General features: G+C 43.8%; 3 protein-coding genes across 3 annotated transcripts; 1 reads left to right on the forward strand and 2 right to left on the reverse strand.

The window, feature by feature from the left end:
• The first annotated feature begins 27,386 nt into the window (after positions 1–27,386).
• VHA-A1 (vacuolar proton ATPase A1) lies at positions 27,387–38,078 on the forward strand. Its single transcript, XM_048695543.2, has 18 exons — positions 27,387–27,713; positions 29,011–29,055; positions 29,662–29,784; positions 29,953–30,060; positions 30,456–30,569; positions 30,646–30,816; positions 31,021–31,158; positions 31,372–31,479; positions 31,603–31,710; positions 31,785–31,933; positions 32,578–32,731; positions 33,651–33,811; positions 35,234–35,440; positions 35,531–35,714; positions 35,798–35,881; positions 36,469–36,662; positions 36,744–36,803; positions 37,459–38,078. The coding sequence occupies exons 1-18, from the start codon at positions 27,573–27,575 to the stop codon at positions 37,661–37,663; spliced, it is 2,454 nt and encodes an 817-aa protein (XP_048551500.1). The 5' UTR covers positions 27,387–27,572; the 3' UTR covers positions 37,664–38,078.
• Positions 38,079–39,418: 1,340 nt separating this feature from the next.
• On the reverse strand, positions 39,419–42,516 carry LOC125531135 (nuclear transcription factor Y subunit B-2). Its single transcript, XM_048695542.2, has 8 exons — positions 42,361–42,516; positions 42,072–42,275; positions 41,797–41,926; positions 41,665–41,670; positions 41,047–41,142; positions 40,926–40,976; positions 40,728–40,793; positions 39,419–39,830 (listed from the first exon to the last, which is right to left on the reverse strand). Exons 2-7 carry the CDS (start codon positions 42,257–42,259, stop codon positions 40,773–40,775), a joined length of 492 nt encoding a protein of 163 aa, XP_048551499.1. The 5' UTR covers positions 42,260–42,275; positions 42,361–42,516; the 3' UTR covers positions 39,419–39,830; positions 40,728–40,772.
• Positions 42,517–44,120: 1,604 nt separating this feature from the next.
• On the reverse strand, positions 44,121–45,646 carry LOC125531137 (small ribosomal subunit protein uS12). The gene is made up of 4 exons (XM_048695544.2): positions 45,491–45,646; positions 44,719–44,874; positions 44,507–44,633; positions 44,121–44,422 (listed from the first exon to the last, which is right to left on the reverse strand). Exons 1-4 carry the CDS (start codon positions 45,493–45,495, stop codon positions 44,282–44,284), a joined length of 429 nt encoding a protein of 142 aa, XP_048551501.1. The 5' UTR covers positions 45,496–45,646; the 3' UTR covers positions 44,121–44,281.
• Positions 45,647–72,089: the final 26,443 nt, after the last annotated feature.

The following is a 72,089-nucleotide window of genomic DNA, read 5'->3' on the forward strand; positions in this document are numbered from 1 at the left end:
CCAAGGAAGCTGCAGAGTTGCTTCACGTTCTGAGGTGGTTCCCAATTCACAATTGCAGACACCTTCTCAGGATTAACCGCTATGCCCTTGGCAGAGATGATATGCCCAAGGTAGAGAACCTCATCGAGCCAAAACTCGCACTTTGAAAACTTCGCATAGAACTGATGTTCTCTGAGTTTATCCAGCACCAAACGCAAGTGCTTGGCATGATCCTCCTTGTTCTTGGAAAAGACCAAAATGTCATCGAGGTAGACCAAGACGAAGTCATTTGTGTAGGCATTGAAGATGAAGTTCATCATGCGAGAGAACGTTGGAGGAGCGTTGACAAGGCCGAAAGATATGACAGTGTATTCATATGAACCATAGCTTGTTCTGAATGCTGTCTTAGGGATATCTTGTTCACGAATGTGAATCTGATGATAGCCCATACGGAGATCAAGCTTGGAGAATATTTGAGCACCTTTGAGTTGTTCAAACAGCTCGTTGATGTTGGGAAGTGGGTACTTGTTCTTTATGGTCTTCTTGTTCAATGGACGGTAGTCAACACAGAGTCGGTCCGTTCCATCCTTCTTCTTCACAAAAAGAACACCACAACCCCAAGGAGAAGAACTTGGACGAATGAGACCCATACGCTCTTGAATATCGAGTTGCTTCTTCAGCTCCTTCAACTCTTCAGGTCCAAGCTTGTAAGGACGTTTGCAAACAAGTTCCGTGCCAGGCTCAAGATCGATGACGAATTCAACTGGCCGATGCGGAGGCATTCCTGGAAGCTCTTCTAGAAAGACGTCTTGATATTCGCAAACGACTGGAATTTGCGAGATGGCATCCAGCTCGCCCTTCTCATTGAGAGAAAACAGTCGGATGGTATCATCCCTTGCGGCAAACACAATTACATCCTCGGACGAACGAGTCAATTGAATCTTCCTGGCAGCACAATCAAACCAAGCCTTGTGCTTAGAAAGCCAGTCCATTCCGAGAATAAGATCAATATCCGAGTTACCGAGGACCATTGGGGAAGAAAGAAACTTATAGTCGCCCAACGTGATAGTAACATCTGGAACCTCCAAACTAGCACTCAAACGTTTCCCGGGAGAAACGATATCCATTGCTTTGCCCAAATGAGAAGAAACGAATTCATTCTTGGCAAAAAATGGCTTTGACATGAAACAATGCGATTGACCAGTATCAAAAAGTACTTTTGCAGGAACATCGTTAACAGGAAGGTTACCCATGATGACATCTGACGAGTCCTCTGCCTGAGCTACGTTCAACAAGTTGACCTTGGCGTGCTTGGGGTTATGCTTAACCACTACATTGCTAGCAGATCTCACAGGAGGAGGAGGAGGAAGACGCCTTTGATTGAAGCATTTGTTGGCATAGTGACCCTTCTGTTTGCACTCGTTGCACGTGACCTTCGAGAGCGGACGGTGATACAGAGCACTTGATCTTGGAGCTTGAGACGAAGTCTTGTTCTGAAAGCCTGGGTTGGGTGGGTGGGAAGATCCACTGCCACCTTTGCTCTTCTGCTGATAAGGCTGACGGAACGGAGGAGGAGGCAGCCAATACTTTTGCTGCTTAGAAGCCACTTGAGTTGAGGAAGAAGGAGTTGCATCTCTGACTCGCTTCTTGGAAGCATCGCACTTGAGTTGAGCAGTCTCTTGTTTCATTGCCATATTGTAGAACTCATCGTACTTCTTCGGCTCAAAAAGGACAAGAGCTAGTTGGAGATCTTCTCTGAGGCCACCCCTGAACTGATAAATCATGCTCTTCTCGTCAGGGACGTCTTGCTTGGCGAAACGAGCGAGCCTCTGGAATAGAATGTTATACTGGTAAACAGACAAGGTGCCTTGCTTCAGGTTGAGGAATTCCTCACGCTTGCTTTCAACAACACTCTGAGGAATGTGATGAGCTTTGAAGTCTTGACGGAATTCATCCCAGGTAATCACACGGCCTCCTCTGGAATCTTTGTATTGCTGAAACCATTCTGCAGCTTGGTCTTTGAGTTGGAAGGAGGCAAACTTGACAAAGTCCTCAGGCCTGACGTTACTGCACTCGAAATGCTTGCATATATCCACGAGCCAATCATCAGCGTCTGAGGCCTCGACACAGTTGCTGAAGTTCTTTGGCTGGTTAGCAAGGAACTAGTTGAGTGTAGCAAACTAATTCTGATTGTTGCCATGGCCTTGGTTGCGCTCTTGCAGAATTTGCATGATCAGCTACGTGTTTGCATTGGTAGCAGCCATCACAGCTTGCCATGCCTCCGGAGGTGGAGGTGGTGGTGGCGGATCGTGATTCTGATTCTGACCCTTAGCTGGAGCCATCCTGAAGAGGGTGACATCCTTTAGCATCTTGACAAACATATATTGAAGCTGAATCCAACGGATAGAAATTGCAACATGAAGTCTTAACATCCGAACAAAATGAATGAATGCATTCCAATTGAAATGGTCACATTTCCATAAATTGAGAAGCCACTTAGATAGAGGTAGAAGAATAAAACAACAAGGTACGGACAAGAACAAATACTTGGTGAGGAATACCCAATCACAAACCAAATATCCGCGGAAGAAGAACTAGAGCTACATGAATTCCCACCTATGAAACTCCCGAACCTTTTCGGTTATGCAATCAGGTGTTGGGGATACAGGGGAAGCATAATATCTCACCCAAAGCTAGCAAATCCTACATCCAGCTGTATCCATCCTTCAACACATAACCAAGAAACCTTCGGAAATCACTTACCTCAACCTTCGAAAAGCATCCATTATACGAGTTATGGCAATACGCCCGAACTCCCGCCCTAGTACTGGGTGGCGTCGAGGTTATCTCACCAACAACTGCATAAAAGAGATTTTCGATGTCGGCGAAACTCAGGTATTCCAGAATCTCAACGATAAAATTGTGACGACAACACCTCAGAGCTCAACTCCCCGGGACACTGCCACAACTCCTAAATGTCAGGAGGCACCAAGAACAATGTTCTCATCACAAAACCATCGGAACGATTCCAAGATACCCGCATGATCCTAATTTTTTTAGTGAAATTTGAGAAGAGAAGAGTCAAAACTCTACGTCAGGATGCCTCACCAGAGCGACGAAGGGACTGAGTAGTAAAAAGAAGTCCTACTCTCCGATATATATAATCCTAAATGACTCAAAACATTTTTCTAGACTCAACAACGACAGCGATTCGATCAAGCAGGGGGCTCCTAAGGTCGGGGCTGGCTCTGATTACCAACTTGTAACGCCCTCGATGCGGCTATATCTCCCACGTGTCAAAGCACGACTTAGAGGCATAACCGCATTGAAAGCAATGTCGCAAGTGAGGTAATCTTCACAACAACCCATGTAAATAAATAAAGGGGAAAGGTACATAGTTGGCTTACACTCGCCACGTCACACAAATACATAAATAAGTCATTACATTCATCCAATACACTCAAGGTCCGACTACGGAACCAAAATAAAGATCAACCCTCAAATGCGACAAAGTCCCCGATCGCCCCAACTGGGCACCACTACTGATCATCTGGGAAAGACACATAGTAATGATGAGAGTCTTCATCGAACTCCCACTTGAGCTCGGTCATATCATTTGGAGCGGCATCATCGGTCCCTGCATCTGGTTTTTGAAGGAATCTGTGAGTCACGGGGACTCAGCAATCTCGCACCCTCGCGATCAAGACTATTTAAGCTTATAGGTAAGGTAAAGGTATGATGTGGAGCTGCAACAAGCGACTAGCATATATGGTGGCTATCATACGCAAAAGAGAGCGAGAAGAGAAGGCAAAAGCATGGTCGAACAACTATGATCAAGAAGTGATCCTAGAACTGTTGGAAATATGCCCTAGAGGCAATAATAAATTGATTATTATTATATTTCCTTGTTCATGATAATCGTTTATTATCCATGCTAGAATTGTATTGATAGGAAACTCAGATACATGTGTGGATACATAGACAACACCATGTCCCTAGTAAGCCTCTAGTTGACTAGCTCGTTGATCAATAGATGGTTATGGTTTCCTGACCATGGACATTGGATGTCGTTGATGACGGGATCACATCATTAGGAGAATGATGTGATGGACAAGACCCAATCCTAAGCATAGCACAAGATCGTTGTTCAAACAGCTCGTTGATGTTGGGAAGTGGGTACTTGTTCTTTATGGTCTTCTTGTTCAATGGACGGTAGTCAACACAGAGTCGGTCCGTTCCATCCTTCTTCTTCACAAAAAGAACACCACAACCCCAAGGAGAAGAACTTGGACGAATGAGACCCATACGCTCTTGAATATCGAGTTGCTTCTTCAGCTCCTTCAACTCTTCAGGTCCAAGCTTGTAAGGACGTTTGCAAACAAGTTCCGTGCCAGGCTCAAGATCGATGATGAATTCAACTAGCCGGTGCGGAGGCATTCCTGGAAGCTCTTCTGGAAAGACGTCTTGATATTCGCAAACGACTGGAATTTGAGAGATGGCATCCAGCTCGCCTTTCTCATTGAGAGAAAACAGTCGAATGGTATCGTCATTAGCGGCAAAGACGATTACATCCTCAGACGAATGAGTCAATTGAATCTACCTGGCAGCACAATCAAGCTGAGCCTTGTGCTTAGAAAGCCAGTCCATTCCAAGAATAAGATCAATATTCGAGTTACCAAGGACCATTGGGGAAGCCAGAAACTTGAAGTCGCCCATCATGATAGAAACATCCGGGACTATTGAGGTAGCCCTCATAGACTTGGCCGGAGAAACCACTCCCATAGGTTTACCCAACATTTCCAAAACGAAGTCATGCTTTGAAACAAATGATCTTGACATGAAACAATGCGATGCACCAGTATCAAAAAGGACTTTTGCAGGAGTAGAGTTAACTGGAAAGTTATCCATAATCACATCTGACGAGTCCTCTGCCTGAGTTGCGTTCAACAAGTTGACCTTGGCGTGCTTGGGATTATGCTTGACCACTGCATTGCTAGCAGATCTCACAGGAGGAGGAGGAGGAGGAGGAGGAGGACGCCTCTGATTAAAGCATTTGTTGGCATAGTGACCCTTCTGCTGACACTTGTTACACGTGACCTCCGAGAGCGGACGCTGATACGGAGCACTTGATCTTGGAGCTTGAGACAAAGTCTTGTTCTGAAAGCCTGGGTTGGGTGGGAAGATCCATTGCCACCTTTGCTCTTCTGCTGACAAGGCTGACGAAACGGAGGAGGAGGCAGCCAATACTTTTGTTGCTTAGCCACTTGAGTTGAGGAAGAAGGAGTTGCATCTCTGACTCGCTTCTTGGAAGCATCACACTTGAGTTGAGCGGTCTCTTGCTTCATTGCCATATTGTAGAACTCATCGTACTTCTTAGGCTCAAAAAGGACGAGAGCTAGTTGGAGATCTTCTTTGAGGCCACCCCTGAACTGATAAATCATGCTCTTTTCGTCAGGGACGTCCTGCTTGGCGAAACGAGCGAGCTTTTGGAACATGATGTTATACTGGTAAACAGACAAGCTGCCTTGCTTCAGGTTGTGGAATTCCTCACGCTTGCTCTCAACAACACTCTGAGGAATGTGATGAGCTTTGAAGTCTTGACGGAATTCATTCCAGGTAATCACACGGCCTCCTCTGGAATCTTTGTATTGCTGAAACCATTCTGCATCTTGGTCTTTGAGTTGGAAGGAGGCAAACTTGACAAAGTCCTCAGGCCTGACGTTGCTACACTCGAAATGGTTGCAGATATCCATGAGCCAATCATCAGCATCTGAGGCCTCGACACATTTGCTGAAGGTCTTTGGCTGGTTAGCAAGGAACTGGTTGAGTGTAGCAAATTGATTCTGATTGTTGCCATGGCCTTGGTTGCGCTCATGCAAGAGTTGCATGATCAGCTGCGTGTTTGCATTGGTAGCGGCCATCACAGCTTGCCATGCCTCTGGAGGTGGAGGTGGTGGTGGCGGATCAGGATTTGGAGTCGTACGCGTTGGAGGAGCCATCCTGGAGAGGGTGACATCCGTTAGCATATTGACAGGCATATATTGAAGCTGAATCCAACGGATAGAAATTGCAACATATAGTCTTCACATCCGAACAAAATGAATGAATGTATTCCAATTGAAATGGTCACATTTCCATAAATTGAGAAGCCACTTAGATAGAGGTAGAAGAATAAAACAACAAGGTATGGACATGAACAAATACTTGGTGAGGATTACCCAATCACACACCAAATATCCGCGGAAGAAGTACTAGAGCTACAAGAATTCCCACCTATGAAACTCCTGAACCTTTCCGGTTATGCAATCAGGTGTTGGGATAGAGGGGAAGCATAATATCTCACCCAAAACTAGCAAATCCTACATCCAGCTGTATCCATCCTTCAACACATAACCAAGAAACCTTCGGGAATCATTTACCTCAACCTTCGAAAAGCATCCGTTATACGAGTTATGGCAATACTCCCGAACTCCCGCCCCAGTACTGGGTGGCGTCGAGATTATCTCACCAACAACTGCATAAAAGAGATTTTCGATGTCGGCGAAACTCAGGTATTCTGGAATTGTAACGATAAAATTGTGATGACAACGCCTCGGAGCTCAACTCCCCGGGACACTGCCACAACCCCTAAATGTCAGGAGGCACCAAGAACAATGTTCTCGTCACAAAACCATCGGAACGATTCCAAGATACCCGCGTGATCCTAAAAAAGTTAGTGAAATTTGAGAAGAGAGGAGTCAAAACTCTATGTCAGGATGCCTCACCAGAGCGACGAAGGGACTGAGGAGTAAAAATAATTCCTACTCTCCGATATATATAATCCTAAATGACTCAAAACATTTTTCTAGACTCAACAACGCCTACGATTCGATCAAGCAGGGGGCTCCTAAGGTCGGGGAAGGCTCTGATTACCAACTTGTAACGCCCTCGATGCGGCTATATCTCCCACGTGTCGAAGCACGACTTAGAGGCATAACCGCATTGAAAGCAATGTCGCAAGTGAGGTAATCTTCGCAAACAACCCATGTAATACAATAAAGTGAAAGGTACATAGTTGGCTTACACTCGCCACGTCACACAAATACATAATTAAGTCATTACATTCATCCAATACACTCAAGGTCCGACTACGGAACCAAAATAAAGATCAACCCCCAAATGCGACAAAGTCCCCGATCGCCCCAACTAGGCACCACTACTGATCATCTGGGAAAGACACGTAGTATCGTCATGAGTCCTCATCGAACAGCCACTTGAGTTCAGTTGAATCACCTGGAGCGGTATCATCGGTCCCTGCATCTAGTTTTGGAAGGAATCTGTGAGTCACGGGGACTCAGCAATCTCACACCCTCGCGATCAAGACTATTCAAGCTTATAGGAAGGGTAAAGGTATGATGTGGAGCTGCAGCAGGCGACTAGCATATATGGTGGCTAACATACGCAAATGAGAGCGAGAAGAGAAGGCAAAAGCACGGTCGAACAACTATGATCAAGAAGTGATCCTAGAACAACCTACGTCAAGCATTACTCCAACACCGTGTTCTCTTCTCGGACTCCGCCGAGAAGAGACCATCACGGTTACACACGCGGTTGGTGCATTTTAATTAAGTTAAGTTTCAGGTTATCTATAACCGGACATTAACAAATTCCCATCTGCCCATAACCACGGGCACAACTTTCGAAAGATCAAATCCCTGCAGGGGTGTCCCAACTTTGCCCATCACAAGCTCTCGCAGTCAATGAAGGATATTCCTTCTCCCAAGACAATCTGATCAGACTCGGCATCTCGGTTACAAGACATCTCGACAATGGTAAAACAAGTCCAGCAAGACCACCCGCTATGCCGACAAATCCCGATAGGAGCTGCACATATCTTGTTCTCAGGACACACCGGATAAGCTAAGCGTACGGAAGCCAACATAACCCAAGTTGCCAAGGGACGGCCCCGCATGGTGCTCTGGGTTGGACCAACACTTAGAGAAGCACTGGCCCGGGGGTTTAAAATAAAGATGACCCTTGAGTCCGCGAAACCCAAGGGAAAAAAGGCTAGGTGGCGAATGGTAAAACCAAGGTTGGGCCTTTCTGGAGGAGTTTTATTCAAGGCGAACTGTCAAGGGATTCCCATTATAACCCAACCGTGTAAGGAACGCAAAATCCAGGAACATAACACCGATATGATAGAAACTAGGGCGGCAAGAGTGGAACAAAACACCAGGCATAAGGCCGAGCCTTCCACCCTTTACCAAGTATATAGGTGCATTAAGATAGACAAGATAATATAGTGATATCCCAACAATAAACATGTTCCAACAAGGAACAAACTCCAATCTTCACCTGCAACTAGCAACGCTATAAGAGGGGCTGAGCAAAGCGGTAACATAGCCAAACAACGGTTTGCTAGAACAAGGTGGGTTAGAGGTTTGACATGGCAATGTGGGAGGCATGATAAGCAAGTGGTAGGTATCGTAGCATAGGCATAGCAAAAGAGCGAGCATCTAGCAAGCAAAGATAGAAGTGATTTCGAGGGTATGGTCATCTTGCCTGCAAAGTTCTCTGAGTTGTCTTGATCCTTGTAAGCGTACTCAACGGGCTCCTCGATCACGTACTCGTCTCCTATCTCTACCCAAGCAATAACAACAAGCAAAAGGAACACAATCAACCACGTGCAATGCTCAAGCAACATGATGCAAACATGGTATGATATGCGGGATGCGATATGTGATGCATAGGCATGATTTGAAAAGGAAAGATTGAACCTGGCCTCAACTTGGAAAACCAAGAGTGCCACTGGAAAGGTGAGTTGATTTCGGTCGAAATCTATATAAAGATCACCGGAATCGGATACACGGTTTGGAAATGGCAAGCAAAACAAATATGGCACCGGTCTGCGATTGACAGCACGAGACCATCTAAATGCATCAAGATAAATAAGCTACTGCACTCAAACATGGCAAAAAAATACATGGCAGGGATCCACTCATGATGCTTGACAAAAGATGAACACTGAGCTACGGCTAATTCACTCAATGGCAGGTTCAAACAAGCATGGCAAAAGTGCAAAAGATAACAGGTTTCAGACTTTGTGAAATTAACACCAAGTTAGGAATTTAACATCAGGAAGCAATGTTTATAGCACGAAAACTACATGCTACAGTAACATATCATGGCAAAGCAAGGCATGGTATGAAGCTACTCAAAGCATACAACAAAAGTCCCTTACTGACCATGAGCCAAAAGGGATCAGAAAATACAATTGCAAGCATGTGAACATAGCAAAAACATAAACAGATTCAGACTTAGTGAAAAACTGGAGCATGGTAAAACAGATAACGAGTAGGCATGTTACGAGCTCGATGCACTCACTACGAGGCATTGCATGACAAACTAAGCATACACCCAGCAAGTAGACATAGTATAGAAGCTAGACATGGCAAGAACAACAACATAGCATGCACGGATCAACAACAACAAGCTCGGCAAAATTGCTAAACATGTTAACAATCTGCCAGGAACATTTTATAGCAAAAGTAGAGCTCGATTGACTTAAGCTAGGTTGATCCATAAATGCAAACAAAGACATGGATTGATAGAGCACCACAATATCTACAAAATATCTTTATTGATCATGCTCAAAAGATGCACGGATCACTAGGAATCAACATGAACATATGGCATAAAAATAAGGACAGGGCAATGACTTAGAATATTTCTAAGTTCCTGAAATCAGCAACATTAAGTAAGCTACTTTGCATGCTTGTGCTAGTCACCATAAAGATCACAAAAATACATGGCATACACCCCTGTAAAGATGGCATGGCATACTTCAAAACATATGTAGAGCTCACGATCATAGCATGCACACATTAATCATGGCAAAAATGACAAAAGTGCATTTGCTGAAACAGATCTGAAACTAACATCACATAGCCCTCTTCCAACAGCATTTCGGGCATCAACATGAGCTCAAATGAAAATGATGCAATGAGATGAAATGATGTACTCTTCGAGACAAACATTTTGATATGCTACACGCACGAATCGGAGCCATGGTGATGAAGTTATGATGCGTGAAAGTACGCAAAAAGTTAGGGTTTCGGGGAGAAAAAGTCAACCCCTCGTTCAGATCCAGATCCGGCGGTACTGTAGCAGTGCGCGGCGCCCGAGGTTCGCCAGTTGGAGTAGAGGTCGCCGGAGGAAGAAGAGGAGGCCGGGGCAGCGGGTCACCAGCGAGGCGGCGGACGGCGGGGCGCGCGGCGCTCGAGGAAAACGGCGAGGCGGCGGACGTCGGGGGTGCTTGCCGCGGCGGAGCTTTTGCTCCGGTGGCCGGACCTTGCGGCGGCGGCGATCCGGCAAGAGCAGGCGGGGAGGCGGGGCGTCGATCCCGCGGGCGGCGGGGCACCCAGGCGGCGGGGAGGAGGCGCGATGGGCTCCGAGGGCCCGCCCTGGGCTCGGCGGGCCTCGGCGGCAGCGGAGCAGGATAGGGACAAGTGGCGGCTCGGGATTGGTCAGCGGCGGCGGCGCGACGTGTCCGGCTAGGCTCCGGACATGTCCGGCGACTGCAGAGGAGCGGATCTAGGGTTTAGGGGTGTTTTGACCCAGAATTTCGGGGAGGAGATCTATTTATAGAGGTAGAGGTAGCTAGGAAGCTCCAAATGAGGCGCGGTTTGTGGCCACGCGATCGTGATCGAACGGCCTAGGTGATGGAGGGGTCTTTGGTGGGTTTTGGGCCACTTTGAAGGGGTGTTGGGCTGCAACACACACGAGGCCTTTTCGGTCCCTCGGTTAACCGTTGGAGTATCAAACGAAGTCCAAATGGCACGAAACTTGACAGGCGGTCTATCGGTAGTAAACCAAGGCCGCATGGCAAGTCTGAGTCCGATCCGAAAATGTTTAACACCCGCACACGAAAAGAGGTAGAAAGGGACACCGGAGGACATAGGAGCACCGGAATGCAAAACGGACAACGGGGAAAATGCTCGGATGCATGAGACGAACACGTATGCAAATGCGATGCACATGATGACATGATATGATATGCATGACAAAGACAAAACAACACGAAGAAAAAACCCGACAACGAGGTAATAGAATAACTTAGTGCCGGAAACGGCAAGAGTTCGAGTACAATTAAGGTAGTTACATCCGGGGTGTTACACAGGCTAGCCCCCGCTCCTTGGGGCCGCGGTGTTACCGCCTTTGTTCTTATTCTTCTTCCTTTTTATAGGGCTTGTTGAGTTGTGCCCTCAGCTGCACTTATGTACTTTCGTGAGACTTGGATGTGTGTGTGGATCTTTGTGGTACTCTGTGGCTGTGGTGGTTTGCTTTATTTATAAAGCAGGGCAAAAGCGTTTTTCGGTAAGAGAGTGTTCTACTTTTCTTCTTCCATTACTCATAGGGAGTAGTTTTTTATTCTTTGTGGGAACTTTATTCAGGATAGGATGTCAATATAGCCTCCCAACATGCCTTGGATAAACCCTATGTGTCTAACTAGAATAAACCAAATATGTTAGGAACGGGTTTTTCTTTTGGGGAGGCATCCTTTAATGAATAATATCATGTTCCACACAAAGAAGAATGAACTGATTTGGACACCATGGTTTGACCGAACTCTTGTAATTTCCGTTCCAAATTGATTTTCACCTTTTGCCTTATAGACTTTAAAGTGTTGTAGAACCTCGTCTTTAGGTTTAACATAAACGCATAAAAATATCCAGTGGAATCATCTATCGATGTCATGAAATATTTCTTTCCACATTCTGTCAACGCACCATTCATCTCACATGGATCATAATGTATTAGCTCTAGTGATGCCAAGTTCTCTTGTTTGTAGTATTTGAGGCTTGCAAGGTTGCTTAGCTTGCACACAAGCTTGTCACTTAGATCCTTAAGGCCAATGTGAAACTCGAGACTAAAGTCATTTGGTAAGTCGTGTAATGTTGCAACTGAAGCTAGCGTGACAAAGTCGTGAATTGAAAAACATTGGTTTCATTAACACTAGAATGTGTATGGTTCACAACTGAAAAGGGGAACATATCTCTACACTCATAGCTTTTACCAACAAAAGGTCAATACTTAATACGACTACTTTTCTGGATTCGAAAACTAACTCAAAACTTTATGTATAGAGAAGGAAGCCACTAACGAGATTATTATTTACTAGGAACATGTTGCACATTCTTAAATTGCACGATCTTTCTCAAAGTAAACTTTATATTTGTTGTGTCAACACCACAAATGGAAGCATGTGATTTGTCCCCAAATAGAATGGGGAAATCCCGTGTGATCGAGCAAGAGGAAAACACCAAATGCCAACACACACACACACACACATTAACACTTGTATCAATCCAAAATTTAGTAGACTGGCAAACAAAAAGTACAATATGTACATTGTTATATCCCGTATCCTGCACCATCACTGTTCCGACTAGTGGTCATGCTGAAGTTGGTAATCCATACCATGATCTTTTTCCTGAACCCGTGAGAATTTCTTCGCGCCAGATTAGTGCTAGATGGACTCTGTATTCCCTTAGCGTGTGAGTCTTTTGTTGTCACTGCTGCTTCAGAGAAGTGGTAAAGTTCTTCTGCACTGGAGGACCTTAGCAATAACGCATCTTCTCATTAACAATGTAAATGTATCGCTTGAGGAGCACGTGTATATCACACTTCTTCTCATGCTTGAATTATATGTGGATGATGAGAGTTCCTTACATATTGGTGCAAACTCCCCTCCACTTTCCACGTGGGACTATATTACCACCCATGACATGAAATCACAAATGTGCATATGAAAATTATTCAGAAAATAATTAATACATGGGCCTAAAGCTCTTATGTATTTCAGGGATTAGATTATAACACATGGATTTGTTACCATAAAGGGGCAACTAACTAAGGGGTAACTCCTATGAGGGGAGATCTTTCTATGCGCGAGGCCGATGAGCAGATGCATGGTGCTCGTGGAATGTGCAACCAAGGCGCTCGCTCGGGACCGAGGAACACTATACACGAAACGCACATATGCTATTATAGAGAGTATAGGTCTACTAATGCAAGGAGTATGAATAGTCACATGAAGTACAAGTGTGGTTATACACACTAGTAATAATGTACGTGCAATGCACGTTTATATTAGATAGGATATTAGTTGCATGTTATATTACGTAAGATATATCTGTTGCATGTTGGTATTTGATAAGATATCAATTACTTTTTTGTGGGAATGGTAGGATATTAATTACATGGCAGATTTCAATGGATGGTGTTTTTATAACCAACAATGGCAGTGGTGAGTAATTAGAGCAATAAACGCGTTTGGTGCTCAATATTGAAGCGATTTGAACCGCTAGATAACATAATTTGACGGTCCAGATGGTTTGAATCTGCTCATTTGAGTCTTTTTATATTGGTATAGATAAAGTGCACATATACTACATCAGAGTAGCACAGAGTACACTACCACATAAAGTACAAATGTGTTGCAGACGTACATATACACTACACACGGGGCACACATTGACGCCGGAGTTCAAGTACATTACGTATAAGGTATAAGTACACCATGTCTGGCAGTACAAGTCTATATCTATACCAATATAAAAAGACCTAAAGAGACAGATCCAATTGATCTCGCCCATCAAACTAAGTGAATCCAACGACCAAGACTGCTCCAATGGCGAGCGTTCAACGTGTTTAACGTGTAACTAATATTATACCAAATATTGCACTAATTACAGAATTAACGCACAAATAATAGAATACATAATATTCACGTGCAATTAATATATTGCCTAAATATTAACATGCAACGCATGCAATTAATATATTGCCTAAAATATTAACGTGCATTGCACGTGCGCGTTTACTAGTATACTAAAAAACAAATTGCATATAACTTGTCAAAATCTTTCAACATAGGATCTAATTTGAAGATCTCGAGGAACACAACGGTGATAAAATTTGCAGTTTGATTTAAGAGAATTCATTTTGACATTGAATCTCACAAAAAAAAGGACGTACAATCAACCACCATCCATCAATCAGTGGATAAATACCTACCAAAACTCTCATGCCGCTTGTTGTCACCGGGAAGTTTGAAGGTGATCTTTGTATAGGAAAAACTTGGTTACGTGAAAAAGACCGAGAACAAGAACTTCAAGTGGGCCGGTTCACACTCCAAATTTGGCCCGTATGTTCTGACCATATAGCCACAGTCAGCCCACATCACACCATGGACGAGAACTAGCCCAACCATTTGGGTCACATAACCAGTAAATCCCTATTTGCGCTCATTGCGGCAATGAGCGAAATCACTAATTAAGGAGTACTCGTTTCAAAGATCACTCTAATTCCCCTAGTTGCGACAAGTGGCCCACGTGCAGCGCGTCACTTGTCGCAACCGGAGAGTTTTCCCTTTCTTCGTAGATCCGTTTATTCAAAATGTTTTATCTCTCAAATTGTTTGTCCAAATCTTGAACCGCTTTCACCATTGGATTCCTTGCGTCGAGATCTTCAAAACTAGATCCCATGTTGATAGGTTTTGACGAACTTTTTTTTATGAAAAAACCAAACCAGGAGCACGAATTTTTTCCCTTTTCAAAAGAGGCACGCCCGTGCCTCTCACGAAATCACAACCGTGCCTCTCGCGGAAGCAAAACCGTGACTCTCGTGAAAAAAAAAACGCATTTTCGTTTCTGAGGAGGCACGGCCGTAACTCTCGTGAAAGCACAACCGTGACTCTTGCGGAAGCAAAACCGTGACTCTCGCGAAAGGAAAAAAAGAAAATGTGTTTTGTTCCTTTCCGAGAGGCACGGCCGTGACTCTCGTGAAAGCACAATCTTCTCGCGGAAGCAAAACCGTGACTCTCGCGAAAGAAAAAGAAACAGAAAACGCGTTTTTTTCGTTTCCGAGAGGCACAGCCGTGACTCTCGCGAAAGCACACCCGTGCGTCTCGCGGAAGTAAAACCGTGACTCTCGCGAAAGAAAAAAAACAGAAAATATGTTTTTTCTGTTTTCGAGAGGCATGGTCGTGACTCTCGCGAAAGCAAAACCGTGTCTCTCGCAAAAGCAAAACCGTGACTCTCATGAAAGAAAAAAATGCATTTTTTCGTGCAATTTTTTTTTATTGAAAAGCTAAGGAAGACCGGTGAAAAACCAAAACGTCGAAAAAACCCGGAAAAAAACTGTTTAAAAAGCCGAAAACACATGCGGAAAAAAATAAAAAGAAAATCTGAAGGGAACACCTAGAGCGCGACACGTGGTGAATAGCTGAGAGCGCGCCAAGTGCCGTTGATCGTTGCGAGGCTCCTGAAGAAGCGCTCGTTAACTAGTTGCTCTCGGCAATGAGTCGCTGAAACGCGAGGGGAGAAGAAACGAACGACTAATTGGTCAGCCCATTTTTAGGGTAACACAACTTCTCAAAAAAACTGCACAAATTCAATTTTTTTTGTAAATTTGTAAAACTGTTCATCTTTTTTAAAAGAAGTTTACAAATTTGGAAAAAAAATGGTGTTTTACCTTTTTGGAAAAATGTTCACAAAATTGAAAATATTTGTGTTTTACAAAAAATAATGTTTTCAAAAAAACTGAATTACAAAACAATGTTGATGCTATCAAAAAATATTCTAAATTGAAAAAGAAAATGAGTTTTCAAAATATCTTGGTATGAATTTTCAAAACATGTCCGTGTTTTAAAAAATATTCACCTTTTCCAGAAAATGTTTGTGCTTCTTCACAAATTTGTGTTTTGAAAAAAAAAGAAAATTTTATAAATATTCGCATTTTCGAAAACTGGTCACGTTTTTTTTAAGATTGCTAGAGTACCGGTCAAGTCACTATAGTACACGCCATGTCAGGTTGCTACAGTCCGTCAATATTTTTTAAGGGGGGCTAAATTTTATTGATCAAATGTAAGATGGAAGGGATACAAGTAGGATCATGGAGGTGAACCAAACATGGCGCCCCTCATCCAAAAAACTAACAAATTTAGCTAAACTATCTGCCTCTATGTTCACAGCTCGGCCTTCAAAATTGAATTTGCAGTTAAAGTTTATCGATCGGTGCTTTATTTCTTTGATAATGTGTTCATAGCTAATGTTAGTACCCTTCTCAATATCTCCATTTACCTGCTTCACATCTGATGCAACAATGAAATTCTGAAGCAGCAAGACACAGGAAAGTGGCGTCTCCCTTCAGCGAGACCCTGCTACCTCATTAACACTCCATGAATGACCAGGGCCTAGTTGCCGAGGAAAAGGCCATTAGTGTCTCAACACACTGCTGTTGCAGAACCTACTTAGCCATTACGTGCGAGACTGGAATCTATATGGATCTTTGCATATCCTGGTGAAGGTGCCTTTTTTTTTTAGCATCAGTACAGACACAAGCGCTTATATACACGCGCATACACTCATCCCCATGAACGCACACACGCACACCCTATCCCTATGAGCACCTTCGAGAGACTGAGCCGGCATATCATCTTGAGATTTACGAAGTCACCGTAGGCGCCTCGTCGTCGACGGGAACGTCTCCTCCCACTGAAAGCGCATCGCCGGAAATCCTGAAATAAATCCAGGAATAATGCGAGCACCAGGATTTGAACCCTGGTGAGTTGGGGATACCACTGTCCACCTAACCAACTCAACCACAGGTTGACTCGCAGGTGAAGGTGCCTTTGGTCTTTCAACAACCCTTGGTCCGTCAATTTTAATTTTTTTTGAGGTGGCCTTGGTCCATCAATTGCTACAGTGTCAAGGTTGAGTTAGTAATGGGCCTGCCCAGCCAAGGTGCGCCTGTGCAACACACGATCATTTGAGGGTGCCCCTATGTCTCGCTGAAGGGAGACACCACTTGGGCCGACCGAGGCGCGAGGGAAACAACAGCCCCATTTCCTTTTTATCACGCTTTTATTTTTTTTGTTTCTTTTTAAATACTTCCAAACATTTAAAATAAATATATTACCAAAATCACTTTACATTAAGTCATTTGAAAAATGTTGACCAACCATTACAAAAATGTCAAATGCATATAGAGAAAAAATTTATCACTTTTACAAAAAATGTATACAAAAAGATAAAATGTGTATAAAAAAATAAATATATATTTTAAAATATTAACCAATCATTTCAAAGAATGTTGAAAAAGTTCTTGAAATATGTTAAGCAAGCATTTGGAAAATGTAAAATGTGTAAAAAAATGTTGACCATGTATTATTAAATTATGAAATTAATTTTCTCACGCATATAAAAATGTTAATCAAGCATTTAAAAAAGTTATTGAACAACTATTTGAAAAATGTTAAATGTGTATAGAAATAATGTTGACTATGTATTATAAAAATGTTAATCAAGCATTTGAAAAAATTGTTGGACAAGTATTTGGAAAATGCTAAATCTGTGTAGAAAAAATGTTGACCATGTAATAAAAAATGATGATTTTTTCATTTATCATATATACATGTTAATAAAGCATTTGAAAAATGTTAAATGTGTTTAGAAAAAATGTTAATCATGAGTTAAAAAATGTTAAGATTGCATTTAGAAAACGTTAATCAAGCATCTGATTTTTTTTAAATCTGCATAGAAAAAAATGTTAACTATGTATTCAAAAATGTTAATCAAGCATTTGAAAAAGTTTATAAATGTGCATAGGAAAAATGTTGACCATGTATTCAAAAAACTGTTAATCTTGTATTTAAAAAATGTTAATCAATCTTTGGAAAATGTGATAAATGTGTATAGAAATAATGTTGACTATGTATTGAAAAAATGTTAAATTTGTATTAGATGTTAAACATGTATTAGTTGACATATGAAACAATGTAGAATGAAAATAAAAGGCAAAAAAAGAAATCCAAAAAACTGAAATTGAAAAAGAAACAAAATAAATCAAAAGAATAAAGAAAATGAAAAATAAAACTGAAGAAATAATTGAAAAAAGAACGATAAAATGGATTAGAAAAAAGAAGAAAATGAAAAAAATTGAAAATAACATGAAGAAAACAGAATAAAACAGAAGGAAAGAAAATAAAAATATATAAAAAAACAGGAAACTCGTGGAAAAACAGCTATTTTCCTTATAGTAGGTTGTGCCCAGGTTGTTTAACATGAATTCGATGTTGGCGCCACGTTGGGCACACACATTCAAGGGCGCAAGTATGTCTCGCTTTATACGAGGCAGTTGTTCAGTTGGCCTACGGGGGGCCGGTAGTGTGTTGGTCGAGTAGCCATGTGGACTCGTTACTTACGTGTCACATACAATTTTTTATTTGCCTTAAAAGAAAAACGTTCGTTTTTTTATGTTGAAAACTGTGCTTATGTTTATATTTTGAACTATTATAAATACAGTTACGAAAAATATTATTTTTAAAGTTTTCATCACACATTACAAAAATGTGTATGCAGTGTAAAAAAACGTTTGCTCAACTTTTAGAAAACAATTCTACCATTAAAATAAATGTGTGTGTCATTTAGAAAATTTTCACCCATTTGAAAAAATGGTAAAGCTTATACAACTGTTAATTGTTCTTGTAATTAAAAAATTGTTTTGTACCATTCCAAAATGTACGTTACATTTAGAAAAATGTTCACGTGTTTCAAATATATATTTGTGACACATTTTAGAAATATTTACATGATTTTAATATTTTTCACATATTTCAGAAAAATGTTTTGCAAGTATTTTTAAAATATTTAACATGTATTCAAAAAATGTTCAAACATGTATTTCGAAGAATGTTAATCATGTATTTGAAGGTTTCAAACTTCTATAAAAATAGATGTGCAAAAAAATATGCAATGTGTGTACAAAAAGGTAGACATCAAAACATATATTTGAACTGAAATCATGTATTTAAAAAATGTGAGATGTGTATAAAAAGAATGTCTCTGATGTATAGGAAAAATGTAAAATGCTAATAAAAAAGTTACACATGTGTTAAAGAAAAGTAATAAAGAAAAAAAACAGAGAAAACTGAAGAGAGAATGAAAAGGAGAAAATAAAAACTAAATAAAACCTAAGAAAACAAAAAAAAATGAGGACCACCCAGCTTTATTTATTTTATTTTTTTGTGGGGTGATCACCCTGTTGGGGATCGTAGCAGAAATTTAAAATTTTCTACGCATCACCAAGATCAATCTATGGAGTAATCTAGCAACGAGGGAAAGAATAGTGCATCTACATACCCTTGTAGATCGCTAAGCGGAAGCGTTGCAAGAACACGGATGAAGGAGTCGTACTCGCAGCGATTCAGATCGCGGTTGATTCCGATCTAAGCGCCGAACAACGGCGCCTCCGCGTTCAACACACGTGCAGCCCGGTGACGTCTCCTACGCCTTGATCCAGCAAAGGGACAAGGAGAGGTTGGGGAAGACTCCGTCCAGCAGCAGCACGACGGCGTGGTGGTGGTGGAGGAGCGGGAACTCCAGCAGGGCTTCGCCAAGCACTACGAGAGACGAGGAGGGAGAGAGGTACGGCTGCGCCAACAGGGAAAGAACTTCATGTGTTGGGCTGCCCCTTTGCCTCCACTATATATAGGGGAGAGGGAGGGCTGCGCCCCCACCTAGGGTTCCCACCCCAAGGGGTGCGGCAGCCCTAGATCCCATCTAGGATGGCGGCCACAAGGGGGAGAGGGGGAGGCGCACCTTGGGTGGGCCTTAGGGCCCATCTGCCCTAGGGTTTGCCCCCTCCCCTCTAGGAGGCGCCTTGGGCCTTGGTGGGAGGCTCCGCAGCCCACCTAGGGGCTGGTCCCTTCCCACTATTGGTCCATGTAGGCCTTCGGGGCCCGTGGCCCCTCCCGGTGGACCCCCGGACCCCTCCGGTGGTCCCGGTACACTACTGGTGATGCCCGGAACACTTCCGGTGGCCAAAACCATACTTCCTATATATCAATCTTTACTTCCGGACCATTTCGGAACTCCTCGTGACGTCCGGGATCTCATCTGGGACTCCGAACAACATTCGGTAACCGCGTACAAATTTTCCCTATAACCCTAGCGTCATCGAACCTTAAGTGTGTAGACCCTACGGGCTCGGGAGTCATGTAGACATGGCCGAGACAACTCTCTGGTCAATAACCAACAGCGGGATCTGGATACCCATGTTGGTTCCTACATGCTCCACGATGATCTCATCGGATGAACCACGATGTCAAGGATTCAATCAATCCCGTATACAATTCCCTTTGTCTATCGGTACGATACTTGCCCGAGATTCGATCATCGGTATCCCGATACCTTGTTCAATCTCGTTACCGGCAAGTCTCTTTACTCATTCCATAACACATCATTCCGTGATCAACTCCTTGATCACATTGTGCACATTATGATGATGTCCTACCGAGTGGGCCCAGAGATACCTCTCCGTTTACACGGAGTGACAAATCCCAGTCTCGATTCGTGCCAACCCAACAGACACTTTCGGAGATACCCGTAGTGTACCTTTATAGCCACCCAGTTACGTTGTGACGTTTGGCACACCCAAAGCACTCCTACGGTATCCGGGAGTTGCACAATCTCATGGTCTAAGGAAATGATACTTGACATTAGAAAAGCTTTAGCATACGAACTACACGATCTTTGTGCTAGGCTTAGGATTGGGTCTTGTCCATCACATCATTCTCCTAATGATGTGATCCCGTTATCAACGACATCCAATGTCCATGGTTAGGAAACCGTAACCATCTATTGATCAACGAGCTAGTCAACTAGAGGCTTACTAGGGACATGGTGTTGTCTATGTATCCACACATGTATCTGAGTTTCCTATCAATACAATTCTAGCATGGATAATAAACGATTATCATGAACAATGAAATATGATATAATAATAACTAATTTATTATTGCCTCTAGGGCATATTTCCAACACACCCAGCTTTATTAGGTCTCAATAATAAGTTTTACAAATTCCAGCGGATCGATGAGCCAGACATGGCGTCCTGGATCTAAAGCAAGAGAGAAGTTTGCTATGTTATGAGCATCTACATTAGCTACTATACTTTCATGACAAAACATAATTTTCTAGTCTCGTTCCGTTGCACCTTGATCTCCTTGATGATTGCATCATTTTCTCCTTTGATCCCATCTTCCAGGGCTTTGACTACCGCTGCACAATCTGAAGCAATGATCGTCCCTCTCAGGTTGAGATCTTGTCAAAGTCACAGAGCTTCCCGGCACGCATTGGCCTCCACACGTGATGGCTCTAGAGCTCCATCAATGACCAGAGCTGACGCACCCAAGAACCTCCCATCTTCTGTTCTAAAAATCATGGATGCTGCACTTTTCTTCCTTGATTGTGAGATCACCGCATCCACGTTTCCTTTCGACATTCCAATAGGCGGAGGTATCTAGCAACCTTGTACAGGCACTGTCGTTTTGACCGGGCCTCTTCCAACTTCCTCCAAAACCTAAATTTCATGTAAAAACTGTGTGACAAAATGGCAAGTCTCAAAGGGACTTTGAAATTTATTTTCATGGAGAACATCCCGCTTTGCCTTCCATAACGCCCAGACAGTCACAATCATCTGCACATATGAGGCTTCATCCAGTTGTTCTTCCATTTCAAACAACCATTGCTTTGCCCTCGGCTCCCCGCAATTTGTCATACAATCACACATCTCTTCATCAACTAAAACCCACACACATACCGAGCCATTCTGCATTCCATTAGACTATGCCTCCATGAATCTATTTGGCCACAACATACAATGCAACCGTTGGTTGTGGCCATGTTTCGGTGATGCGCAACATCTGTTTGTAGGTAGACTCTGTTTGGCTAAACGCCAAGCAAAAATCCTGACCTTAGACGGTAGCTCATACTTCCACAGTTTAGTCCACGCCTTTGTAGCACCAGTTGCATTTGATGCTCTTGCATGTCCCTCCAGCCATGCTTCTCTATGATTTTTAATATCGGTTAACATACGGTATGAAGACCGTACAGACAAAACCCCATTCTTCTCCTTAGTCCATCCCCAAAAATCATTCATATCAACAGTTGGTATGGGTATATTAAGCTCCACTTCAACATCCATCAGCAACAAATGTTCAATTAGAGCATCCTTGTTCCATCTCTTGTTTTGATGATCAATCAACTCTCCTATCAGAAAAGGCATGTCCTCTCTTATTGATGCTACTAGACGCATCAACCACTGTCTCGGTAGCTAGTTTTCGTTCCATATATGAGTTTTCATGCCGTTGCCTATCCTCTTGATCACCCCTGCTTAACCACATCTCGCCCATCTATAATGGAACACCAAATTCGCGACGGTTTTGACCCAAGTATTCTGTCGAAAACTCTCCATTGGGATAGTTCACAGTCTTAAGTATTTTTGCACTTAAAGTCTCTGGTTTCTGCACAAGCCTCCATGCTTGCTTTGCTAGTAATGCAATGTTGAAAAGTTCCATTTTATACAGAAGTCCATTCCTCCCATATATTTCAGCTGGGTCATATCATTGCAAGACACCCAAGGAACTTTCCGTTGTCCTTCCTTTGCACCCCCACCAGAATTTTCTAATCATCCCTTCAATGTGTTCACAAAGTTCTCTTGGCAATTTAAAACACCCCATTGCATAAGTTGGTAGGGCTTGAGCTACAGATTTTATGAGGACCTCTTTACCACCAATTGATAGAATTTTCTCAATCCAACCTTGAATATGTTTCCATACTCTATCTTTAAGGTATTAGAATACCCCATTTTTTATTTTTCCCACTTCAGTTGGCATGCCAAGATATCTATTAGACAATGCTTCAACAAAAACATTCAAAGCTTGCTTTACTTCTTCTCCGAGGTCACTCGGACAGCCCTGCTAAAATATACAAATGACTTATCCAAAATAATTCTCTGCCCAGATGCACGATAGTAAAGATCAAGTGCGGCTACAACCTCCTAAGCTGCTTTTACATTTGCTTTCATAAAAAAACTATCATTTCCAAAATAGTAAATGACTTACTTTTGGTGCACTCAGAGCAACCTTCAACCCAATCAACTATGAACTTCCCACTCTTTCATTTAGTAAGCAAGAAAGTCCCTCTATTGCTAACACAAATAAATAAGGAGACATTGGGTCACCCTGACATATTCCTCTGTTCAATTTAAAATTCTCCAGCTGATTGCCATTGGACATAACTAAAAATGAGATAGTTCGGACAAAGGACATCACCGACGGAATCCATATAGGGCTAAACCCCAACTTTCCATAATAGCTTCCAAGTAATCCCACTCGACTTTGTCGTATGCTTCCATCATATCAATCTTTAGAGCGCAACTCCTATTCTTTTTCGCCTTATCAGTTTTCATAAAGTGCAGACTTTCAAAGGCAGAGATTGTATTATCTATAATCAACTATCCAGGCACAAAAGTTGACTGCTCAAAGGAAATAATCTCTGGGAGGATTACCTTAAGTTTGTTCGCCAACACCCTTTTGACACCATCTTTATAAATCACGTTATAAAGGTTAATGGGTCTGAACTGAGTTAGAAGGGCCGGATTTAATACCTTTGGAATAAGCACAATGAAAGTGTTGTTGATTACCTCCATAGTATCACCCGCCTTCAACACTCTAAGCACCAACTGTGTTATCTCCTCACCACACAAAACCCAGTGTTTCTGAAAGAAATACGCCGGGAAGCCATATGGCCCCGGTGCTTTTGTCGGGAACATTTGGAACAATGCATTCTTAATTTCCTCAGCTGTATATGGTTTCACAAGTTCCTCATTCATATCACCAGCGACCTTGCATGGGACATGCTGCAGCAACATGTCAACGTCATTGACCACCTCGGAGGTATAAAGGTCTTTAAAAAAAATATTAATCATGTCGGCCATCTCCCCTCTATCCTCTGTAACGGTCCCATCCATTTTTGTGAGTCGTGTGATCTTATTCTTCTTCTTGCGCAAAGTGGCCTTCCGATGAAAAAAAATCTGTGTTTGGGTCCCCCTCTTTAAGCCACCAAATTCTTGAACGTTGTCGGCACATAATCTCCTCTCGATGGTATAATTCAGCTAACCGGTCAAGAATTTCTGTTTCTTCACGGCTAGGACCACTTCTTCTTGGCTCAGCTCTCAAATGGGCCAACAAGCCTTTAAGTTTGTTGATCTCCTTGGTAACACTGCCAAACTCTTCCTGGCTCCACTTTTGCAAGTCCTCTACTATGCTTTTTAATTTGTCATTCATGCCCTTCATGCTAGTAGCCCTTGAGCTACCCCATCGCTGCTCAATCATTGATCCAAACCCCTCATGTGACTCCCACATCTTTTCATAACTAAAAAGCTTTGGCATCCAATCTAACCTTTCCTAAGAAAACAGATGCAAGACGATTTGAAAAACAAAAAACAAAAAACTCGCGCTGCAACTACAATACTGGGCTGGCCCAGTAACGCGACACCACATGGCCGGGCTCGATCCCGGCGAGGAGCCCGGCCTAAACCAAGCAGGCCCCATTCCTTCCCCGGAACACGGAAGCTCGAAATCCATAAACGGCTAAACCCCAACCCATAATAGCTTCCAAGTAATCCCACTCGACTCTATCGTATGCTTTCATCATATCAATCTTTAGAGCGCAACTCCTATTCTTTTGTAGCCTTATTAGTTTGCATAAAGTGCGGGCTTTGAAAGGCAGAGAATATATTATCTGTAATCAACTGTCCAAGCACAAAAGCTGACTGCTCAAAGGAAATAATCTTTGGGAGGATTACCTTAAGTCTGTTTGGCAACACCCTTTTGACACCACTTTAGTAAATTGCGTTATAAAGGCTAATGGGTCTAAACTGAGTGTTGTTGATTTGGCTGGATTTGATACCTTTGGAATAAGCACAATGAAAGTATTGTTGATTACCTCCATAGAATCACCCGCCTTCAACACTCTAAGCACCAAGTGTGTTATCTCCTCACCGCACAAACCCCAGTGTTTTTGAAAGAAATGCGTCGGGAAGCCATATGGCCCCGGTGCTTTTGTCGGGAACATTTGGAACAATGCATTCTTAATTTCCTCAACCATATATGGTTTCACAAGTTCCTCATTCATAGCACCAGCGACCTTGCATGGGACATGCTGCAGCAACATGTCAACGTCATTGACCACCTGGGAGGTATAAAGGTCTTTAAAACAATTATTAATCATGTCGGCCATCTCCCCTCTATCCTCTGTAACGGTCCCATCCATTTTTGTGAGTCATGTCATCTTATTCTTCTTCTTGCGCAAAGTGGCCTTCCGATGAAAAAAATCAGTGTTTGGGCCCCCCTCTTTAAGACACCAAATTCTCGAACGTTGTCGGCACATGATCTCCTCTCGATGGTATAATTCAGCTAACCGGTCAAGAATTTTTGTTTCTTCACGGCTAGGACCGCTTCTTCTTGGCTCAACTCTCAAACGGGCCAACAAGCCTTTAAGTTTGTTGATCTCCTTGGTAACACTGCCAAACTCTTCCCGGCTCCACTTTTGCAAGTCCTCTACTATGCTTTTTAATTTGTTATTCATGCCCTTCATGCTGGTAGCCCTTGAGCTACCCCATCGCTGTTCAATCATTGATCCAAACCCCTCATGTGACTCCCACATCTTTTCATAACTAAAAAGCTTTGGCATCCAATCTAACCTTTCCTAAGAAAACAGATGCAAAACAATTTGAAAAACAAAAAACAAATAACTCGCGCTGCAACTATAATACTGGGCTGGCCCAGTAACGCAGCGCCACATGCCCGGGCTCGATCCCGGCGAGGAGCCCGACCTAAACCAAGCAGGCCCCATTCCTTCCCCGGAACACGGAAGCTCGAAATCCATACACGGCTAAACCCCAACTTTCCCATAATAGCTTCCGAGTAATCCGACTCGACTCTATCGTATGCTTTCATCATATCAATCTTTAGAGCGCAACTCCTATTCTTTTTTAGCCTTATTAGTTTTCATAAAGTGCGGACTTTCAAAGGCAGAGATTATATTATCTGTAATCAACTGTCCAGGCACAAAAGCTGACCGCTAGAAGGAAATAATCTTTGGGAGGATTACCTTAAGTCTGTTCGGCAACACCCTTTTGACATCACTTTATAAATCGCGTTATAAAGGATAATGGGTCTGAACTGAGTGTTGTTGATTTGGCCGGATTTGATACCTTTGGAATAAGCACAATGAAAGTATTGTTGATTACCTCTATAGTATCACCCGCCTTCAACACTCTAAGCACCAACTGTGTTATCTCCTCACCACACAAACCCCAGTGTTTTTGAAAGAAATGCATCGGGAAGCCATATGGCCCCGGTGCTTTTGTCGGGAACATCTGGAACAATGCATTCTTAATTTCCTCAGCCGTATATGGTTTCACAAGTTCCTCATTCATAGCACCAGTGACCTTGCATGGGACATGCTGCAACAACATATCAACGTCATTGACCCCTTGGGAGGTATAAAGGTCTTTCAAAAAATTATTAACCATGCCGACCATCTCCCTTCTATCCTCTGTAACGGTACCATCCGTTTTTGTGAGTCGTGTGATCTTATTCTTTTGCTTGCGCAAAGTGGCCTTCCGATGAAAAAATTCAGTGTTTCGGTCCCCCTCTTTAAGCCACTGAATTCTCGAACGTTGCCGGCACATGATCTCCTCTCGATGGTATAATTCAGCCAATCGGTCAAGATTTTTTGTTTCTTCACGGTTATGACCGCTTCTTCTTGGCTCATCTCTCAGAGGATCCAACAAGCCTTTAAGTTTGTTGATCATCTCCTTGGTAACACTGCCGAACTCTTCCCGGCTCCACTTTTGCAAGTCCTCTGCTATGCTTTTTAATTTATCGTTCATGCCCTTCATGCTAGTAGCCCTTGAGCTACCCCATGGCTGCTCAATCACCGATCCAAACCCCTCATGTGACTCCCATATCTTTTCATAACTAAAAAGCTTTAGCATCCAATCTAACCTTTCCTAAGAAAACAGATGCGCCAAATGGTGCCCCTGATTTTGTGCAAAACTTGGTAGCCAGCGATGCTGCTGAGCTCTTTGGTTAATGGAATAAAAATATGATTCCAGTTAAAAAAAACAGATGCAAAACAATTTGAAAAACAAAAAAACTCGCGCTGCAGCTACAATACTGGGCTGGCCCAGTAACGCGGCGCCACATGGCCCGGCCCGATCCCGGAACTCGGAACCCGACCTAAACCAAGCAGGCCCATTCCTTCCCAGAAGGAGGCTCTCTTCCTTTTTTTTTTCGATTCCCGCAACGCGGAACCGACCCTGTCGGTCGCGTAAAACTCATCGAAACCCGAGGGAGTCGCGCGCGACACGAACTTCGACCGGTCCGCGCCCACCCAACGCAGGCGCGCATGGCCCACGGGCCAGCCACAGCAGCCGCTTTCCAAGACGCTTCCTCGCCCACCCTCCTCCCACTTTCCCATGGGTCGGGACCCGGGTCATGGCAGCAGTTGCGCACCTGCGCTGCGCCTCGCAAAGAATACAGTGCCGACTAGTAGAATTGGACCGAACGGAACCACCCCCCTCAGATCTGAGACACACCACACCGCCACCGGCCTCCTCCCCCCTCGTCCCCGCCCCGCCCCTCCCTCACGCTGGCGAACCTCCTCCTGGAAGCTCCGGGAGGGGGCCGCTCCGGGGCGATGGGGCTCTTCGACCGCCTGCCCCCCATGGACCACCTCCGCTCCGAGAAGATGTGCCTCGTGCAGCTCATTTTCCCCGCCGAGAGCGCGCGCCTCGCCGTCACCTACCTCGGCGAGCTCGGCCTCCTCCAGTTCAAGGACGTGAGTGCCTCTCTACCTCGTCTCCCCCCTCCAGCCTCCCCCCTCGCGGATCTGCCTGATCCAGCCTCGCGCGTCGTGATCTCTGACCCGCTCGCTCGCGTGCGTCGCACTCTCCGCGCCCTCGGATCTAGCTCTCGCCTGTGCTCGGGACGGATAGCTAGTTTTTGATCCGGGTGTCATTGGACCTCGAGGCTTAGCGCGCGTCTCGTTTGAGCTGCTTTGGACCAACTGCCTTCCTTGGTTACTGGGTGTAAGGTGTTGTTCTCGACCAGGGGGCACAGGCTTCACAGGGCTTAGACTTCGATGATAAGCGTGGATGAATGTGGTAGAGGAAATTCGTATTATACGAATATGTTTTTGGTGTGTTTTTAGCTTGCTTTGATCCTACTTGGCATCTATGCTGTCGTTGAGTAAAAATTACCTAAGCAATAGCCATTCTTCATCATAAGCCAATTTATACAAACAGATCGTTAAGGAGGGTGATTTACTGTTTGTTTGTTGTACCATTCATGGATAATATATGTGTGTTGCAATTTATCAAGTTTTTATTGATTAGCTTGGCATATTGGAGCACTTTTGTAATGCTTAGTTTAGCTGCACAATGCACCCTTTCTGAGGACATGAGAATGAGTTGAAGTTTGGGCTTCACTAATAACTTAATCATAGAGATGCTCCTAGGAACATTAGGCAAACTGATCGCTGCTTGTTATTCAAATTCCTGATTAAGATAGTGGATTTTCCTGCTAATGTGATCATGCGGTCTGATAGGTTCCTGTTTTCACCCATGAATCACCATGCCACCATATGCACGTGAACATGTCATAGTCCTTGATGATGATACATATCGCCCTACCGGGTGCTGCATTCCATGGCTGTGTGTCAGTGAGGAAATATGGACAAGAGAGGCTTGCGTTATGCATTTGGTGTCTTAGTCCCTCAGCACCTCCTTTTTGTTTTTTATTATCATGCGCATGGTGGAAATAACCAAAGTAGGTTGATTAATATCACACCAAAATATGATTAGATGTGTGATCTTCATACGACCAATCATCACATTGTGTATGTTAAAATGACATTTGTGGAAAAGGAATGAGAAGAAAAATAGGCTTCAGAAATAATAAAAACGGCATAAAAGTATATTCGACTACATATGACGAATGCAAGGCTATATTTTGGACTTCGTAGAAAACTTTGTTAACTGTTTACTTTCAGATATTAGTTTTTGTTTGTTCTATCTGCCAGAATCTACAATTGTTCAACTGCTGACCTTTTTATTTTTCTACCCCTTCTTTTGCAGTTGAATGAGGATAAGAGTCCTTTTCAGCGTATATTTGTCAACCAGGTGATCTAAATTATGTTATTCTCCATCTGATATTTATGTTGATCACACCGTATTGCACACATCTGTTCTATTCTACTATGCAAATGCCAATGCTAGTATAAAGTATGGATTATTTCAGTGTCATTATATCGTCTACTTATTCTTGTTTTATGTGAAAAACGAGCCTATGAAGCAGAGCCAAGCTGAATTTAATCTGACATGTTAAATTCATATTCTATTTGTTTCTGTTTGCCATGGTTTTTCGAAAAAATATTGGAAAAGAAAGAAATACCTGAACAACAAGAATATGATAAAATGGATACATTGGGACTCTTTTCGGTAGATGGATTGAATATATTTGTTGCATTTGGTATTTAATACCGTAAGTATTTGATTTTCAACCAAGTTACCTAATGAACTATGTCAGTGGGCAGTGGCACAATATATCATTTCTGGTAAAAAACGGTAGGGAACCTCCCAAATGCTTGCTTTTATATGCTTGCAACGTACCATGCGCTGATCATGGTATGGAACTTCATCGGACTGTTGCTTTCCTTACTGTGTGGCAGTGGATGCACACCAGCCCACCCCACCCCGTATGATAAGCCTGTCGCAACTCTTCTGCAGGTAAAGCGATGTGCAGAGATGACTCGTAAGCTGAAGTTTTTCAGTGATCAGATCAACAAGGCAGGTGTTAAGTCTTCTGTCCGTCCTGCACTACAACCAGAAATTGATTTGGAGGAGCTAGAGGTACTTCTTTTAGTTGGAGCTGGAGCTGCATTAGCACTGTCATTTTATCATAGCTATATAATTAATCCTCTTGGATTTCTATTATTTATGCAACAAGAAGTCATTTTGAGAGGAAATGCTTAGTTTGCTCTTAGGGAGTATCAATAATTTCTCTCGCTATTTCTGCAGGCAAAATTGGGTGAGCATGAGCATGAGCTGCTTGAGATGAATACTAATAGTGGGACACTACGGCAGACATACAATGAACTTCTTGAATTCAAACTGGTCTTGTCAAAGGTTGTATCTCGATTCTTGTGAAACATTGAATTCACTGTTCCATGTGTTTACTTGTAACTAATAAGGTGTGAGATAAAAGATATACATTAGTCATTAGTGTACTTGCAACACCTTCTATTGATATGCTGGTGTACTTCTTGAAAATATGGAAATTTGTGAAGAAATATGTTCTCTCATTCTCTGTAGCTGATGACTGGGGCACTTGGTCCAGTTTATTAACTATGTAGTGTAACATTGGTTGTTAATCATAAATCCCTACTGTAATTATTATACATCTTGGTCAAATATCTTTTCCTTTTTCTGTTGTCAAATCCCTACTGTTCTCTCATGCTTTAAGTAACATATCTATTCCTTTTGCTGTTGTTTTCCATGCTTTCTCAAATAACTTCTTGCAGGCAGGTAGCATCCTTGCTGCTTCTCAAAATCATGCAACTCCAGCTGACCATGAGCTAGATGAACATATATATGACAAGGAAGTGGATGAAGGAAATGGCTATTTGCTTGAACAGGTGTTGTCTTTGTTCTTATTCTTGAAGTTAATACTGTTCTGTTCTTCCATTAAATTGTAACACGAAATGTTCTCAGGGAATACAGCAAGGGGCCTCGGAATCTGGTGTTAGGTTTGTTAGTGGGATAATACTGAAGTCCAAGGCATTGGCTTTTGAGAGGATGCTTTTCCGAACTACAAGGGGAAATTTGTTTTTCAATCAGGCATCTGCAGGGGAACCTGTTATGGATCCCAGTTCTGGTGAAGAGGTCTGTCATTGTGGCTTGCTGTTCCTAATTCTTGGGTATATCTAGTAGCTGCCATAAATTATTGACTGGTTGTGATAGCTTCTCTTTGTTTTCTATCTCCAACCAGGTTTATAGCCCTAATTTATGTGGTGTAATACTGAAATGAACCCTGAAACCTCGAAAGGTTTTCAACACTATTTTAACACTTAAGTTGCACTCCGACAGGTAGAGAAGACTGTTTTTGTAGTTTTCTTTTCGGGCGAGCAGGCTAAAGCAATAATATTGAGGATTTGTGCTTCATTTGGAGCAAATTGCTACCCTGTTCCTGAGGAGACTGTCAAGCAGAGACAAATTCTTCGTGAGGTATTTTTGGAGAAGCCACCTTTTCTAGTAGCAACAATTAATCCCTCCATTCTTCTGTACATGTAGTTGTCTGTGAGTATAAGTTGTTCAGTTTTTAGCAGCCTGCCTGTCATTTTGTTTTCTGTTGAAGTACACGAGTGCCATCCTGATGTAACGCTGTAATACTCTGTACTTCAGTATTTGAAGTACTGACTTCTATAATATTTGTGGCAGGTATCATCACGCCTGGGTGATCTAGAAGTCACCTTGGATGCTGGAATCCAGCACAGAAACAAAGCACTTGAGTCAGTTGGGTCCCAATTATGGAGGTGGATACTCATGGTAATCAAGTAATAGCAATTTCTCATTTTGTCTTGAAATTGCTACCTTAAAAAAATTGTGTTCCACATTTGTGATAGTACCTAGTTTTATTATTATTGTTTCTAACCTGTGTATTCTTTTTAGGTAAAAAAAGAGAAAGCTGTTTATGATACACTGAACATGTTGAACTTTGATGTGACAAAGAAATGCCTTGTTGGAGAAGGATGGTGCCCAATATTCGCTAAATCTCAGGTCAGAAATGCAACTCTTTTTGTGCTCATTTTTCAAATTTAGGATAGTCATCTTACTTCTAAGTTGTGCTTCAGATCGAGGATGTTTTGCAGCGTGCAACTCTTCACAGCAACTCACAAGTTGGAATAATATTTCATGAGATGGACACTATTGATTCGCCACCTACATACTTCCGAACTGATAAATTTACGAATGCTTTCCAGGAGATTGTTGATGCATATGGGTATGTACCTTGATGCAAACATTAACCTGAATAAATGGTTTTATTTGTTACACTTATGCCCTTTGGGAAGTCGTGGAAAAACCAAGTAAATATGGAATACTATGTTTTAAATGAGATTTCTATCCTATGTGTAGAGGCAAAGTAGTTGGAGAGATCATGTGCTTAGTTACTCGATCCAGCAATTATTCTGCTATAATTTTTCAAGGGTTTGTGATTTGAGATCCAAGGGATGGTGAGCAAGAGCATGTTACATTGTTAGGTGACAGTTGATTTAATTCCAAGACCTAAGAGGAGTTTGTTCAGGAGTTGGATTAGGTTTGCTTGTTTAATGTTCGCAGCACCTGTTTGTTGTTGTTGTTGTTGTTGTTGTTGTTGTTGTTGACTGCGGCCATGCAATATTGATTGCTTCATAAGACCTTGGAGATTATTGGAATCTAAACTTGATGTGATTGCTTTGTCTTGGAATGTTTTGTTTTACTAAATTATTGTTTAGTATTCTCTGATCAAAGAGAACCCCATATTGTACTCTCTCTGATCCAAAATAAGTGTCGTGGTTATATTTTGAGCTAAAACCATGACACTTATTTTGGTCGGAGGGAGTAATATTTTTGCCATGAATTGATCATGAATCTGTATTGTTGCAGTGTTGGTCGATATGAAGAAATTAATCCAGCTGTATATTCTGTTATCACGTTCCCATTTCTTTTTGCTGTTATGTTTGGAGATTGGGGTCATGGAATATGTCTGTTAATTGGAGCTTTGATTCTTATACTTCGTGAAAAGAAACTTTCCTCTCAGGTACTCTGAGCTCAACTTGGACCTTCTATTTCCTTCCTTTTTTTTTGGTAATAGCCATTGCATGCAATCTTTGAAGTGTGATTTTACTGAACGCAGTTCATAGATTGCACATATGTTACTTTCTACTGCTTTAGACAGTGCAGTTATAACTTGGCTGTTGGTGCGCACCTAGTTCTACTCTTCTAGCATATTGTTGTACCTTTTTTTGTTCTTTTTTTCTATTTTTGCTCCTTACTGTCAGGTTTTGGTTCACTGTTCTCTATGGCAATATTTGAATGCATATGCTAAGGAAAACATGTATAGTTATTTCATGACTTAGCTGGATATGAGTGAATTGTACAAAAAAATGTTATATCTTGTGTATGAAAAATGCTTAACTTCTATTAGTAAAATCCAAATAGGCTGTACCCCAACATCTCTAGGACAAGGTTTGATCACCTCAAAGAAATTAGTTCTTTTTTTAGCATCAATATCAACCTGGATGGAGGTAGAGGCGCGTGGAACCTATGGTGTCTGTAGGAGTACATTTGCAAAAATTGTGGAGAACTCATTTAGTTATGGCATATTTGCATAGGTATCCATAAAATCCCTCAATCTAGATGGAATCCAATATCTCTGTATCTAGGACCACATTGAAAATTGTTTCTGTCCCACTCATGCCTACTGTCTTAAACCATTATCAAATGATGTTCTTGTGAGTATTTTCCTACAAATATGTTGCTGGGAAGGTATTATTAGTTACTCCCTCCGTCCCAAAATATAAGAACGTTTTTAACACTACACTAGTGTCAAAAACGTTCTTATATTTTGGGACAGAGGGAGTACTTATAACTTTGCAGTTTATCAGTTTTTCCTTTTGCAAATTGCCTGCACTGAATTCAAGCTGTTCTCCTAAGCTGTGGTCCATTGATTATCGCAGAAGCTTGATAGCTTTACGGAGATGGCATTTGGTGGGCGTTATGTGATTCTTCTGATGGCGTTGTTCTCAATATACTGTGGGCTCATATACAACGAATTCTTCTCTGTTCCATTCCATATATTTGGCAAATCAGCATATGCGTGTCGAGAAAATTCCTGCAGGTATTGACTTTACCATTTCGATAGTTATCTGAGTGTGCTGTTATGCTGGGAAACTTAAATTGTAACTCTAGTAAAATATCTGAATCGAACTCAAGTTCTTTTCGCTAGTTCATTCTGCTTTGAGCATGCCGCGACTTCTATTTAATTTGCTACTCCCTCTGTTCCTAAATATAAGTCTTTTTAGAGATTTCAATATGGACTACATACGGATGTATATAGACGTATTTTAGAGTGTAGATTCACTCATTTTGTTCCGTATATAGTCCATATTGGAATCTCTAAAAAGACTTATATTTAGGAAAGGAGGGAGTAGTTAGCAAATTTCTTGAGTAGATTCCATGTGTCTAGGCATTTTGGGCAGAGAGTAGCTCTATCTCCCCTTACCATTTAAAGTAGCTATTTCTGAGTATGTGCAATGTACATAAAATAAGGAGTACGTAAGACCTGAGAGTATGCACAGATTTATTTTTGACACAACGGGGCTATATGCAACTATAAGTACGCGCAGCTGTTCCCTCTTGATACAAGGATCTCTATTTCTTGAGGTAATATGCGTCCATAACAAATGATTTACCTTCACAATTTATCTAGACTGGTTAAAACGCCTTCTTGTGGTTCTGGGCATGCAAGGTACTACTCCCTCCGTTCCGATTTACTCGTCGTGGTTTTAGTTCAAATTTGAACTAAAACCACAACGAGTAAATCGGAACAGAGGGAGTACGTTATAGTTATTTTTGTCAAGGGGTGCATATGGGAGATGACTATCGATTTGGTTATTTCTGTCTTCTTATTGGTTCCATGAGTTGGTCACGAGATCTTATGGGTTTCACCTCTAGCCTACCCCAACTTGTTTGGGACTAGGGTCAGTTTGGTTTGCGTCCTCATTGTTTCAAGCCTGACCTGGAGCGTGCCTGTGGTCTGCCTGGGAGGCGTTTGGTTCAGTTCCTGGAAAAGATAGTAGTGCCCTGGCCTGGATAGCCAGGCATCTTCGTTAGCCTGCCAGGCTTCCGAATTCCTACGCCTGGGCACAGGCTAATAGCTGCCTGGCCTCTAATGCTAGTACGGGGACTTGTGCCTGCCAATAGGACTCTTTCTTTAGTTTTTGTGCTGTCGTTTGTTTCTTAATACGCGTACACCAGTCCAGGCAGGAACCAAACACATCTCCGTCCGGCTTGCCTGACCAGGCACGAAAAAGCAAATTCCCAGGCAGAGTACAGGCAGCCAAATTCTCCAGGCATGGTGTCCAGGGCAGTAACCAAACTAGCCCAAGGCTTTGTTGTTGTTGTTGTTGTTGTTGTTGTTGTTGTTGTTGTTTTCTTATTGATTATTACTTCATGAAACACTGGACCCTCTTTAGTTCTTGTTGGTCACCAGTTAGCAAGTCCATCTCTGAAGATTTAACACCCAGCCTGTTTGTTTCAGTGATGCATATACTGCTGGCCTCGTAAAAGTTCGTGATCCCTACCCTTTTGGAGTGGACCCAAGTTGGCGTGGAAGTCGATCTGAGCTACCCTTTCTAAATTCTTTGAAGATGAAGATGTCAATACTGATGGGTGTCTCCCAGATGAACTTGGGAATTTTATTGAGTTATTTTGATGCAAAGTTTCATAAAAATGCCCTAGACATTAGGTATTGTATATTTTTGTCGCGTCTTTTCTTCTTTGGATGCATGCAAACCATAGGATGCAAGCAATATATTTAACAATGTGGGTTCCTCAGGTACCAATTCATACCGCAGCTGATTTTCCTGAATAGCCTCTTTGGTTACTTATCACTCCTGATTCTCATTAAGTGGTGCACGGGGTCTAAAGCCGATCTGTATCACGTGATGATATATATGTTCCTTGACCCTGCTGGAGATCTTGGAGAGAATCAACTTTTTTGGGGACAGAAGGAACTCCAGGTTCTGTAACCTTCAAATAAAAACAAATTAAAGCTTCATTGTATGTTCTTTTTCATGCCTATTTACCAGTTTCCCTCTTCCAGATACTTTTGTTGCTTCTGGCCCTTGTAGCTGTTCCATGGATGCTCTTCCCAAAGCCTTTCATTCTAAAGAAACTTCATAAGGAGGTATGTTATGAATAAACTCGACTCATGAAGAAAAACAATTGCACTTTTATTTGAGATAGACTTTTGGTGCTGTGTTGGTGTGTCCTAATGCTTAAAGTAACGACCACAAGCTAAATCCATAGTCTCTGCAGCCTTATGTTCTTTATTGACATGTTGTGCTTGTATAGTTAAATCCAGTAGTGCAAGAGTTAAGAGTACCATTGGTAAATTTCAGATAGTAAAACCTAGAAGAGGTGCCTCTTAAGTTATATTGCTAACTTGGTTCTTGTTGTCACTAGTTTCTATGCTGCATCCTGGAGATCTTTGTTTTCTACTCCCTCCGTTCCTAAATATAAGCCTTTTTAGAGATTTCAATATGGACTACATACGGATGTATATAGACATATTTTAGAGTGTAGATTCATTCATTTTGCTCCGTATGTAGTCCATATTGGAATCTCTAAAAAGACTTATATTTAAGAACAGAGGGGAGTATATGGCACCAGTGTTGTTAGGTTAATAAGTTTAGGCTATGGGTGAGTAAGCAAAAATCCTAGATTATGTTTGCTATATCTAGTGGACTGCTAAATCTTTGTTCCTGGATCTAGAGATTTCAAGGTCACAGCTATCGCTTCCTTGGGACATCTGAAATGGATCCAGATTCTGAACCCGACTCTGCCCGTTCACGTCATGATGATTTCAATTTTGGTGAAGTTTTTGTTCATCAAATGATACACTCCATCGAGTTTGTTCTCGGGGCTGTCTCAAATACTGCATCATACCTTCGACTTTGGGCCTTGAGGTTTGCCTCCTGTGATTTTTTGTTGCGAAATATCATCTGTTGGTTCTTTCCATGACTTGATGTACTGTTCTTTTACTTCAGCTTGGCACATTCTGAGCTATCAACAGTTTTCTACGAGAAGTTGCTGCTATTTGCATGGGGGTAAACCTCGTCCTTTTTTCCTTATCTCTGGGTGTAACTTTTTTATTCATACGACAGTGTTTGTCTTTTCATCAATGTTCAAAATAGCGGAAAGCGTAGGCAAAGCGGAAGGCCACAGCTTAGAGCAATGGGCGCTTAAGCGTTTTTTGAAATTGGCTAGAATTTGACAGATTTTGAATAATATACACAGGAAAGTAGGAAACATGGCACATGGGTAATTGAAATAGCATCTAAAATACAGTTCACACCATAGAAAATACACATCAAGTTCACACAGCAAGTAAAATAACAACTAAAATGCAGTTCAGTTCAAATAGACATAACCTAATAGAGATCATGTGGCCAGAATATGAAGGAAGTAGTTCCCGAACAGAGACTAATAGTAAGATAAATGGCATATTGCTATTAATGCGCAAGCAGAGAAGTAGAAGTAGTTCATAAAACAGCCAAATTCTGGCCAAATTAAAAAAAAACCCGCTTAATCTACCCCTTAGGGCAAAAGTGAAGCGTTTTGCCATCGCTCAGCGCTTAAGCGTCGCTTAAAAACGCTTTCTTGAACACTGCTTCACATTTGACTGCCATGAAATGCATGGTCTCAGATATGATATCATCTATTGCAATTTCTTACTTGGACTATTTACTGTATTATTGGCAGGTATGATAGCCTTATCTTCAAGGTAGTGGGGCTTATAGTGTTTGCTTTTGCTACTGCCTTCATATTGCTCGGGATGGAATCACTGAGCGCCTTTCTTCATGCATTGCGTCTACACTGGGTTGAGTTCATGAACAAGTTCTATCATGGGGATGGCTACAAATTCAAACCATTCTCATTTGCTCTGCTAGCAGACGACGAAGAATGATGCATACAAAATCGGGCACGTTGAAGAGATTAAACTTGTCTCTTGAAATTTTTGGAGCACAGGTGTGGAATTTCATGAGACAGATGGGTTTTTCCCAATACACATCATTTTGTCAGGCCGCGGGACTTCTTCCTAACGGCGCGCAGGGGAAGGAGATTTTGTAATTTTTACGGCAATATTGTAGAGGGCGGGCTTGTCGTACAGTGCCTCCTGTGGAGAGGCAGATTATAGTAGCTAACAAAGAAGATAGAAAATGTAGATTTGATCCGTCTACCTTTAGCTGTCACATTTTGTCACTTGCTAGAAATGAGAAAACCCCACTTTATCATTACTGTGTCCAGACTGTAATGCATGACATTTACTAAATATAATATCTGTCCATTTATTTAAATAATAGTATCAGTATTCTTGTGCCGATCGTTGTCTATCTACTTCTACTATTAAGATCGGCTGGTCATGGTATGATTAATGTGTTACTTTGATGGCTCAAATTCATGGCTTGCATGTGCACCTCGTTGTGCAATTCATATGCTGTAGAAAAGGGATCCGGCTTGCCTGCTCCCATCCGTGCTCCCACCTAATCCAACGGTTGTTTTTCTTCTTTTTTTCTTTCTAATCTAATCATCTCCCCCCCTGATTTTAAGGGGGTGGGGCCGGGCCTTATATTTTGTTCCAATCAGATCAAGCCACGTATGCGGGAGTACGGATGGGCACACGAGAAGGGAGCAGGCAAATCTTGTCCGTAGAAAAGAACACATGCATGCATTTTTTATAGTTCATCAGTGGTCGTGCTTTTGTATCATTTCTTTGGCACTCACACAGGCTATGTTCTATGTGTATAATTTTATCGTATACGTTTTAGAATGTGTTTCCAAAATGAGATGAAGATACGGGATCTCTGTGTGTATGTAAGTATGTTTATTACTATTTCTTCTTATCTTTGTGCTGCCCTTCTCAGAATGCCGACTCGTCCAGTATTTCTGTGGCACAATCTGGCAATTCGTTTGGAGCGAACAATCTCCTATCTCATTTTTGTTTATTATTTCACAATAGCTATGAATTTTGAATAAGCTTGCTGGCAGGCTACCCCATCATCTATCTTAGGGTGAGGGGTGGAGGCAACTCGGTGGTGGTGGGGGGCGGCAGCACGGCGGTGGTGCAAGTTCGCTGGAGAAAAAACCGGTGAGGCCCGGGGCTAGAGGGATGGCCAGGGGCAGCGGCAAGACCGGCAGTAGGGGAAGGTTGAGAGGAGGGTGGTGCGGCGAGGCGGTCGCAGGAGTGCCACCGGCTGGGTCGCTTGCCGAAGAAAAAACTGGCGAGGCCCTGGGTTAAAGGGATGGCCAAGTGCAGTGGCAAGACCAGCGGTGGCGGTAGGTTGAGGGGAGGGTGGTGCGGCGAGGCAGTGGCAGCAGGTGGCGGGGGGGAGGAATAAGATGGGCCGCTGCAGCACAATCTAAAAAGCTTTTGAAGGAAGAAGACATAATCTCGGCTGTTCGTTTTCCATCTAACGCTTCAAACTGAACCAGGCCAAATCGACTGACCCAAATCAAAATAATTCCCTTGTTATTTTATGGAATAACTGTAGATAGATTTTAAGGGCCAATCACTCTATCTCCTATGTTTCACTTAATGTATTAGCTGTGAGTTCACATCTATGGCCCAACTGATGAACTGAGCGCTTTGGCCTGCACTTTAACCACTCGTTGCATAAGATGAGTGCGACATTATTTTGCAGAAAGGTAAAAACTATCCATATCAGCCAAGGAACGACAGCAATCAGCTCCCCTTTCACACATGTCAAATGCAATTTTACAACTCAGTTGGCTTGCACGTTGCATCACAAGTCTTAAGCACAGGTGGATGTCTGTCTGGCGAGCCTTGCACCCCGGAGAGGGCACAGGAAACAACGCACCACTATAAGTTAATACCCAGTTGCAATATATTTATGCTTCCTAATACAAATATCTGAAAACAAAAGATTGCCAAACTACCAACGGCTGAATTATTCTGAATGTACAGATAAAAACAAGCACTAAACCATAATAGGTGAATCTATTCTCTCGGAAGCAATTTACATCTTGGAGGCAGCCATCACAACCAACTGTTTCCAGCCAATGATCATCATGAACCTAATGTTGGGGCGGCTTCCTTAACAGATAGATAACCACTGCAGCAAGCAAAACAAGTGTTGTGTCAGATGAAAGAGAGTAGAGTTGCGTTTTGTGCAAACTATTATAGAGTACTCCCTCCGTTTCTTTTTACTCCGCATATAAGATTTGGTCAAAGTCAAACTACACAAAGTTTGACTAAATTTATATAAAAAAATATGAACATCTACAATATTAAAACTATATAGTATGAAAATACATTTTGTGGTGCATCTGATAATATTGATTTCATATTGTCAATGTTTATATTTTTTAATATAAAGTTAGTCAAACTTTACAAAGCTTGACTTTGACCAAACCTTATATGCAGACTAAAAAGAAACGGAGGGAGTATTTCAGAGTTGCAGATTTAAGAAGCCCACTATTGTAAAAACTCCAATGTAGGTTGAACAATTTCGCGTAACCATACCGAAAACCACAGCCTTGGTGAAGTCTCAAATAGCTAGGTGCAAGACAGGCGGGCCATGTTTCTCAAGTATGGTAGCTAGGGATTCTCATACAATTCGATCCATCAAAGAAACACATTCTAGAGATTCTAGTGGTTGCACGTACCATAAGAGTCAGCCCTTAATTCAAGAGTTCGAGATACAACAGTGTATTCAACTGTTTTTATGTCAAAGAATGACTATCTTAAATATGTGATGAATTTGTTCAAAATACTGACAGTTTTGTGAAATTTACTAAAGAAACAGGAAGCATGAAACATGCATACAGCATCAAGAGAATCTGCTATGATTCAGCACAGGTACGTATTTTTAATTCACTTGTTAAAAGGGCAGAAGATTCATGAAAAAGACTACAAACCACTGAAAAGAAGAAGAGAAGGGGTACTAATTTTTAGGGCTGTCTCTGAATTTGCCTCACATATAGGATGCTTGTCAGTACAACAAAATTACCTCATGGAGCAATACCCATTGCCGAAAATTGCCTGATCTTCAGTTTCAGGTGTCCCCATTATGGTACTGATGATGTAAAGGGGAAGAGCGTCAGGAAAAGAATATGATGATTGAAGATTGCAATACAGAACTGTATCATGTTTAGCTTCAAAATCAAAGTATAGAGTTGTAATGGCAGGTGATGGCATGATAGGTTACCTGGGGTTGCATATAACCCATCCCTTGGGCGTAACCTCCATGCTGAACCATCTAAAAGAATATGAGCAAGTCAGTTTCAAGCAACATTAGGAGCAAAGGAACCCAAGTTGCAAATACTAACCGCTTGGGCGTTTGAGCTAGTCGCACCACTATGAGCACCAATTATATCTTTCTTCACGGATCCTTCACCAGATTTTGAGGTCAATTTACTATCACCCTACAGGAAAGTAATAGACAAGAGAGTCGGTTAATATTCAGTACATACTGTTCACATAAAACACACAAGATAGAAACAGAAGCTTGCAAGGCCATAATGCAGTCCAACAAAATGAGTGGGAAGTATGTACCAACTTAAGTATTAGAGAGGATTCATGCAACCTTGCTTAGATGTTAGAACTTATTGCTTGAAAGCTGGAATGGCCTTCATGAATGCAACTATGTTTCTTTCATGGTATATGAAACTGGAAAGAATGTGGGTTTTATTCAGGTGGTCACGCGAGGAACTTGCATGCTTCAAAGTACATAGGTCATATGTATTTCATATCAAGTGACAACTATATACCTGATTAAAGGGCCATAGCTCAAATTATGCGGCCTAAGCAGCCAGGGGTACTTTTGTGGCTATGTTTAAACTAGGACTAAGAGGAAACTACATTTTGTTTTGCATTGTATGAAAAATTTCAGTGAATCAATAGCATGCCGATGGTAGTACAAAAGAATTGATTACAAGATCACATACCTCCATCTGCAATCACCGCGCCCGTCCAGAAAATTGCAAGGAAGACAGAGAAGAAGCGAGGTGAGATGGAGATACAAAACAAGAAAATTATTGTCATTTGTACTAACAGCAGCGAGCAAGAGCCATGATTACATCTCTGTACTTTTGCAGGTAGATCTTGAGGGGGTCTACGTACTCCTCGAATCCGAGCGTGGCCATGGCCCAGAGCAGATCGTCCCCGTTGATGGTCTTGCGCTTCTCCTTCTGGCACTTGTCGCTGGCCCTGCCAAACCAAACCAAACCACAGCGAAAAGTCACAACTCCGGCCCAAGACAAAACCAACCCGGCCGAGTTCGTTCAAGGTCGAGGTTCGAAAGCCAGGTGGCATGATGACGGTGGCAGCGAGCAGCTAGCGGCGGGCAACTCACTCGCTGGTGACGAAGGAGATGAACTCGGAGACGCACTCCTGGAGGGTCTCCTTGGCGTCCTTGGCGATCTTGCCGTTGGCCGGCACGGCCTTCTTCATGATGCGGCTGATGTTGGCGATGGGGAGGAAGCGGTCCTGCTCCCGGACCCCGCCGCCACCCCGGGGGCTCCCGCTGTCGTCGTCCGCCATCCGGCGCCCCGAAACCCTAGATCCATCGCGAGCAAATCGGGTCAGGCCACGGATTCGTCAGGGCGCGCGATCGGGAGGGGAGGGATCGAAATCGAACGCACCTTATAAAAACGCGCGCGCGCGCGGGGGGAGGAGCGGAGGGGAGAGAAGGAAGGGGGGAGGAGGAGGACGGTGGTTGGCGCTGCGAGGAGGGGTGGGGAATGGGAGATCCGACGCTGGAGAAGGGGAGACGGCCCGGGCCGGTGCGATGGGGAAGACGACGGATCCGGGCCGTTCGTCGGTCGGGAAGAGAGAGAAGAGAGGAGGCTGCGGGTGGGGCCTCGCCCTGCCGGTGGACCCCCCGGGGATTGAAAAGTGCTATGGTGGGCTTCTTCTACCACCATGTTATATGGGCTTCTTTCGTTGAGGGATGAAACATTCGGAGGGCCTCTTTTGGGCTCTGTTCTCTAAACAGGAAAGGCTGCTTGGGCTACATCATAAATTTCCCTCTAATCTAGAAAACAATCACCCCTCAAAAAATCTAATCTAAAAAAAATCATTCGCAAAAAACATAATATTTCTAAATTTTTTGTAGGATCTATCTTCGTTTTCACTGTTAATCATCAAATGATGCATACATCATCCACAAGTGTTTTTTAATTACAAGGGGATTTACAATCATAGCAAAACCAATTATTTCATTCACTGCTTTGGCAATGCTTGAACTGGATGTTTGGAATCGCCATCATCAAATCTACAGAGTCTGCCTAAATTGCTGCTCACAATTGCCATCACCAAATCCATACTTTAAGGGAAATGTTAACTGGGAAATCGTAAATCAGGCGGTGATAGTTTTCTGGAAAAAAATTGTCTTGTACTCCTATACCATAAACCGTCATCCTCTTCTAAAGAAAATGTCATCCTTAATAAGGAAAACTACTAGTGAAAACGTTCTTAAATGTCATCCCTTCTTTGGGAAGGTTCGCTGGGCATTAGAGTGCATAAAGGGAAATGTTAACTGGAACGGCGTCATTCCAAAGTTTTTCATCCAAGCATGCATGTAAGTTCAAACAATCGGGTCAGCGATGGCAGCTTCAGGGCATGAGCAATGGAAGCATCACCTTCATGCTGCTCCATCCATTTGTTTAGACATAAAGTATTAAAACGACCATTTACACTTATCTTCACCCAACCGAGGCAGCCATATGCAGATGTCATCATAGTGGACCCATCTCAATTCTTTTCTCCCCCATCTATTTCTTCCTCCTTGGTTCTTCACCTTCTCTCTCCCCCTTTTTCCTCTTTCTCTAGCTTTTCTCATGGAGCACCTACCTCCTCTGCAGGAGACCGGTTCCTGTGCAGAGCATCACCCGAACCTGAGTTCCAGGCTCCGAGCCGAGCTGGACCTGCGGGGCAGCACGTTGGCCATGCCCTCAGAACAAAGGAGCACGCACCTGCATTCTATCTTCGTTAGGCTGCTTTCAATCTTTTTGTTTTGGAGAAACTGGCTCCAGTAGCAAATGCCGCAACGAGCAGAATATAAATTTTCATCAGGGACACAAGCCACCTACACGAGAGCACAGATCAAACACAGCGAAATACACAGCCACTTTCCCCAGATTAGATTTGGTGCATGGGATTGTTTGTTTGGGCTTCAGCTTCGACAGAATCAGCTGCGGATTCACCGTGCTGACATGGCAAACCCAAATCAGATTTTGGCTGATTATTCAGAGCTGATTCAAAATAACTGTTTGCTTCAGATTCAGCTTCGAACCTGCTTCCTAAAGCTGAAACACCACCATATTCTACATACATCACCAACTCCCAAGGCAATTTTAGGATAAGGGAACCATATTCATCTCAAACTGGGGAACAAAACTCATAACAGTAGCACTTTCCCTTAACAGGAGCAAAATGTGACAAGGCAAAGTTTTCACCAACACGATCATAAGTTATCAACTTAAAAGTGCTGTAAACACAAAGGAACCATCCTCCTTCAACATCTAAAGGCCCGACATACTGTCTATTCCATGCAACGGCAATCTAAGACCTGGGCTTCTCCTTCTTTTCCTTGAAGAGGGCAAGCAGAGACACACCAGACACCTTAACGACCTTGAACCGAACACCGGGAATATCTCCCACAGCATGTCCCTTACGACCGAATCCAGCAATCAGCACCTCGTCCTGGACAACAGGTGAAAGACAAACTTAATACCTACAGCAGGAAGAAGAACATACGTGTGAAAAGTACCAAGATGGAGAACATACATTCTCCTCGATGAAGTTCAGGCAACCATCATTGGGAACGAAGGCAGCGATCTTCTTTCCGTTCTTCACAAGCTGCACACGAGCACACTTACGGATGGCAGAGTTAGGCTGCTTGGCCTCAATACCACTGCAATAGCAATAGTCATCATATATTAGCTTCACCCCATAAAAACAAGGGTGAGAAGAAAAACATATTGCCCATTTCAACATACATCTTCTCCAAAACAATGCCCTTGGCATGAGATGACCCGGCGAAGGGTTTCTTCCACTCGTTACCCAAGTGGCTCTTCTTGTATGCCTTGTCAGCCCACCTCTGGTTCCTGCGGTGGGTCTTGAGCTTGCGCCCAGCTCCCATACCACGTGTCTTACTGCAATGCAAATAATTCACGGTTAACACAGCAAAAGCAACAGACTCCTGGTCTGCATCACAACAGTCGGACATTGGATTCATTTAAAATCAGAAGGCTATATCTAGAAAATAAGGACCACCCTACAGCGCAAGTGTACGGTCGCTAACGATTCAAAGAGAAACAGTCTAAAATGCTTAGTTATGCAGACTTTCATATCATTTAGGAGTAGTAGAACAAAATCTCCTAGTACATGTTGGAAGTAATTACTCAAAAAACATGGTTAAAAGAAACAGATTTACTACCAAATCAGGATGATTTCTTATCGAAGTGTATGCTACCAGCATAACCTCCCAGATCCAAGTTTTGGGCCAAGAAAATATGACTACACGGCAGCAACGAATTAATATCGCTTATGAATATGTTTAGTGCTGACGTTGTATAATCTGATCAGCACTTGACCGTCCATAAGCTCGACGCGCAGTGACAATCTGCCCGGTCTAATCTAACCAAAAGCTCACGCCATGCCCCTAAATCACGCGGTACAGAAGGCAGACGACTATCCATTCCAGATCGCTAATCCTAGCCAAGAAGCAACCATGGAAAATCAACCGGAAGTATGTGACGGCGAGCTTACCCCATGTTGGCGAAAGGGGTGGGAAGAACTCCGACGAGGAGGCGGCGGCGGCGGCTGGGCGAGGGAGCGCGAGCTGGGAGCGGCGGCGGCGGCAATAGAGGTGAGGGATGAGGCCGAGGAGGCGGAGCTATTTATATGTGCCCGCTTTGGTGGCTTAGGGTTTTCTTGTGGGCTCGATGCTTTGAGATTCGTGATGGTCGATGCAGCTACGGTTCTGATGCGGAAGAGGCGAGGGATACGGACGCTGGACCTGGTCTGCCACGTGGACATGTGGAAACCCTCTTGATGTTTAGAGCATCTCTAGCACACACCGCATCCTGCCGGCTCGCAAAACGTGTTTACAGTTCGTGAAAAAACGGCTTTACGGGCCGGCGCGGACGGTCGCAGAGACAGATCCCTAAATAGACTTGTATAAAAGATATTTGCGGAATATACCATTTTATGGGTCGGCTTTACAGGGTCTGCTCTTGCACCGCTGCATCCCGCATCCCGCTAGTCCGATATATCAATACCACAACACAAAAATAAAACAAACATCCACACTACAAAATAATATTTCAAATCACGGAAGCAAACTAAATAATTATTCAATACCAACACAATACAATAATTATCCACATCACACATAATTATTCAAATCTCCGAAGCAAATTAAATAATGCAATACAAAACTTGTCCCGAATACAAATACAAATGAATAGAAAAATGAGTTTATTACTGTCCAGCCCTTTGTCAATGGTGCTTAATGAGATCCTCCTGAAGCTGAAAGTGAGTGTGTGCATTTTCAATCTCCTTATAGGTCTGAAGAAAAGCTCTAATGCGGTTGAAAGTGCTAGTTGTCGACTAGAGGGGGGTGAATAGGCGATTTTTGTGAAAGTCTCCAAAACACAGGGGCTTTGGAGATAAACGATAAAAATGAACCTATTGATATGCAGCGGAAGGTAGACTACACTAGACAAGCCATAGCCAAGTAAGCAATGAAGTGAAAACACGAAGACTATCAACAGCTAGGTAGTATGGACCAGGATGGAAGATAGTATGAAGCCAAACTGTAAAGAATCTTCACTTAGTGAAGTCAATCAGATCATACAGACATGCAATGACTTCACGAAGACAAACTGTAAAGTAAAGGGAAGTGAAGGATAGAACCAGTAGATTGATGAAGACAAGGCTTTGGTAGACCAGTTCCAGTTGCTGTGACAACTGTACGTCTGATTAGGAAGGCTGAGATTCAACTCAGAAGACCGCGTCTTCACCTTATTCCCCTTGAGTTAAGGACACACAGTCCTCGCCCAATCACTCTGGTAAGTCTTCAAGGTAGACTTCCAAACCTTCACAGACTTCGTTCACCGGCGATCCACAATGACTCTTGGACGCTCAAAATGCGACGCCTAACCGGCCGGAAGATTCACGGTCCTCAAGTGTAACAAGTCTTCAGGTCACGCAGACAGAAAGACTTCAGTGATGCCTAACACTCGTTGGCTCTAGGTGTTTTGGGCTTTGTCCTCGCAAGGATCTCTCTCTTTCAAAAGCTTCGGAGGTGGGGGTTTCTCTCAAACGACAAAAGCCGTGCACTAACTCTAAGCAGCCACCAATTTATGATGTAGGGGTGGGCTATTTATAGCCAGGAGGCAACCCGGCCTGATTTGTCCAAAATGACCCTGGGTCACTAAGGAACTGACACGTGTCCAACAGTCAGATTTCAAACACACGCGGCAGCTTGACTTGGGCTACAAGTTAAGATGACTTATCCAGCTCTGGATAAGATTTTCTCTCATTGTCTTCGCTCGAAGCCATAGGATTTGGTTGAGCATCACATCTGTCACTCTGACTTTGTTCACTTGGACCCCACTTAACAGTACAGTGGTTCCTATGACTCAACAAAGAAGAAAAGGAAACTACGAAACAACTATGTCTTCGCACTCCATAGTCTTCATGCGATGTCTTCTCATGTCATAGTCTTCAATGTGAATATCTTCACAGACCATCATTAGCTTCAATGCCTTCACACATTTTTAGGGGTCATCTCTGGTAGGTAAACCGAATCAGTATGAGACTACTACCTGTGTTATCCTGCAATTCTCACAAACACATTAGTCCCTCAACCAAGTTTGTCGTCAATACTCCAAAACCAACTAGGGGTGGCACTAGATGCACTTACAATCTTCCCCTTTTTGGTGATTGATGACAAACTGGTTGAAGTTTTCAACGGGGATAAAAGTATGTGAAGGTTGAGAATTACGACATTGTCTTCATAAGTAGCGAAAGGCTCCCCCTGAAGATGTGCATATAAGTAGTTTGCTTTTGAATGCAAATGCACATGGCATGTTTTACTTTGTGGAGATCCTCTTCAACTTATGGAGACAATTCATCATGCATATAAATATATAACAAAGATAATGACATGCATAATGAAAAATGGACGTCTGCGGAATGACTTCATGTGAAATTTATCATTGCATCACAGAGTAGCAGACGACCATCGAGTTTAAGTGTTACAACCCAAAGAACCAAATGTATCAAAAAAATGAGAGTTGTAAACACTTGGCAAAATTAGTGCAACCACCCATTAGGACCCGCTTGAAGACTATAAACTCGTATGCTTCTCCCCCTTTTGTCAGTAATGACCAAAAAGGTTTGAAGACATAGAATGTCTACTTGTTCCCATCAGGAGTAGATGTAGGTGCAGGGTCAACGTTGGAGTTCGGTGGTGCAGAAGGTCTTGGTGCAGCGTCGAGATGCAGTGAAGCCATGGTTGGTGAAGTGGCGTCGTCTTCTTCATCTATGACTCCCACAACAACAATTGCAGCCGAAGACGAGTACTCAGAATCTTCTATTGATGGAGTGCGGCGCCATCTTGCATTGCGTGGAGGTCTGGAATCAAATTTGAAGCCCGCAGCGAAGCCATCTTCGCGGAGATCTTTTTCAGGGCATAGTAGTGTGAGACTCTTCCAGGACCGCCGACAGGCTTCATGGGCAACGAACGAGTTCTTGGTGGCCAAGTTTCTGATGTGATTGACATCCACCAAGATACTCTTCATTTGACGCTTGAGCCAGCCATGATGCTTGTCCTGCTTCTGATGTAAGGCCACAAGAAGCTCTCGATCATTGAGAACACAAGAATGCTTCTGAGGCCTTTGAGCTATTGTACTGTCAGTGGCTTCGGTGTTGGCACGGTGAGGCACACGTATATTGCCAGCCAGAGGATAAGCAGGAGTTGCAGCATTGGGGACATGAATGCCTTCTATTGGTTGTGTAAAGCTTTGATGATTAACATTATGAAGATATAGCGGCTCCTTAGCAGGCTCTGGGTAGATGGCTTCGACGGACAAATCAACCTCAGGAAGAAATACAAGATGGTTGCGCGCTGAGGGCTAATAATCAACAGAAGAGTGGAGCTTGATCAGGCGCATCACCCATGGAGCATAAAACTTCAGGCCAAACAGATCAATCCCAGAGGCAGCAAGTTGTCTGATGAAGAAATCTTGGGTGTTGAATCTGATGCCATTGATGATGTAAAACATCAAAGTCTTCATGGCTCCTTCAAGTTTGGCTTCAGAAGTATATCCCTTGATTGGCCATAGAGTACGCCTCAAAATATGATAGACTGTGCGTGGCAAGTACTCGAGGTTTTTGATGAAGAATTCCTTGGGATATTCAGCATCTTGGGGCAGTGGCTTCATCATACTGAGCATCTCGCTCATATTGGGTTCAGGCCTCTGGAAGATGCTCTATAGTTCATCGCGATGACGCTGACAACCAGGCTCATAGAATTCGACCGGAGTGGGCAGGGAAGTAAGCTCAATGATGTCCTGAGCTTTGGCTTCATGATGAACATCTCCCAACATCCACTCAAGGACCCATATCTTCGGATCCCTGTTGTAGCCACGAATGTGAAGAGTGGCATAGAACTGCAACAGAAGCTCTTTATTCCAGTGCTTCTTGTCAGTAACGAATGGGAGAAGACCAACCTCCCTGAAACAGTCAAGGGATTCTTCAAGACAGAGCAGCCCAACAATGGCTTCACAATCAAGGCGCATTGGGGAAAGATTCGCCCCTGATGTACAGAATGCATGAGTAGTAGCTGCGCTGCTGATAGCTCCAGAATCGATCAGATGAGATCTCTGGCTTCGAGTAGGGATTCTTGGCGCTATCGAAGAAGGTATTGTGTGCCCTGAAGCTATGCACGTTGAACGATCCTAGGGACGTGGCAGCACTTGGAAGCCTTGGCAGCCTGGGCTTTGGCTTTTGAACTTGTGGTCTCTACTCCACATGATAGTCATATTGAGGTCCGGGAGCAGTGGGAGGCACCATAACAGGCCATCATACTGTGACAAGTTCACCATGATTATAGGCCTGTTCAATGGTGTGAGGCCTTGGAGGGGGAACTGGGGCTTCGGTATCCATAGTGGCTTCAGGCGCCATATTGTCTTCGGGCGCCACATTAGCTTCAGGCGCCACATTGTCTTCAACCATGACAGTGTCATTGGCTTCAACATCATTGTTTGCGGCCACCTCAGTGGTTTCAACCTCCGCTTGTTCTGGAACAATAGGGTCGGGCACAGACTCATTCTCCCCGAGAATGACTGGTTCAGTAGGAGGGGGTGTAGCAACTCTTTCTTCTTCTCTTGGTTCTTCTTTTTCTTCATCGGCTGATGTAGCCGGAATGTCTTCAGCAGCTTTAGCTTCAGACTCCTAGACATTCACAATTGGGGTGGCTTCAGGAAACACTTGACGTGCTACTGATCTTTGTTGCACTTCCCCTTCTGGAATGCTCGACATGGTGACCTGGGGCCTGGGGCTTTTGCGAAGCCTGCGGAAAGCGGGCGACGCCTGTGGTGATGGAGAGGTCTGTACCATGTAGTTATCATCATCAAGCACCAGAGTGGTGACTTGAGGTGTTGGAGTTCTGGGTGTGTCTTCATGAATGGGGGTGTCTTGTTGAGGGCGACCGGCCCACAAATCATCCTGAGTGATTGGCGTCAGGGGATGACCAATACTGATGAGTTTGATGTTCGTAAGAACAGGCGATGATACCACTTGATGCTTGAGTTGAGGAAGGACTTCATCATCTTCAACATTGTCTTCACGATCAATGTCTTCAGATGTGGTGGGGTCAACAGCTGGAACTTCTTCATTTTCAAGAGCATCTGTGAAAGCAGGCTCGTGAATCACTAGGTGACGCTCTTGGTTGGTGGAGGTTGGTCGAGCAACAGAGATGGGCTCAACCACAAGGGGCTCAGAGGCCGCAGCATGCTCTTTCTTTGAATACAAAGTCTTCAGCTTCTTGGATGGGGCTTCATCAAAGGTGTTCTTGTGCTTGCGCTTCCTAGCATCAGCTTCAGCTGCCCTGGTCTTCTTTAGTTCTGAAAGTGCTAGTTATCGACTATAGGGGGGTGAATAGGCGATTTTTATGAAAGTCTTCAAAACACGGGGGCTTTGAAGACAAACAGTAGAAATGAACCTATTGATATGTAGCGGAAGGTAGACTACACTAGACAAGCCATAGTCAGGTAAGCAATGAAGTGAAAACACGAAGATTATCAGCAGCTAGGTAGTATGGATCAGGATGGAAGATAGTATGAAGCCAAACAACAATAGTCTTCACACAATTAAGTCAATCAGATCATGCAAGCAGGCAATGACTTCACGAAGACAAACTGTAAGTAAAAAGAGGTAAAGGATAGAACCAGTTGCTTGGTGAGGACAAGGATTTGTTGGACCAGTTCCAGTTGTTGTGACAACTGTACGTCTGGTTAGGGAGGCTGAGATTCAACTTAGAAGACCGCGTCTTCACCTTATTCCCCTAGAGCTAAGGACACACAGTCCTCGCCCAATCACTCTGGTAAGTCTTCAAGGGAGACCTCCAAACCTTCACAGACTTCATTCACCGGCGATCCACAATGACTCTTGGATGCTCAGAACGCGACGCCTAACTGGCTGGAGGATTCACAGTCCTCAAGTGTAACAAGTCTTCAGATCACGCAGACAGAAAGACTTCAGTGATGCCTAACACTCTTTGGCTCTGGGTGTTTAGGGCTTTGTCCTCACAAGGATTTCTCTCTCAAAGGCTTCAGAGGTGGGTTGCTCTCAAACGACAAAAACCGTGCACTAACTATGAGCAGCCACCAATTTATGGTGTAGGGGGTGGGCTATTTATAGCCAGGAGGCAACCCGACCTGATTTGTCCGAAATGACCCTGGGTCACTAAGGAACTGATACGTGTCCAACGGTCAGATTTCAATCACACGCGACAACTTGACTTGGGCTACAAGTAAAGCTGACTTATCCAGCTCTGGATAAGATTTGCTCTCATTGTCTTCGCTCGAAGACATAGGATTTGGTTGAGCATCACTTCAGTCACTCTGGCTTTGTTCACTTGGACCCCACTTAACAGTACAGTGGTTCCTATGACTCAACAAAGAAGAAAAGGAAACTATGAAACAACTATGTCTTCGTAATCCATAGTCTTCATGCGATGTCTTCTCATGTCATAGTCTTCAACGTGAATCTCTTGACAGACCACCATTGTCTTCAACGTCTTCACACATTTTTAGGGGTCATCTCTGGTAGGTAAACCGAATCAATGAGGGACTACTACCTGTGTTATCCTGCAATTCTCACAAACACATTAGTCCCTCAACCAAGTTTGTCGTCAATACTCCAAAACCAACTGGGGGTGGCACTAGATGCACTTACAATCTCCCCCTTTTTGATGACAAACTGGTTGAAGTTTTCAATGGGGATAAAAGTATGTGAAATTGTAGGGGTAAAGGTATTGTCTTCATAAGTAGCAAAAGGCTCCCCCTGAAGATGTGCATATAAGTGGTTTGCTCTTGAATGTAAATGCACATGGCAGGTTTTAATTGTGGAGATCCTCTTCAACTAATGAAGATAATTCATTATGCAAATAAAGATATAACGAAGATAATGACATGCATAATGAGAAATGGACGTCCGCGGAATGACTTCATGCGGAATTTATCATCGCATCACAAGGTGGCAGACAAAGTGGCAGACGACCATCAAGTTTAAGTGTTACAGCCCAAAGAACCAAATGTATCAAAAACGAGAGTTGTAACCACTTAGCAAAAAATAGCAACCACCCCGTATGGACCCGCTTGAAGACTATCAACTCATATGTTTCTCCCCCTTTTGTCAGTAAGGACCAAAAAGGTTTGAAGACACAGAGCATCTACTCGTTTCCATCAGGAGTAGATGAAGGTGCAGGGTCGACGTTGGAATTCGATGGTGCAGAGGGGCCTGGTGCAGTGTCGAGATGCAGTGAAGCCTGGACTGGTGAAGTGGCATCGTCTTCTTCTTCGACAACTCTTGCAACAACAGTTGCAGCCGAAGATGAATACTGAGAATCTTCAATAGTTGGAGTTCGACGCCAGCTTGCATTGCAAGGAGGAATGGAGTCAAATTTGAAACCCTCGGTGAAGCCATCTTCACGAAGATCGTCTTCAGAGCAGAGAAGTGTGAGACTCTTCCAGGACCTCCTGCAGGCTTCATGAGCAACAAATGAGTTCTTGGTGGCCAAGTTTCTGATGTGATTGACGTCCACCAAGATGCTCTGCATCTGACGCTTTAGCTAGTCATGGTGACTACCTTGTTTCTGATGCAAGGCCATGAGAAGCTCTCGGTCATTGAGCACACGAGATAGCTTCTGAGGCCTTTTGAGCAATGGTGCTTTCAGTGGCTTCAGTAGGTTCATGACGAGGTGCACGTGTATTACCGGCCAGAGGATAGACACGAGTAGCAGCAAGGACTCCTTCAATTGGTTGCTTGAAGCTTTGGCGATCAACGTTATGAAGATAAAGTGGCTCCTTGGCAGGCTCAGGGTAGATGGCTTCGACAGACATATCAACCTTAGGCAAGAAGATAAGTTGGTTGCGCGCAGAGCGCTGATAGTTGACAGAAGAGTGAAGCTTGATTAATCGCATCACCCATGGAGCATAAAACTTCAGGCCAAATAGATCAAATCCAGATGCAGCAAGTTGTGTGATGAAGAAATCTCGAGCATTCAAACTGATGCCATTCAGGATATAGAACACCAATGTCTTCATCACGCCTTCAAGCTTGGCTGCAGGAGAATGTCCTTTGATGGGCCATAGAGTTCACCTCACAATGTGATAAATGGTTCGGGGCAGATACTCAAGGTCTTCGACAAAGAATTCCTTAGGATATTCAGCATCTTGTGGCAGTAGCTTCATCATGCTGAGCATCTGACTCATGTTTGGCTCAGGCTTCTGAAAGATGCTCTCCAATGCATTCCTGTGTAGCTGACAACCAGGTTCATAGTATCCACCTGGAGTGGGCAGGGAAGTAAGCTCGATGATATCTTGAGCTTTGGCTTCATGGTGCACATCACCTGTTATCCACTCAAGGACCCAAGTCTCTGGATCCCTGTTGTAGCCACGAATGTGAAGAGTAGCCTAAAACTGCATCAGAAGCTCTTTGTTCCAATGCTCTTTATTAGTGACAAACTGCAGAAGTCCAACATCTCTGAAACAATCTAGAGCTTCCTCCAAGCAGGGCAGTCTAGCAATGGCTTCACAATCCAGACGCATGTGAGGAAAGATCCACCCTTCATAGTATAAGATACATGAGTAATAGTTGCGCTGTTGAAAGCTCCAGAAGCGATCAGATGAGATCTTTGGCTTGGTGTACGAGTTCTTGGCACTGTCAAAGAATGTGTTGTGTGCCCTGAAGCTGTCCACACAGAACGATCTTGAAAGTGCTAGTGATCGACTAGAGGGGGGGGTGAATAGGTGATATTTATGAAAGTCTTCAAAACATGGAAGTTTCAAAGACAAACGATAGAAATAAACCTATTACCATGCAGCGGAAGGTAGACTACACTAAGCAAGCCATAGTCAAGTATTCAATGAAATGAAAGCACGAAGACTAATAGCAGCTAGGCAGTATTGATCAGGATGGAAGATAGTATGAAGCCAATCAGAACAAGCAGTCACTCAGTGAAGTCAAAAGATAATGCAATCATACAACGACTTCACCAGGGCCAACAATAAATAAAGGGATGGGAAGGATAAAACCAGTGACTCGTTGAAGACAATGATTTGTTGGACCAGTTCCAGTTGCTGTGACAACTGTACGTCTGGTTAGGGAGGCTGAGATTCAACTCAGAAGACCGTGTCTTCACATTATTCCCCTTGAGCTAAGGACATCCAGTCCTCGCTCAATCACTCTGGTAAGTCTTCAAGGCAGACTTCCAAACCTTCACAGTCTTTGTTCATCGGCGATCCACAATGACTCTTGGATGCTCAAAACGCGACGCCTAACCGGCTGGAGGATTCACAGTCCTCAAGTGTAATAAGTCTTCAGATCACACAGACAGGAAGACTTAAGTGATGCCTAACACTCTTTGGCTCTGGGTGTTTAGGGCTTTATCCTCGCAAGGAATTCTCTCTCAAAGGCTTCGAGGTGGGTTGCTCTCAAACGACAAAAGCCGTATACTAACTCTGAGCAGCCAACCGTTTATGGTTGTAGGGGGTGGGCTATTTATAGCCACTAGGCAACCCAATCTGATTTGTCCGAAATGACCCTGGGTCACTAAGGATCTGTCCCGTGTTCCAACAGTCAGATTTCAAACACACATGACAACTTTACTTGGGCTACAAGCAAAGCTGGCTTATCCAACTCTGAATAAGATTTGCTCTCATATTCTTCGCTCGAAGACATAGGATTTTGGTTAAGCATCACTTCAGTCATTCTGACTGGTTCTCTTGGACCCCACTTAACAGTACGGTGGTTCCTATGACTCAACAAAGAAGAAAAAGAACAACGAAACAACTAAGTCTTCACGCTCCATAGTCTTCACGCGATGTCTTCTCTTGTCATAGTCTTCAATGTGAATGTCTTCACATACCACCTTTGACTTCAATGTCTTCATACATTTTTAGGGGTCATCTCTGGTAGGAAAACCGAATCAATGAGGGACTTCTACCTGTGTTATCCTGCAATTCTCACAAACACATTAGTCCCTCAACCAGGTTTATCGTCAATACTCCAAAACCAACTAGGGGTGGCACTAGATGCACTTACAATCTCCCCTTTTTGGTGATTGATGACAAACCGGTTGAAGTTTTCAACGGGGAATAAAATATGTGAAATTGTAAAGGATAGGGTATTGTCTTCATAAGTTGCAAAGGCTCCCCCTGAATATGTGCATATAAGCACTTTGCTCTTGGAATGCAAATGCACATGGCAGGTTGTACTTGTGGAGATCCTCTTCAACCTATGATGACAATTCATCATGCATGATATGATGTAACGAAGATAATGACATGCATAATGAAAAATGGACGTTTGCAAAATGACCTAAGTGCGGAATTTATCATCGCACATGCGGAATTTATCATCACATCATAGAATAGCAAATAAGTAGCAGACGACCATCGAGTTTAAGTGTTACAACTCAAAGAACCAAATGTATCGAAAATCAAGAGTTGCAAGCACTTGGCAAAAGTAGCAAAAGGTAGAGCAACCACCCATATGGACCCGCTTGAAGACTATCAACTCATATGCTTCTCCCCCTTTTGTCAGTAAGGACCAAAAAGGTTTGAAGACATAGAGCGCCTACTCGTTCCCATGAGGTGCAGGCGAGGCAGTAGGGTCATTGTTGAGGTCCGGTGGTGCAGAAGAACTTGGTGCAGTGTCAACACGCACTGAAGTTGGAGGAGGTGAAGTTGCATCATCTTGGTCATCAATGACTCTGGCATTTACTGTCATAGCTGAGGACGAATAGTCAGAGTCTTCAAGTGAGGGAGTCCGACGCAAGTGAGCATTCCTGGGAGGAGTTGAGTCAAACTTGAACCGTTCGGTGAAGCCATCGTATTGCAGATCAGCTTCAGCACTAAGTAATGTCAAACTCTTCCATGACCTCCGACAGGTTTCATGAGTGACAAAGGCATTCTTGGTGGCAAGATTGCGAATGCGGTTGACATCCACCAAGAGGCTTTGCATCTGATGCTTAAGCCAGTCGTGATGTTTGTCATGTTTCTGGTGTAGCGCGACGAGAAGCTCTCGGTCATTTAGGACACGAGATCGCCTTCGAGGCCTTTGCGCAATGGTGCTACCAGTGGCGTCAGTTGGAGCGCGAGGGGCACGCGTGTTGCCAGCAAGGGGATAAACACGAGAAACTGCTGGAACTCCTTCAATAGGCCGGGTGAAGCTTTGGTGATCAACATTGTGAAGATAAATGGGATCCTTAGCAGGCTCTGGGTAAATAGCTTCAACTGACAGATCAACCTCTGGCAAGAATATACGATGATTGTGCACAGACAACTGATAGTTGAAGGCAGAGTGACGCTTGATAAGACGCATGACCCATGGAGCATAGAATTTCAACCCAAAAATTTCGGAGCCAGATGCAGCCAACTGCCTGATGAAAAAGTCTTGAGCATTGAAGTTGATGCCATTGAAGATATAGAAAACCAAAGTCGTCATTGCTCCTTCAAGCTTCGCTGCAGATGAATGTCCTTTGAAAGGCCATAGAGTCTTTCTGATGGTATGATAAATGGTGCGAGGCAGGTACTCTAGGTCTTCAACAAAGAATTCAGACGGGTATTCGACGTCGTGAGGCAAAGGCTTCATCATGCTCAGCATTTGACTCATGTTGGGTTCTGCCTTCTGAAAAATGTTTTCCAAGGCATTCTGGTATTGTTGACAACCCGGTTCATAGTATTCACCGGGAGTGGGCAGGCATGTGAGCTCAATGATATCAAGAGCTTTGGCTTCATGATGGACATTGCCTGTCATCCACTCAAGGACCCAAGTCTTTGGATCCCTGTTGTAGCCTCGGATGTGAAGAGTTGCATAGAACTATAGCAGAAGCTCTTCATTCCAGTGTTCCTTATCTGTGACAAACTGTAGCAGTCCAACATCTCTGAAGCAATCCAACGCTTCTTCAAGACAGGGCAGGCCAGCTATAGCTTCAGAGTCGAGGCGCATATGTGGAAATATGTGCCCTTGATTGTATAGGACGCAGGAATAGTAGCTACACTGCTGATAGCTCCAGAACCGATATGATGAAATGCGAGGTTTGGTATAAGGGTTCTTTGTGCTGTTGAAGAAGGTGTTATGTGCCACGAAGCCATTCACATTGAAGACCCCAGGTGAAGCTGCAGTGCTTGGGAATCGTGGAAGACTTGGCTTGGGCTTTTGGACTTGAGGTCTGTGCTCGACATGATATTCAAATTGTGGACTCGCAGCAGGTGGAGGAACCAGAATGGGCCAGCAGACCATAACAGACTGACCATGATCAAATGCCAGCTCAATTGTATGAGGTCTTGGAGGGGGAACAAGAGCATTGGCATTGTTGTTGACATGAGCTTCAGGGGCCACATTGGCTTCAGGTGCTTGTACCTCAGGTGCTTCAGTATTGACTTCGGGTGCTGCAGTGGCTTCAGGCGCTTGGACTTCTGGCACCGCAGTAGCTTCAGGCGCCGCATTAGCTTTAGCCATGACAACATCATTGGCTTCAGCGGTGATGTTGGTGGCTGCCTCAGGATTGTTAACCTCCACTTCAGGAGCTGGAGGGTCGGAAACGTTCTCCTCGAGAACAACATCTTGGTGGGACAGGGGTGTAGCAACTCTTTCTGCTTCAACTCTTGGTTCTTGTTCTTCATCGGCTGATGCAGCCGGAATATCTTCAACCATTTTGGCTTCAGACTCAGACACGTCCATAGTGGGAGTGACTTGAGGCCTTGGTCCTTTGCGAAGCCTGCGTAATGCTGGCGACACTTGCGCAGATGGAGTGTGCTGGGCCTCAAAGTCATCGTCATCTTGCACTGGTGAGGTAGCTTGCGGTTGGGGAGAACTTGGGGTGTCTTGTCGTTGTGGGTGATCAGCCCACGATGCATCCTGAGCAGTTGGCGTCAGAGGATGACCAATGCTGATGAGTTCGCTGTGCGTGAGCACAGGCGATGATACCAATTGGTGCTCGATCTGAGGAAGGACTTCATCATCTTCAACATTGTTGCGAGGACCAATGTCTTCAGCTGCGGTGGGGTCAACAAATGGATTGTCTTCAGCTTCAGGAGCCTCTGGAGAAGCAGGCTCATGAACTATCACTTGGCGTTCTTGATTTTCAGACGCAGGACGAGCCACTCAGATTGGCTCGACCTCAAGGGGCTCTGTGGGAGCAGCCCGATCTCTCTTCTTGGTTTTGCGTTTCTTAGTTGGAGGAGCATCATCAGTGGTGCCCTTGGTTTTGCGCTTTCTGGCTTCAGCTTCAGCTGCCCTTGTTTTCTTCAGTTCTGAAGCCACTGTGGGGACCTTAGGCTTCGAGCCTGTCATACTGGCTGGGAAGACAATTGGATGTACTTCCTGCCTTGGTGCTTCGGGTTCTGCCACAGGTGGCTTCTTCTTCTTCTTGGCCGCCATTCTGGGGTCGATGCCTGGTCGCCCCAAGGCCTTGCGCTTTTTAGCTTTATTGTATCCTTGAACACATTTAGCAGCAAGATCCTTCATGCGCTCACGAGAACCTTTGGCTTCTTCGCGTTTGGTTCGGAATGCTTCCTTAAGCTCATGCATCATGGTCTGGAAGTTCTGAATGTCTTCAACATTGAGCTTGGCCATATGCTTCTTGAACTGAGCCTTTTCATAATCTATCTTATGCTTCAGCTCAACAATCTTCTGAGCTAGAGCCAGCTCAGCAGCAATGGCTCCATGGAAGGCGATGCTGAGGCCAATGGGAAGCTGAAGATCATCAAAGCTAACATTTGGGCTGTCAAACCACTCATCAATGAATGTGTTGATGATTTCAACATCAAAGAGAGGAAGGTCATTGAAGATTTTTGCCTCTTGCTTGCTCTTGATCAACTGCTCAAGAGCGTCATCGCCAAGGTCGTCGTCGCTGGACAGATCAATGGCGTCATCCTCGTTGCGCAGAACAGCAGCAGGGGTCAGTGCTTGGCTGGTGGGTTGCATGTGTTGGAAATATGCCCTAGAGGAAATAACAAAAGGATTATTATTATATTTCCTTGTTCATGATAATTGTCTTTTATTTATGCTATAATTGTGTTATCCGGAAATCGTAATACATGTGTGAATACATAGACACCAACATGTCCCTAGTAAGCCTCTAGTTGACTAGCTCGTTGATCAACAGATAGTCATGGTTTCCTGACTATGGACATTGGATGTCATTGATAACGAGATCACATCATTAGGAGAATGATGTGATGGACAAGACCCTATCCTAAACATAGCACAAGATCGTATAGTTCGTTTGCTAGAGTTTTTCCAATGTCAAGTATATTTTCCTTAGACCATGAGATCGTGTAACTCCCGAATACCGTAGGAGTGCTTTGGGTGTACCAAACATCACAACGTAACTGGGTGACTATAAAGGTATACTACGGGTATCTCCGGAAGTATCTGTTGGGTTGACACGGATCAAGACTGGGATTTGTCACTCCGTATGACGGAGAGGTATCTCTGGGCCCACTCGGTAATGCATCATCATAATGAGCTCAAAGTGACCAAGTGTCTGGTCACGGGATCATGCATTACGGTACGAGTAAAGTGACTTGCCGGTAACGAGATTGAACGAGGTATTGGGATACCGACGATCGAATCTCGGGCAAGTAACGTACCGATTGACAAAGGGAATTGTATAAGGGGTTGCTTGAATCCTCGACATCGTGGTTCATCCGATGAGATCATCGAGGAGCATGTGGAAGCCAACATGGGTATCCAGATCCCGCTGTTGGTTATTGACCGGAGAGCCATCTCGGTCATGTCTACATGTCTCCCGAACCCGTAGGGTCTACACACTTAAGGTTCGGTGACGCTAGGGTTGTAGAGATATGAATATGCAGTAACCCTAAAGTTGTTCGGAGTCCCGGATGAGATCCCGGACGTCACGAGGAGTTCCGGAATGGTCCGGAGGTGAAGAATTATATATAGGAAGTGCAGTTTCGGCCATCGGGAGAGTTTCGGGGGTCACTGGTATTGTACCGGGACCACCAGATGGGTCCCGGGGGTCCACCGGGTGGGACCACCCATCCCGGAGGGCCCCATGGGCTGAAGTGGGGAGGGGAACCAGCCCATAGTGGGATGGTGCGCCCCCCTTGGCCCACCCCCTGCGCCTAGGGTTGGAAACCCTAGGGTGGGGGGGGGGCGCCCCACTAGCCTTGGGGGCCACTCCACCCTTGGCCGCCCCCCTAGGAGATCCCATCTCCTAGGGCCGGCGCCCCCCTTGGGGAGCCTATATAAAAGGGGGGAGGGAGGGGCAGCCGCACCCTTGACTCTTGGCGCCTCCCTCTCCCCTGCTACACCTCTCCCTCTCGCAGAAGAACGGCGAAGCCCTGCTGCGGTGACTGCTGCATCCACCACCACGCCGTCATGCTGATGGATCTTCATCAACCTCTCCTTCCCTCTTGCTGGATCAAGAAGGAGGATACGTCACGCTGACCGTACGTGTGTTGAACACGGAGGTGCCGTCCGTTCGGCGCTAGGATCTCCGATGATTTGGATCACGTCGAGTATGACTTCCTCATCCCCGTTCTTTGAACGCTTCCGCGCGTGATCTACAAAGGTATGTAGATGAAATCCGATCACTCGTTGCTAGATGAACTCATAGATGGATCTTGGTGAAACCGTAGGAACATTTTTGTTTTCTACAACGTTCCCCAACAGTGGCATCATGAGCTAGGTCTATGCGTAGTTCTTTTTGCACGAGTAGAACACAATTTGTTGTGGGCGTAGATGTTGTCAACTTTCTTGCTGCTACTAGTCTTATTTTGCTTCAGCAGTATTGTGGGATGAAGCGGCCCGGACCAACCTTACACGTACGCTTACGTGAGACCGGTTCCACCGACTGACATGCACAAGTTGCATAAGGTGGCTGGCGGGTGTCTGTCTCTCCCACTTTAGTTGGAGCGGATTCGATGAAAAGGGTCCTTATGAAGGGAAATAGAAGTTGACAAATCACGTTGTGGCTTTTTTCACGTAGGTAAGAAAACGTTCTTGCTAGAACCCTATTGCAGCCACGTAAAACTTGCAACAACAATTAGAGGACGTCTAACTTGTTTTTGCAGCAAGTGTTTTGTGATGTGATATGGCCAAAGTTGTGATGAATGATGAATGATATATATGTGATGTATGAGATCATGTTCTTGTAATAGGAATCACGACTTGCATGTCGATGAGTATGACAACCGGCAGGAGCCATAGGAGTTGTCTTTATTTTTTGTATGACCTGCGTGTCATTGAGAAACGCCATGTAAATTACTTTACTTTATTGCTAAACGTGTTAGCCATAGTAGTAGAAGTAATAGTTGGCGAGCAACTTCATGGAGACACGATGATGGAGATCATGATGATGGAGATCATGGTGTCATGCTGGTGACAAGATGATCATGGAGCCCCAAGATGGAGATCACAGGAGCTATATGATACTGGCCATATCATGTCACTATTATTATTTGATTGCATGTGATGTTTATCATGTTTTTGCATCTTGTTTACTTAGAACGACGGTAGTAAATAAGATGATCCCTCATAATAATTTCAAGAAAGTGTTCCCCCTAACTGTACGCCGTTGCGACAGTTCGTTGTTTCGAAGCACCACGTGATGATCGGGTGTGATAGATTCCAACATTCACATACAACGGGTGTAAGACAGATTTACACATGCAAACACTTAGGTTGACTTGACGAGCCTAGCATGTACAGACATGGCCTCGGAACACAGAAGACCGAAAGGTCGAGCATGAGTCGTATAGAAGATACGATCAACATGAAGATGTTCACCGATGTTGACTAGTCCGTCTCACGTGATGATCGGACACGGCCTAGTTAACTCGGATCATGTTATACTTAGATGACTGGAGGGATGTCTATCTGAGTGGGAGTTCATTAAATATATGAACTTAATTATTATGAACTTAGTCTAAAATAATTACAATATGTCTTGTAGATCAAAAGGCCAACGTTGTCCTCAACTTCAACGCGTTCCTAGAGAAAACCAAGCTGAAAGACGATGGCAGCAATTATACGGACTGGGTTCGGAACCTGAGGATCATCCTCATAGCTGCAAAGAAAGATTATGTCCTAGAAGCACCGCTAGGTGACGCACCTGTTCTCCCTGCGGAACAAGACGTTATGAACGCTTGGCAGACACGTGCTGATGATTACTCCCTCGTTCAGTGCGGCATGCTTTACAGCTTAGAACCGGGGCTCCAAAAGCGTTTTGAGAGACACGGAGCATATGAGATGTTCGAAGAGCTAAAAATGGTTTTTCAAGCTCATGCCCGGGTCGAGAGATATGAAGTCTCCGACAAGTTCTTCAGCTGTAAGATGGAGGAAAATACTTCCGTCAGTGAGCACATACTCACTATGTCAGGGTTACATAACCGCTTGACTCACCTGGGAGTTAATCTCCCGGATGACGCGGTCATTGACAGAATCCTTCAGTCGCTTCCACCGAGCTACAAGAGCTTTGTGATGAACTTCAATATGCAGGAGATGGAAAAGACCATTCCTGAAGTATTTGCAATGCTGAAATCAGCAGAGGTAGAAGTCAAAAAGGAACATCAAGTGTTGATGGTGAATAAAACCACTAAGTTCAAGAAAGGCAAGGGTAAGAAGAACTTCAAGAAGGACGGCAAGGGAGTTGCCGTGCCCAACAAGCAAGCTACCGGGAAGAAGCCAAAGAATGGACCCAAGCCCGAGACTGAGTGCTTTTATTGCAAGGAAAGTGGTCACTGGAAGCGGAACTGCCCCAAATACTTAGCGGACAAGAAGGCCGGCAAAACGAAAGGTATATGTGATATACATGTAATTGATGTGTACCTTACCATTACTCGTAGTAGCTCCTGTGTATTTGATACCGGTGCAGTTGCTCACATTTGTAACTCAAAGTAGGAGCTGCGGAATAAGTGGAGACTGGCGAAGGACGAGGTGACGATGCACGTCGGGAATGGTTCCAAGGTCGATGTGATCGCCGTCGACACACTACCTCTACATTTACCTACGGGATTAGTTTTGAACCTCAATAATTGTTATTTAGTGCCAAGTTTGAGCATGAACATTGTATCAGGATCTCGTTTAATACGAGATGGCTACTCATTTAAATCCGAGAATAATGGTTGTTCTATTTATATGAGAGATATGTTTTATGGTCATGCTCCGATGGTGAATGGTTTATTCTTAATGAATCTCGAGCGTAATGCTACACATATTCATAGTGTGAGTACCAAAAGATGTAAGGTTGATAATGATAGTCCCACATACTTGTGGCACTGCCGCCTTGGTCACATAGGTGTCAAACGCATGAAGAAGCTCCATGCAGATGGACTTTTAGAGTCTCTTGATTACGAATCATTTGACACATGCGAACCATGCCTCATGGGTAAAATGACCAAGACTCCGTTCTCAGGAACAATGGAGCGAGCAACCAACTTATTGGAAATCATACATACTGATGTGTGCGGTCCAATGAGTGTTGAGGCTCGTGGTGGTTATCGTTATGTTCTCACCCTCACTGATGACTTGAGTAGATATGGGTATGTCTACTTAATGAAACACAAGTCTGAGACTTTGAAAGGTTCAAGGAATTTCAGAGTGAGGTTGAGAATCAACGTGACAGGAAAATCAAGTTCTTGCGATCAGATCGTGGAGGAGAATACTTGAGTCACGAATTTGGCACACACTTAAGAAAAAGTGGAATAGTTTCACAACTCATGCCGCCTGGAACACCTCAGCGTAATGGTGTGTCCGAACGTTGTAATCACACTCTATTAGATATGGTGCGATCTATGATGTCTCTTACCGATTTACCACCATCATTTTGGGGCTATGCTTTAGAGACTGCCGCATTCACTTTAAATAGGGCTCCGTCGAAATCCATTGAGACGACACCGTATGAATTATGGTTTGGGAAGAAACCTAAGCTGTCGTTTCTAAAAGTTTGGGGATGTGATGCTTATGTCAAGAAACTTCAACCTGAAAAGCTCGAACCCAAGTCGGAAAAATGCGTCTTCATAGGATACCCTAAAGAAACTATTGGGTATACCTTCTACCTCAGATCCGAAGGCAAGATCTTTGTTGCCAAGAATGGATCCTTTCTAAAGAAGGAGTTTCTCTCAAAAGAAGTAAGTGGGAGGAAAGTAGAACTTGATGAAGTATTACCTCTTGAACCGGAAAATGGCGCAACTCAAGAAAATGTTCTTGAGGTGCCTGCACTGACTAGAGAGGAGGTTAATGATGATGATCATGAAACTTCAGATCAAGTTGCTACTGAACTTCGTAGGTCCACAAGGACACGTTCCGCACCAGAGTGGTACGGCAACCCTGTCTTGGAAATCATGTTGTTAGACAACGGTGAACCTTCGAACTATGAAGAAGCGATGGTGGGCCTGGATTCCGATAAATGGCTGGAAGCCATGAAATCCGAGATAGGATCCATGTATGAAAACGAAGTATGGACTTTGACTGACTTGCCCGTTGAGCGGCGAGCCATAGAAAATAAATGGATATTTAAGAAGAAGACAGACGCGGATGGTAATGTGACCATCTATAAAGCTCGGCTTGTCGCTAAGGGTTATCGACAAGTTCAAGGGGTTGACTACGATGAGACTTTCTCATCGGTAGCGAAGCTGAAGTCCGTCCGAATCATGTTAGCAATTGTCGCATTCTATGATTATGAGATATGGCAAATGGACGTCAAAACGGCATTCCTTAATGGTTTCCTTAAGGAAGAATTGTATATGATACAGCCGGAAGGTTTTGTCGATCCTAAGAATGCTGACAAGGTGTGCAAGCTCCAACGCTCGATTTATGGGTTGGTGCAAGCATCTCGGAGTTGGAACATTCGCTTTGATGAGATGATCAAAGCGTTTGGGTTTATGCAGACTTATGGAGAAGCCTACATTTACAAGAAAGTGAGTGGGAGCTCTGTAGCATTTCTCATATTATATGTAGATGACATACTTTTGATGGGAAATGATATAGAGCTTTTGGACAGCATTAAGGCCTACTTGAATAAGAGTTTTTCAATGAAGGACCTTGGAGAAGCTGCTTATATATTAGGCATCAAGATCTATAGAGATAGATCAAGACGCCTCATAGGTCTTTCACAAAGCATATACCTTGATAAGATATTGAAGAAGTTCAATATGGATCAGTCTAAGAAGGGGTTCTTGCCTGTGTTGCAAGGTGTGAAATTGAGCTCAGCTCAATGTCCGACCATGATAGAAGATATAGAAGAGATGAGTGTCATCCTCTATGCCTCAGCCATAGGTTCTATTATGTATGCCATGCTGTGTACTAGACCTGATGTAAACCTTGCCGAAAGTTTGGTAGGTAGGTACCAAAGTAATCCCGGCAAGGAACACTGGACAGCGGTCAAGAATATCCTGAAGTACCTGAAAAGGACTATGGAAATGTTTCTCGTTTATGGAGGTGACGAAGAGCTCGTTGTAAAGGGTTACGTCGACGCTAGCTTCGACACAGATCTGGATGACTCTAAGTCACAAACCGGATACGTGTATATTTTGAATGGTGGGGCAGTAAGCTGGTGCAGTTGCAAGCAGAGCGTCGTGGCGGGATCTACATGTGAAGCGGAGTACATGGCAGCCTCGGAGGCAGCGCATGAAGCAATTTGGGTGAAGGAGTTCATCACCGACCTTGGAGTCATACCCAATGCGTCGGGGCCGATCAAACTCTTCTGTGACAACACTGGAGCTATTGCACTTGCCAAGGAGCCCAGGTTTCACAAGAAGACCAGGGACATCAAGCGTCGCTTCAACTCCATTCGTGAAAATGTTCAAGATGGAGACATAGATATTTGTAAAGTACATAAGGACCTGAATGTAGCAGATCCGTTGACTAAACCTCTCCCTAGAGCAAAACATGATCAACACCAGAATTCCATGGGTGTTCGATTCATCACAATGTAACTAGATTATTGACTCTAGTGCAAGTGGGAGACTGTTGGAAATATGCCCTAGAGGAAATAATAAAAGGATTATTATTATATTTCCTTGTTCATGATAATTGTCTTTTATTCATGCTATAATTGTGTTATCCGGAAATCGTAATACATGTATGAATACATAGACACCAACATGTCCCTAGTAAGCCTCTAGTTGACTAGCTCGTTGATCAACAGATAGTCATGGTTTCCTGACTATGGACATTGGATGTCATTGATAACGAGATCACATCATTAGGAGAATGATGTGATGGACAAGACCCTATCCTAAACATAGCACAAGATCGTATAGTTCGTTTGCTAGAGTTTTTCCAATGTCAAGTATCTTTTCCTTAGACCATGAGATCGTGTAACTCCCGGATACCGTAGGAGTGCTTTGGGTGTACCAAACGTCACAACGTAACTGGGTGACTATAAAGGTATACTATGGGTATCTCCGAAAGTGTCTGTTGGGTTGACACGGATCAAGACTGGGATTTGTCACTCCGTATGACGGAGAGGTATCTCTGGGCCCACTCGGTAATGCATCATCGTAATGAGCTCAAAGTGACCAAGTGTCTGGTCATGGGATCATGCATTACGGTACAAGTAAAGTGACTTGCCGGTAACGATATTGAACGAGGTATTGGGATACCGACGATCAAATCTCGGGCAAGTAACGTACCGATTCACAAAGGGAATTGTATACGGGGTTGCTTGAATCCTCGACATCGTGGTTCATCCGATGAGATCATCGAGGAGCATGTGGGAGCCAACATGGGTATCCAGATCCCGCTGTTGGTTATTGATCAGAGAGCCATCTCGGTCATGTCTACATGTCTCCCGAGCTCGTAGGGTCTACACACTTAAGGTTCGGTGACGCTAGGGTTGTAGAGATATGAATATGCAGTAACCCGAAAGTTGTTCGGAGTCCCGGATGAGATCCCGGATGTCACGAGGAGTTCCGGAATGGTCCAGAGGTGAAGAATTATATATAGGAAGTGCAGTTTCATCCATCGGGAGAGTTTCAGGGGTCACCGGTATTGTACCGGGACCACCGGATGGGTCCCGGGGGTCCACCGGGTGGGACCACCCATCCCGGAGGGCCCCATGGGCTGAAGTGGGGAGGGGAACCAGCCCATAGTGGGCTGGTGCACCCCCCTTGGCCCACCCCCTGCGCCTAGGGTTGGAAACCTTAGGGTGGGGGGGGGGGCGCCCCACTTGCCTTGGGGGCCACTCCACCCTTGGCCGCCGCCCCCTAGGAGATCCCATCTCCTAGGGCTGGCGCCCCCCCCCTTGGGGAGCCTATATATAAGGGGGGGAGGGAGGGGCAGCCGCACCCTTGACTCTTGGTGCCTCCCTCTCCCCTGCTACACCTCTCCCTCTCGCAGAAGAACGGCGAAGCCCGGCTGCGGTGACTGCTGCATCCACCACCACGCCGTCGTGCTGCTGGATCTTCATCAACCTCTCCTTCCCCCTTGCTGGATCAAGAAGGAGGAGACGTCACGCTGACCGTACGTGTGTTGAACACGGAGGTGCCGTCCGTTCGGCGCTAGGATCTCTGGTGATTTGGATCACATCGAGTACGACTTCCTCATCCCCGTTCTTTGAACGCTTCCGCGCGTGATCTACAAAGGTATGTAGATGCAATCCAATCACTCGTTGCTAGATGAACTCATAGATGGATCTTGGTGAAACCGTAGTGTAGGATCTAGAAGTAGATGTGTCTAGAGGGGGGTGATTAGACACTTAATGCTCAAGTTGCAATTTTTTAAGCTTTTTCGGTTTAAGTGGAGTTTAGGCACAATTTCAACACACACAATACATATCAAGCAAGCATGCAAAGAGTATATGAGCAGCGGAATGTAAAGCATGCAACTTGCAAGAATGTAAAGAGAAGAGTTTGGAGAATTCAAACGCAATTGGAGACACGGATGTTTTTCCCGTGGTTCGGATAGGTGGTGCTATCCTACATCCACGTTGATGGAGACTTCAACCCACAAAGGGTAATGGTTGCGCGAGTCCACACAGGGCTCCACCCAAGAGTAATGGTTGCGCGAGTCCACACAGGGCTCCACCCACGAAGGGTCCACGAAGAAGCAACCACCCACAAAGGGTCCACGAAGAAGCAACCTTGTCTATCCCACCATGGCCATCGCCCACACAGGACTTGCCTCACTAGCGGTAGATCTTCACGAAGTAGGCGATCTACTTGCCCTTACAAACTCCTTGGTTCAACTCCACAATCTTGTCGGAGGCTCCCAAGTGACACCTAGCCAATCTAGGAGACACCACTCTCCAAGAAGTAACAAATGGTGTGTAGGTAATGAACTCCTCGCTCTTGTGCTTCAAATGATAGTCTCCCCAACACTCAACTCTCTCTCATAGGATTTGGATTTGGTGGAAAGAAGATTTGAGTGGAAAGCAACTTGGGAAGGCTAGAGATCAAGATTCATATGGTAGGAATGGAATGTCTTGGTCTCAACACATGAGTAGGTGGTTCTCTCTCAGAACATATGAGTTGGAATGGTGTATGTGTTCTGATGGCTCTCTCAACGAATGAAGAGGAGGTGGAGGGGTATATATAGCCTCCACACAAAATCCAACCGTTACACACAGTTTTCCAATCTCGGTGGGACCGAATCAACAAACTCGGTCGGACCGAAAATGTAAACCTAGTGACTGTTGGAGATTTTCGGTGGGACTGACATGCAACTCGGTAGGACCGATATGGTTAGGGTTTGGGCATAACGTAATCTCGGTGAGACCGATTACACAAACTCGGTGAGACCGAATTTGGTAATTAGCTAACCAGAGAGTTGGTCAGGCAAACTCGGTGGGACCGATTTGCTCTTTCGGTGAGACCGAAAAGTTACAAAGGGGAAACACTGAATTTACATTGCAATCTCTGTGGGACCGATTCTCTCTTTCGGTGAGACCGAAAAGTTACGAAAGGGAAACAGAGAGTTTGCAACCCCATCTCAGTGAGACCGAGATCCCTATCGGTAGGACCGAATTGCTAGGGTTTGGCAGTGGCTTATGACAAATGAAAACTCGGTGGCGCCGGATAGGAAGAATCGGTAGGACCGAGTTTGGCTTAGGGTTTAGGTCATATGTGGAAGTGGGAAAGTAGCTGAGGGTTTTGGAGCATATCACTAAGCACATGAAGCAAGAGGCTCATTAAGCAACACCTCATCCCTCCTTGATAGTATTGGCTTTTCCTATGGACTCAATGTGATCTTGGATCACTAAAATGTAAAATGAGAAGTCTTGAGCTTGAAGCTTTAGCCAATCCTTTGTCCTTAGCATCTTGAAGGAGTTCCCACAACTTTTAGTCCATGCCACTCCATTGTTGAACTTATCTGAAACATGCTAGATAGAAACATTAGTCCAACAAGAGATATGTTGTCATCAATTACCAAAACCACCTAGGGAGCACTTGTGCTTTCAATCTCCCCCTTTTTGGTAATTGATGGCAACATACATCAAAGCTTTAGATAAAGATATAAAGGCCAGCAAGTAAAGCTTTGGAAGGACATGTAACAAGCATAGGCTCCCCCTACATGTATGCACTCATGTAAATATGAAATATAGAGGCATGTGAGAGCATAACCATGACAGAGTAGGCAATGTGTTACATGTATCTTGGCCATATGCATCAGAGCAAAAGATTATCAAGGAAAATACCTTCATGCTCATGAGTCCTTCTTGCAAACAGTATGTACATAAGCAAGAACTCCTCATACTCATGATTTTGATGCATATACTTACCTTGTGGTCTTGAGTTGGCTTAAGATGGAATGAACCTGCACAAACAAAGTTAGATAACATAGGTACATCCACTAGCCAGAGTAAACAAAAGAAACCACAAGAATACCAAGACTGGGATGACATGTAGAGAGTGAGTACAAAGTACCACATTGAATTCAACATGTCCCCAAGAGTAAAGATATGCAATGAATTTGAAGGAATTTCTTTCCCTTAGGTATCTTGCTCCCCCTGAATCTTAAATGGGATATTGGGAGAAGATAGGGAACAGAAAATCAGAACTGAAAGATACAAATGGATAGAACTTAATGCAAATACATATGAACATGTCTTTCCCCCAAAAATACATGTGGCATCTCTCCTCTTGAACATCAAGCATCTGGGATCCTTGAGTATTCTCTCCCCCTTAGTACTTTCTCCTTTGTAGATCTCCCTCTCTCTCCCTGATGATAAGCTTTGATGTGATCTCTCTCTCCCCCTTTGACATCAATTTCCAAGAAGGTTTGTCCTGGAATCCGTCGAATAGGTTTGGTCCTTGAGATTCAGCACAAAGCAGTGAATAAAACTGTGATGCTTGTAGAGGAAAAGGTTCATTGAGTGGAGCTGGATTAGAAGAAATATAGAATATGTGGCAAACTGTTTTTCCTGTTGCGAAATCGGTGGCACCGAGTGGCATGTTTCGGTAGGACCGAAAATGACATTCGGTGAAACCGAGTTCATCACAGAGAAAAACACTTGTCACCTCAGCTCACTAGTCAAGTAAGATCTCACAAAGATTTGCAATGAATTAGCTGAAAGATTTGCAAGGAATTTGATGCAGAATTATGCAGAACAAAAATCAAAAAGAAAAGAGTGAAAGTTTCTAGATGAAGTTTTTTTGATTGAAAAAGAAAGAAACAAATATGCAAGGGACAAATGCAATAACTCAGAAAAGAACACAAGAGAACTTCATCTAGAATTGGGCGGTGACATAGTCACCTATGTTAGAGTATATTGACTTAGGAGTCAAGTGAGAACACTTGATCATAGGTCATACTCATCGTTTAAGCTCAAAATGGGGTTACCATTTTTCGTTTAAGCATCTTGATGTATTCACATCTTGTTGAGTTGCTTTGACTCATGTCTTGGAGTAAAGCTTCTCTAAGATGGAATAACATACCTTGGGTGGTGATGTGGTTCTTGCTCATGTAGTTGAACTTGTGTGGGTGCTCAAGGTTGATGTAGCTCATCGAGAGTTGGGAGCACCATTTGGAGTTTGAGTTCATCTACCTACATGGGTTAGTTCTTGCAAGGAAAAGCACTTGTGTATCCAAAAATGACAATCATGAAGCTTAATATAGAATTTGTCAAAGGATATGTTTGAATGGTTTTGTGCTTCCTTATCTTCAACCACTATTGTGTAGAGTCTTGGTGATGTAGAGATTGCTCAAGATATGAGTGAGTCGCAATCTCATGGAATTAGATTCAACCAAGCACCTACATGGGTTAGACAACATGCAAGGTGCAAATATATCCAAGACATAAGATAGTTATCATAAGAGATATATCATGGATTAGTCATAAGCTCATGTCTTGCATGTATCCAATGGAGTTTCTACTCCAAGTTCGAAGCATCAATGATGTTCAATTCTCCTCTCAACCTGCAAAACACTTTCTCATCAAGCGGTTTAGTGAATATATCCGCTAATTGCTTATCGGTGCGAACATGCTTAAGATTGATGTCACCCTTAGCAACATGATCTCGAATGAAATGATGACGAACTTCAATATGCTTAGTTCGAGAATGTTGTACAGGATTATGACCAATTTTGATAGCACTTTCATTGTCACAAAGCAGTGGAACATGTTTCACATAAATCCCATAATCTTTAAGAGTTTGGGTCA

Source organism: Triticum urartu, chromosome 3A (assembly GCF_056163025.1).
Source record: "Triticum urartu cultivar PI428250 chromosome 3A, HENAU_Tu73, whole genome shotgun sequence".
In the NCBI taxonomy this organism is placed as follows: domain Eukaryota; kingdom Viridiplantae; phylum Streptophyta; class Magnoliopsida; order Poales; family Poaceae; genus Triticum; species Triticum urartu.

What these genes read in the sequence shown, in the direction of transcription:
- VHA-A1 (XM_048695543.2), top strand. Translation starts at nt 27,573, where the DNA reads ATGGGGCTCTTCGACCGCCTGCCCCCCATGGACCACCTCCGCTCCGAG. An exon ending in AGCGTATATTTGTCAACCAG is followed by an intron (nt 29,056 to 29,661) that starts GTGATCTAAATT and finishes ACTCTTCTGCAG; the next exon opens with GTAAAGCGATGTGCAGAGAT. An exon ending in TGTCGAGAAAATTCCTGCAG is followed by an intron (nt 33,812 to 35,233) that starts GTATTGACTTTA and finishes TGTTTGTTTCAG; the next exon opens with TGATGCATATACTGCTGGCC.
- LOC125531135 (XM_048695542.2), bottom strand. Translation starts at nt 42,259, where the DNA reads ATGGCGGACGACGACAGCGGGAGCCCCCGGGGTGGCGGCGGGGTCCGG. An exon ending in ATCTCCTTCGTCACCAGCGA is followed by an intron (nt 41,927 to 42,071) that starts GTGAGTTGCCCG and finishes TTGGTTTGGCAG; the next exon opens with GGCCAGCGACAAGTGCCAGA. An exon ending in TGGGTTATATGCAACCCCAG is followed by an intron (nt 40,794 to 40,925) that starts GTAACCTATCAT and finishes TTACATCATCAG; the next exon opens with TACCATAATGGGGACACCTG.
- LOC125531137 (XM_048695544.2), bottom strand. An exon ending in GGCATTGTTTTGGAGAAGAT is followed by an intron (nt 44,634 to 44,718) that starts GTATGTTGAAAT and finishes TTGCTATTGCAG; the next exon opens with TGGTATTGAGGCCAAGCAGC. An exon ending in TGAACTTCATCGAGGAGAAT is followed by an intron (nt 44,423 to 44,506) that starts GTATGTTCTCCA and finishes CCTGTTGTCCAG; the next exon opens with GACGAGGTGCTGATTGCTGG.